This window comes from Sorex fumeus, unplaced genomic scaffold, assembly GCF_029834395.1.
Source record: "Sorex fumeus unplaced genomic scaffold, SorFum_2.1 ptg000093l, whole genome shotgun sequence".
NCBI lineage: Eukaryota > Metazoa > Chordata > Mammalia > Eulipotyphla > Soricidae > Sorex > Sorex fumeus.
Window position 1 is genome coordinate 6,406,317 of NW_026606150.1, and position 60,948 is coordinate 6,467,264.

At 61.2% G+C, this 60,948-nt stretch overlaps 4 protein-coding genes across 7 annotated transcripts; 2 read left to right on the top strand and 2 right to left on the bottom strand.

Annotated features, from left to right (window-relative positions):
* Positions 1-8,420: 8,420 nt before the first annotated feature.
* Positions 8,421-19,266, bottom strand: LOC130039709 (aldehyde dehydrogenase family 3 member B2-like). Its single transcript, XM_056131583.1, has 10 exons — positions 19,232-19,266; positions 11,094-11,256; positions 10,898-11,008; positions 10,696-10,816; positions 10,468-10,553; positions 10,301-10,382; positions 9,766-10,152; positions 9,440-9,606; positions 8,965-9,064; positions 8,421-8,605 (listed from the first exon to the last, which is right to left on the bottom strand). Exons 1-10 carry the CDS (start codon positions 19,264-19,266, stop codon positions 8,421-8,423), a joined length of 1,437 nt encoding a protein of 478 aa, XP_055987558.1.
* Positions 19,267-21,155: 1,889 nt separating this feature from the next.
* On the bottom strand, positions 21,156-31,859 carry UNC93B1 (unc-93 homolog B1, TLR signaling regulator). Its single transcript, XM_056131760.1, has 11 exons — positions 31,690-31,859; positions 31,443-31,584; positions 30,767-30,920; positions 28,234-28,395; positions 28,019-28,151; positions 27,708-27,801; positions 27,187-27,311; positions 25,445-25,627; positions 24,752-25,025; positions 23,782-23,900; positions 21,156-22,332 (listed from the first exon to the last, which is right to left on the bottom strand). Exons 1-11 carry the CDS (start codon positions 31,783-31,785, stop codon positions 21,997-21,999), a joined length of 1,818 nt encoding a protein of 605 aa, XP_055987735.1. The 5' UTR covers positions 31,786-31,859; the 3' UTR covers positions 21,156-21,996.
* Positions 31,860-42,502: 10,643 nt separating this feature from the next.
* Positions 42,503-56,557, top strand: ALDH3B1 (aldehyde dehydrogenase 3 family member B1). The gene is made up of 10 exons (XM_056131761.1): positions 42,503-42,602; positions 46,023-46,185; positions 49,294-49,404; positions 49,491-49,611; positions 49,737-49,822; positions 50,108-50,189; positions 52,834-53,220; positions 53,386-53,552; positions 55,322-55,421; positions 56,341-56,557. The coding sequence occupies exons 2-10, from the start codon at positions 46,024-46,026 to the stop codon at positions 56,529-56,531; spliced, it is 1,407 nt and encodes a 468-aa protein (XP_055987736.1). The 5' UTR covers positions 42,503-42,602; position 46,023; the 3' UTR covers positions 56,532-56,557.
* Positions 56,558-57,883: 1,326 nt separating this feature from the next.
* Positions 57,884-60,582, top strand: NDUFS8 (NADH:ubiquinone oxidoreductase core subunit S8). 4 transcript variants are annotated; one of them, XM_056131769.1, is made up of 7 exons: positions 57,884-57,957; positions 58,760-58,817; positions 58,892-58,942; positions 59,116-59,205; positions 59,293-59,465; positions 59,993-60,121; positions 60,198-60,582. In XM_056131769.1, exons 2-7 carry the CDS (start codon positions 58,760-58,762, stop codon positions 60,327-60,329), a joined length of 633 nt encoding a protein of 210 aa, XP_055987744.1. In that variant the 5' UTR covers positions 57,884-57,957; the 3' UTR covers positions 60,330-60,582. The 4 variants fall into 4 exon arrangements, with proteins under 4 accessions (XP_055987744.1, XP_055987745.1, XP_055987746.1 ...); XM_056131770.1 differs by lacking the exon at positions 57,884-57,957 and adding an exon at positions 58,111-58,537; XM_056131771.1 differs by lacking the exon at positions 57,884-57,957 and adding an exon at positions 58,111-58,307.
* Positions 60,583-60,948: the final 366 nt, after the last annotated feature.

Below are 60,948 nucleotides of genomic sequence, written 5' to 3' on the forward strand. Positions count from 1 at the left end.
TGGTCACAGGCACACAGAGCATCACACACACACAGGCTCGCACAGGGTCGCGTGTGCACACGCTCACACACATGCACACAGGCTCACTGCTCACACACGTGCACACACACACTGTGACACTCACACAGCCCCGCAGCTGCCCTTCCTGCCGCGGGCGCTGGCCCTGCCTCATCCATCTTCCCTGCCAGCCTGTCCCCGGCGCCCGCATCCTTCACACCTTCTCATCTCGGCGCTCAATAGCGAGAAGCTGCTGGCAGCCGTGGCCGCGGGGAGACGGATGGGTGGGGGCGGGAAACGCCTGCTCCCTAACTAGACCCCCCACACCGGGCCCCTGGGCCGCAGCCTCTCCCGCCCCGCTCCTGGAGGGAGAGCCGTGCTAAACGCACCCCCTCCGCACCCCCACATCACACACCTAGAGAAGCACGTTTGAGTTGACCCCCCCCCAGAAGAGCCCAGAGCTCCCTAACGGCCCAGAGACCCTGGAGCAGCGAGGGGAGGGTCCACCCAGACCTGCACCCCTGAACAACGCAGGTGTCCTGCTCGGCCTCCACATAGAGCCCCCAGACTCACAGATGCCTGGGCTGGCCCCGGCCCAGACACCCCACAGGACACAGCCACCCGCTTCTCGCTTCTCTCCCAGCTGGGTCAGCCCCTCGATATGGGGGCCCCTCCCAGAAGCCCCACACTGGCCCCTGCGGTCTCCCTCACCCCCCCAGGCTCCTCACACTGTGGGGTTCTCCTGAGGCACCAGCACCCACAGACATGGCCAGCACCCGTCACTAGACACACAGCAAGTCTGAGGCCTCACGGGCAGACCTACCCCGCACCGCCCCCAACCAGCACTCTCCAGCGTTTATGACAGGCAGGAGGCAGGGTGTGAGGGTGGTCAGGGCTGGTGATGGGCCTCAGGGCCATGAGCTGCCCCATCCTGATGACGGCGATGCCCCCGCAGGCTCCTCATAGTGCTCCCTCCCCCAGTTGAACCTCTGGAAAAGGGGGGCACCAGGCTCTGTCCTGGAAGGAGCAACCAGGGCCAACACTGCTAGGACTGGCCTCTGCCCGGCACTGCCCAGGAATGCCCACCAGCTCCAGGCCTAGACATGGAGGTGCCCATGGCTAGAAAGGCAAGTGTCAGCTCGGAAAGGGTCCGCAGTGGTGACAGGCACCGAGAGCGAGGCCTGAGTTTGAATTCTCACTAGCTGTGCAACCTCGAGCAAGTGGCTTAACTTCTCTGTTCCTCAGCTTCCTTAGCTGTAAACCAGGGACAAACAAATCTCTGCCTGTCGGGGCCAGAGTGATAGTACAGTGAGGAGGGCACTTGCCTTGTATGCTGTCAACCTGGGGACAATCCCCGGCACCCCATATGGTCCCCTGAGCACCACCTGGAGTGATTCCTGAGCGCAGAACCAGGATTAACCCCTGAGTATCACTGGGTGTGTCCCAAAACAAGCAAACCCCCAAACTCTGCTTGTGTCATCCGGTTTTTGAGAGAGGCCACACTGGGTGGTGCTCAGGATATACTCCTGACTCTGGGTTCGGGAATCATTCCTGGTGGGCTTGGGGGACCATGTGGGATGCCGGGGATGAAACCCAGGTCAGCTGCCTGCAAGGCAAGCACCCTCCCCGCTGTACTATCACTTGGTCCCTCATCCGAGGTTTAAATAAAATTAATTGTATCACTGTCATCCTGTTGTTCATCGGTTTCCTCGAGCAGGCACCAGTAACGTCTCCATTCGTCCTAGCCCTGAGATTTTAGCAAGTGCCACACTGGAGGCTCTTTTAGGGTTAGGGGACTGAGACCCATCATTGATACTGGGTTTTGGCATATCAAATACGCCACGGGGATATATATAATAATCACTTAATCACTTAATTTCCCGTTAGTCGTCGATTTGCTCGAGCGGGCGCCAGTAACGTCTCCATTTGTCCCTGTCGCGTGCTAGTGTAGCCCAATGGCATCTGTTCGCTCCGGGAACATGAAGGGCCTCAAACTGATCGTTCATGAAGAAGTCTGACCATCTGGTAGGTGGGCGGCCACGCGGTCTTTTGACATCCCGTGGAATCCAGTCGGTAACAGCTCTAGTCCAGCGGTCATCTTTAAATCTCATTACGTGATCAGCCCATCTGATTTTCGACACCTTGGCAAATGAGACAGCATCCCTGATCCTTGATCGTCGACGGATGTCAGAACTCCGGATTCGTTCTCTCATTTGAGTGAAACGTGATATTCCAATATATAATAATATATATATATTTTTTCCTTTTGCTTTTTTTGGTTATATGTGGGGCTGGAGTGATAGCACAGCGGGTAGAGCATTTGCCTTGCATGTGGCCGACACGGCCAACCCAATTTCGATTCCTCTGCCCCTCTTGGAGAGTCAGGCAAGCTACTGAGAGTATCTCGCCCGCACAGCAGAGCCTGGCAAGCTACCCGTGACGTATTCGATATGCCAAACACAGTAGCAAGTCTCACAATGTTACTGGGCCTGCTTGAGCAAATCGATGAACAACGGGAGGACAGTGACAGTGACAGTGCTTTTTGGGTCACACCCGCCAATGCTCAGGGTTTATTCCTGGCTCTGTCTCAGGAAATACTCTTGGCGGTGCTTAGGGGACTATAATGAGAAGCTGGGGGGTCGAACCCGGGTTGGCCTCATGCAAGGCAAATGCCCTACCTGCTGTACTATCGCTCCAGCCCCCCAATTGATAATATATAGTCTCTGTATTAAAAAAAAAAACAGTCTCTGGCACATACCAAACACAACAGACTCTCAGCATTAGAAAAATTGGGTTCAAACCCTGGCATCACAAAAAAAATTGAAAAAATAAGAGGACAGGAGAGATAGTTCAGTGGGGAGGGCACTGGCCTTGCATGTGTCCAAGCCCAGTTTGCTACTGGGCATCCCATATGGTCCCCAGAGCACCTCCAGGGCACCTCCAGGAGCAATCGCACCATGGGTGTGGCCTGAATTTAGAAGGAAATAAGGAGGGAAGCCACTCTTGCAGCATTGCAAAAGCTGGCAGGGGGGTGGCGGCCCACCTGAGTTTGGGACACCCTCCTCACATGGAAGGGTTTTTTTTTTTTGCCTTTTTCCGGTCACACCCGGCAATATACAGGGGTTCCTTCTGGCTCATGCATTTAGGAATTATTCCTGGTGGTGCTCGGGGGACCCTATGGGATGCTGGGAATCGAACCCGGGTTGGCTGCATGCAAGGCAAACGCCCTACCCTCTGTGGTATTGCTCCAGCCCCCATCCCGTGGAAGGTTTCTGGCTGGTCTCCTGGCTCCTGGCAGTTCTGAGGGTGAGACAGGGGAAGAGTGATGTCGACAGAGCAGGTGGGCCCCTCTGAAGCCCCTCCCCCTCTGAAGGTCAGTGGGGGGGGGGCTTGGGGCAGGGGTGTCCACAGTGTCCTTACAGGGCCAGAGCGCTGTCCAGAACAGAAACCAGAAGGCCGGAGCCCGTGCAACGGCGCCCCCCTGTGGCGGCCAGCGGAGGGCGGCTGGCTGGAGGGATGCGCCCCTTGGTCCAGTGAATGCTGGAGTCCTCTTCCCGGAATCAGGGCTTGGGTCTCCTTCCTGCTCTCCTTCCCCTCGTGTCTGGGGTGGGGGAGGCGTGTCCAGGCTTTGAGGGGGCTAGGGCCATCGCCGCTGTGGCTGGGGGGCAGGTTCTGCAGCTGGGAGTGAGGGGAAACTGAGGCTGCTTGGGGGTGAGCAGGGAGGAAGCTTCGAGAACCGAGGGCAGGGGCTCCCCAGGGGCACCCTCTGACGCTTTCGGCCTGCAGGAGGGAGTCGCAGGCCCAGCAGCTGGTCACCGGCCGGGCCCTGGTGCTGCAGGGGCAGAGGTGGGAGTCCCTCAGGAGTCACTGGTCCTCAGGAGTGGGCCTGCCCGGCTGCCCACTCGCCAGCCTGCTCCTCACGCTCCCTCCAGCCTCGCTCGCAAGCCCCGTGTTACTCCCCCCTTCATATTCGCCTGCTTTTATGGGGCAGTGGGGAGGCCCTGAGAGGGGCAGCCTCGAACTCACCTTGGGGTTCGCTCCCCCTGGCCTTGGCTAGACTGAAACACAGCCTCCTCCTAGAAGCCCACCCTGACTGCTCTTGGCCAGGTTTGATGCTTGGTGGAGCCTCTCCTACCCGCATTCAATCCCCTCGTCTGGGGCTGTGGTCTTCTTCCTTTGCCTCCCCCAGTAGATGAAGGGGAACACCTGGGTCTTGTCATTCTCTCACCTGAGCTGACCAGAGTCTGGCTTGGACAGCTGGGGGCCGGGGGGGGCGGGGCAAAGACCAGAGAATACAGCCTGTGGGGCTGACCACAAGCAAATCTGGGCAACCCTGAGGAGGTCCTAACCCAGGCTGAGATCAGGAGGAGCTTCCTGGAGGAGGTGATACAGTGGAGGCGGGGTCGACTAGTGGGTAGGACCCCCCTCTCTCCCTTCCCTTCCTTCCTTCTTTCCTTCCTTCCTTCCTCCCTACCTCTCTCCCTTCCTTCCTTCCTTCCTCCCTCCCTCCTTTTCTTCCTTCCTTCCTTCTTTCTCTTCCTCCCTCCCTTCCTTCCTCTCTCTCCCTACCTTTCATTCATTCTTTTTTTTCTCTCTCTCCTCCCTTCCTCTTCCCTCTTTCTCTTGTCTGTCCTCTCCCTCTCTTCCTCTCTCAGGTCACAGCCGACAGTGCTCAGGGGTCTCTCCCGGTGGCTGGGCAACCACATGGAGTGTGGGGATGGAGCCCCCATACCTGTGTGTTCTGTCCTGCCCGGCCCACCCACCTTCCTGCAAACCCCGCAGCTGGCTTTGGGTGGGGGGAGGAGGCAGCACCGCTAAGGCTCCCACTTTTGAGCGCAAGGGGGTGTGGTATAAAACTGCATTTTACAGACGGGGGTCCCCAGAGCAAACTGAGCAGGGAGAACCCCCCCCCCGCTGGCTGCATGTCCGGGTAGCCGGCCCCTTCCTGCTGCCCCCCTCACCCTCTGAGCGTCTCAGGGTTCCCTCCTTCCCTCCTGGGCCCGCGACCAGTGATGGGCTCATGGACCTGTGACAGGAAGTGATCACACTGAGTTGACCAAGGCCGGGGGCGGAGACACAGCTGAGGCTGTGCCAGAGGCCTGGGGTGCTGTGCTCCCCCTTAGGACCACTGCACCCCTGCTAGCCATGTCCAGCTCTGCTGCCAGCCTTCGCTCGCCCTCTGCCCAGAGGGGTGGCAGAAGTCTTGGGGGGTCTCCTTCTAGAGAGAGACTGGCGGTTCGCCACCAGTCTGCTGTGTGGTCCTTACTCTGGGCACGGGTCAATGCCAGTGTTGCACTAAGGCACAGCTCAGAGGCCACCAGCTGGCCAGTGTCCCCTGCTTCATCCCCCCCCATCTCTCCCTCACGGCAACGACCCTGTGGCCCCCAGCTGGTCAGCATCTCCTGCTTCCTCCCTCAAACTTGGGTTGTGCCTTTTGGCTCTCCAGGAAGCCCCAGGTAACCCATAGAGACTTTTGGTTGTATCCCGAACACAGCAGGGCAGCCCTGTGGCTCCCCGCTCTGGCCAAAGGGACCCTCAGATCCATTTCAGAGATGCAGAGACTGAGGCTCGGGCAAAGGGTTCAAGGGCACATGGGGACTGAGGGGGGGCTGGAGTAAGGGGCTGCCCTACTGCTCTCTGGGGCTGAGTGGAGGGGGCAGAGGGGAAGGGGCAGGACAGGTTCACGTCAGAGGGGATCCCCCAAGTGTGCCAGGCCCTGCTCAGAGACTCGCAGCCCCGGGGGGCCTTGGATTTCCCTTCCAGTGCTCCTTCTCCAGTGCACCTGGGCTCCACCTGTCAGCGGGGACCCAGTGTGGCAGAATGGCACTGGGCCATCTGTTACGGACCCAGTCAGCTCCCGACAGGCCCTGGAACCCGGGGCCTGGGTCTGGGGACCCCACGTCTGAGTCAGAGCTGCTGACCGTGGCCTAGAGCCCACGCCCCACCCAGGTCTGGGCAGAGGGCACAGCCCTTAGGGCGCAATGACCAGCCCCCATAGCATGGCGGGGGCACCCCAGCACTCCCAGCCCTGAAGATCCACCACCGATTGAGGATGGCCGCGGGCCCTCGAACACTGCTGGGGACCCCCGCGCCCAGTGTCAGCCGCGCCTCGGCCAGGGGAGATCCCCTCACTGCTGCAGACTGTGGGGCGGGGACTGGACTCTGCTGACCCGGTTATTTTGGGGGTTTCTGGGGCCAGCACACTTCCTGCCCGGAGGTTCTGGGCCCCTGACCCCACAAATGCCGCACAGCAGGGAGGCCTGGGATGTTTCACTTCCTCTGCCAGGACTCCACTTCCTGTTTCTGGGCTGTCTGCAGAGTGGAAGGGGGTCTGGGAGCCAGGCTGGAACCCCCGGTGCCGACGGAACATGAGCGTGTGTGTGCCTGTGTCAGAATTGTGGGCACGCAAGTCCATGACCAGAGTGAGGACAGTCTGGGGGTCACTTTGCTGAGTGGAGGAAGTTGAAAGGCCCCAGGTCACCTTGGGTTGCTGCGTGATGTGGGGACAGTGAATGCCCTCTCTGGTCCCCGGCTCCTGCCCAGGAATTCGGGGAAGGCTCCTGCATGGCCCCAGTGGCTTTTGGAGAGGAGCAGGGAGCAGAGCCCGCCCAGCTGGTGACAGAGGGCAGGGGAATCCTGGGGACACAGCCACTGGAGTCGGGGAAACTGGACCCAGAACGGGGTCCGACAACCCAGAGTCATAAAGCAACATGGCCCGGAAGAGGCACATCAGCTAAGTTCACACCTCAGGGCACTGTTCAGGGCTCTGGTCAAGTCACCACCATCCCCACAGTCTGTAGACGCTCTGGGTCTCTGCCTGACCCCCTCATTCCACCCGTCATCCGTCCGTCTACCAACCTACCCACCACCCACTTACACACTCATCCATCCATCAGCTGTCTATCCATCATCCATCCACCCATTCCCCTCCCATCCATAATACATCCATCACCCATTCTTCCATCCATTATGTTCTTTTTGTTGGCTTTTTGGGGGGTCCACACCTGGTGGTGCTAGGGCTTACTCCTGGCTCTGTGCTATGGGATCTCTGCTGGTGCATTCAAGGGACCCTATGGGGTGCCGAGTATTGAAGCTGGCCTGGCCACATGCACGGCAAAAGCCCTCCCCACTGACGTCAGTTGTACTCTCTCTCTCAGCCTCTGTTATCTGTTCTGCTCACCACCCACCCATCCTTCCTCTCACTTCTGTTTTCATTCCTTCACTCACCCACAGCCCCCATGAAGCACCTCCGTCGAGAGTCCCCTGTATCCTTTGGGTCCGATCATCAGCCAGCCCCCAGCAATTCCCAGAGACCGAAACAGTGCTTCCCCTTCTTTGTTCATGGGGGTCCCACCAGAGGGGCGATGTGGTCTGGGGCACCCTTGGCAGTGCTGAGGGCCAGGCAGTGCCACAATCACGCTTAGGCACGTGCACGTCAGACACGGCCTCTTCCTCCCTCCGCCCTGTGACCCCGGCTCAGTGAGCAGTGCGGGTCTTGGGCAAGAGTAGCGGTGGGCTCGGCTCGGCTCTGCTCCGCTCCCCTGAGCTCCCTCCCTTGGCCCCTCACTCAGCTCAGTCCTCTTGTGTCTCCAGATCCCTCTGAAATGTCAGATAAAGTAGCCAGTCTTAGCTTCTGCCTGTGGGGTTGGGGGGCTTGTGGCTCAGCAAAAGACGTTGCAGGCGCAAGGCACTGAGTTTGATCTTTGCTAGCACCAAAAGTGAGACAGTGCGAAGCATCTGGGAGTCCAGTGCAAGGTTGAGGACAGGGCAAATACATGTCAAGCCCCTTCTGTACCCAGAGCAGACATCACTAATCAACCCTGCACCAGCCCCTCCCTCCCAGACATCACTAATCAACCCTGCACCAACCCCTCCCTCCCAGACATCACTAATCTGCCCTGCACCACCCCCCTGCCTCCCAGACATCACTAATCAACCCTCAACGTGTCTCCTCCCCAGGCATCACTAATCAACCCTGCACCATTTCTCCCCTCCACCCACCCACCCAAGACATAAGTAACCAACCCTGCACCGTCCTCTCCCTCCCAGACGCAAGTCCCAGATCCAGGTGCAGGACCCGCAAACCCAACCCCGGGCACAGGCAGGAAGGAGCCGGAGCAGACTCTGTATTTGGGGGGCCAGTTTACAGATCTGACTCCCGGGAGCCCTTTCCAGTGCAGGGGCCGTACGGCAGGGGGTGGGAGGGAGTATGGGGGTGGGGGGAGTCACATCACCAGCCGGGGGCCATACAGGAGCTCGAGGATGCCTGGCAGTGGGCGTCGCTGAGCGGGGCTGGCCTGCCCACCCATTCGGGAGCCACGCCCCCCCTCCCCCCCCACAGATCGACGCGGTCCTGGACAGGCTCTCTTGAGTTTCTGGAGCGTGGATCAGGAGGGTCCGTGGCGCTGGGGCGGGTGGGACACTCACAGGAGGGTGCAGCTGTGCGAGCCCAGGCCCCAGGTGATCAGGCGCCGGGACCAGCCCCTGTAGGGCGGGTAGTGGAGATAGTTCAGCAGCTCGAGGTGGGCGGGGGAGAGCACGCAGGAGCGGTGGTGGGAGAAGGTGTCGAAGGTGAACTTCCCGTGGTACTTGCCCATGCCGCTGTTGCCTGGGTGCAGACAGAGGGGGCCCTGAGCCGCTCGCCAGGGAACCCCCTAGGTGTGACCACCCTCACAGATGTATTTTCTTTTTCTTTTTTTTTTTTTTCGTTTTGGGGCCATACCCAGCGATGCTCAGGGGTTACTCCTGGCTCTGTGCTCAGGGATCATTTCTGGCCGGGGCTCAGGTGACCCGATGGGGATGCAGGGGCGGAACCCGGGTGGGCCGCGTGCCAGGCAAGTGCCCTGCCCGTGGACGGACGGTGGTTCTGGTCCCACCCCGCGGGCACGGCGCCCCCCAGGAGATCCCTGGCGGGATCCAGGCTGAGCAGGAGGTGGGGTCTGGGGCACGGGCCGGGGCGTGGCTCACCGATGCCTCCCAGGGGCATGGAGGATAGAGTCAGGAAGGTGAAGCCATCGTTGCTGGCGAAGATGCCACTGCTGGTCTGACTCAGCAACTGGTTCACCACCTGCGGGGGGAGCGGAGGGGGCGGGGCGGTGATGGGGGACCCGACGGGGCAGGGAGGCGACAGCGCCCCCCTCTGGAGAGCCGGTGCAGCGGTCACAGGGGCGCCAGGACCCGGAGTGGAGAAGAGTGGTCACACCCGGGTGTCAGGGGGCTGGGGAAGTCCGGGGACTAAGGCACTTGCCCAGCGTGTGGCCGTGACTGACCCCGGGGGAGGGGGGGCGGGAACCCAGCCCTGCCAATGGCCCCTGGGCTCTGCACCTCTGGGTGTGACCCCCAAACCAAAGCACACACACACACAAAGCCCCGCACACAGTGGGGGAGCATCCCTGAGCGGGCATGGCCTGAAAGGGGTGGTCGCTGACCCCGGCCAGCCCACCTGGCGGTTGCTGGAGAAGGCGTACAGGGCCAGGGGCTTCTCCCGCCTCTGCATGAACTCGATGGCCTCGCTCAGGCTGCCCACCGTCAGGATGGGCAGGATGGGCCCGAAGATCTCCTCCTGCATCACCGGCTCAGTCTCCTGCACGTCCACCAGCACCGTGGGGGCTGCGGGCGGGGGCGGATCAGCAGGACAGACACCCCCACATACATCCAGGCTCCGGGGCAGGGCACACCAGAGTCCCCCAGCGCCCCCGAGAAGGGCCTGCGCGTGGGGTCCCCGGGCGGCGGGGCCGCTGGCCGCTGGCCGGGGAGGGCTGCGCTCACCGATGTAGCGGTCCTGCTCGTCCGTCTGGCCGCCGATGGCCACGCGGCCGCAGCCCAGCAGCCGCCGCAGCCGCTGGAAGTGCCTGTCGCTGACGATGCGGCACAGGTAGGGGGACCCCTGCGGGTCGGCACCGTAGAAGCGCTTGATGGAGCACTGTAGGGCGGGCAGCAGGCGCGCGCGCATCTCGGGGCTGCAGAGCACGTAGTCGGGCGCCACGCACGTCTGGCCCATGTTGAAGAAGCGGAAGAAGGCCACGCGGTTGGCCACGGTCTGGGGGTCGCAGTCGTCGTCCACGTAGCAGGGGTTCTTGCCCCCCAGCTCCAGCGTCACGGGGGTGAGGTGCTTGGCGGCCGCGCTCATGACCAGCCGGCCCACCTGCTGGCTCCCTGGCACACGGCGGAGCCCTCAGCACCCACGCACGCGCCTCTCGCCCCCACCCGCCCCGCCCCCTCCCTGGGCCCCGCCTTCCCTGGCCCCGCCTCCACCCCCCCCCACGACCCTCTGCACCGGCTTCCCTGCACCACGGGGCCTCACCCGTGAAGAAGATGTAGTCGAACTTGTGCTCCAACAGCCGGGCTGACTCCTCCGGCCCCCCCTGCACCACGGCGAAGCAGCTCTGCGGGGCACGGGAGAGGGGAGTCCCGGTGGGGGGCGGGAGGGGCAGGCAGGGGGCCGCGGGCGGGCTGGGGCGGGCCACTCACCGGGTCCAGGTAGCGGGGTAGCACCGTGGCCAGGACCTTCTGGACGCTCGTGCTGATCTCCGACGGCTTCAGGACCACGCAGTTGCCTGCAGGGACACGCAGGGGCCTGGGGCGTGGGGAGGCGCGGGACCCCCACCCCCTCCCCAGGCGAAGGTGGCAGGAAGGCGCGTGACTGAGGGCGCCGGGGAAGGAGAGCTCTGCGGGGCCGGGTCCCGGCGCCCCGCTCACCTGCGGCCAGCGCGCCCACCAGGGGCATCAGGGTGAGGTTGACCGGGTAGTTCCAGGGTGCCATGATGAGCACCAGGCCGTAGGGCTCCTTGCGGACGAAGGTGGAGCTGAGCAGCAGAAGCTGGGGTGCAGGGCTGCGGTGAGCGCCACCGAGGCCGGCCAGCGCCCCCTTCGGACCCCCACCCGCGGCCCCGGCACTCACCACGTTCCTGGACACCGGCTCATCCTTCATCCAGGCGTCCAGCTGCCGCAGCGCCAAGTCCACCTCGTTCTGACACAGGATCAGCTCGGAAATGTCGGTCTCGAAGTCCAGCTGCAGGCGGGGGGGTCACGTCAGGGAGGCCCTGAGAGCGGCCAGCCTGGCCCCAGCGCCCCTGGGGGTCCCTCGCCTGGCCCACCCTGCGCAGGTCGCCGGTCAAAGCCTCCTGCAGCAGCTCGTGGTTCTCCCGCAGGAACCGCTCCAGACCCCGCAGCTGCGCCTTCCGGAACTCGGCCGGCCGCGTCCGTCCCGAGCTGACCGTCTCCCGCAGCCGCCGCAGCGTGTCCGCCCAGGGCTCCATCCTGCGGGGACAGTGAGGTGGCCCCGGTCAGCCTCTCCCGCCCAGGGATCCATCCTGCGGGGGCAGCAGGGCCCGGTCAGGTCAGCCCCTCCCTCCCCCACCCACACCCAGGCTGACCCTCCCCTCCTGTCAAAGCAGGGTCAGAGGGGAATGTTCTGGAGCCCCTCGAAGACCCCAGGGGATGGAGTGGACACTGGAGATGGTGGGCCCTGAGCACACAGGGGGCTGTAGAGGTGTGACTCTGAGTTTGTTCCAGCATGTCTGTGTGTCTGTGTGTCCATGTGTCTCTGTGTGTATTGTGTGTGCGTGGCTGTGTGTCCATGTGCCTGTGTGTCCGTGTGCCTGTGTGTCTGTATGTCCATGTCTCCCAGTGTGTCTGTGTGTCCATGTGTCCCAGTGTATCTGTGTGTTTGTGTGTCTGTGTGTCTGTGTGTCCTGCTGTGTCCGTGTGTCTGTATGTCTATGTGTTCGTGTGTCCGTGTGTCCTGCTGTGTCCGTGTGTCTGTGTGTCCATGTGTTCGTGTGTCCTGCTGTGTCCATGCATCTGTGTGTCTGTGTGTCCCAATGTGTGTCTGTGTCTGTGTCCCCTGGGTCCCAGTGTCTGTCTGTGTGTCCAGTCCTGACCTCTGCCTGGGCAGCCCTGGACACCCCGGGCACGAGTGAGGGGCCTGCCCTGGCCACCCCGTTGGGCTCTGCACCCCAGTGCTGAGGACGGTCCTGTGGGGCTGGTCATGCCCGAGCAGAGCCTGAGACAGTGTCCTGTGGCCCTAGCCCTGCCTGGCCAAGTGGGGTGTCTGGGTGGGCCCTGGCCCGCCCTGCCACCTCCCTCAGCAGGGAGCAGGGGCTGTCCCCTCTGTCCTGGACGGGTCAGGTCCACCGGGGTGATGAGACCTTGCCGAGCTCCCCGCCCTGTCCTATAAGGTCTCTGGCCGAGGAGGGGCCATTGACTCAGTGCCCGCCAGGCGCCATCTGGACATACCTCCAGGGAGCAAAGACCCCACCCTGGGGCCAGGCAAGTCCAGCTAGAACAGAAGGGCCTGAGGGCTGTTGCTCCTCTGAGGGTGCTCACAGGAGCCCTCGCACCCCCCACCCCTGCCCTGCACCATGGGCAGCTGCTCTACCTGCAGGTCCTGCGTCACTCCCCTGTCTCGGGCACTGGCAGCAAATGCCGGGTCTGCCAGGAGCTCAAGGTGGCCAGACAAGCAGTGCCCACGCCCATTGGCAGCAGTAGGCGTGGGCTGTGAGGCTGAACCTAACAGAGGCAGGGCCGTCTGCTTCAGCTCCACCCCGCACTGTCTCGGTTCCAGGCTGTTCCTGCCAGGGTGGCTAAGCCAGGCCCGTGCATGGGCCTGGGGGTGGGGAGAGACGTCCCCACATGGAGGAGGTCGTGGGGCTGGGCCACAGGGCCTCCAGCATCAGATGCTGCCTCCTCCAGGAAGCCCTCGGCCCTCCCAGATCTCTGCACCAAGTTCCCAGGCGTCAAGCTCACCCCACCCCCATGCCTTGGGTTCCTTCCTTGCCACACTTGGTACCCTGGAGGCAGAGGATGGGGCGAGGCTGCAGGAGGGAGTTTTGAGGCAACCCCAGAGAACGTCAGTGCCTGGCGGTCTTAATTCCTGTATGGGTTTGGGGGAGGGAGTAGTTGGGTCACTCCTGGGAGCTGGAAGTCTTCCAAGTGCTCTCACCTCTCACCTGCTTTTTTTTTTTTTGGTGATTCTGTGTCAGCTATTCACTGTTCCAACACTCACCCACCCCCAGCTGCCTCCCTGGCAGGTGCCTCTCTCTCTCTCTCTCTCTCTCTCTCTCTCTCTCTCTCTCTCTCTCTCTCCCCCTCCCTCTCTCTCTCTGTGGTTTGCAGGTTCTGAGAAGTTATTCCGTTCGTCCCTTTACCTCCTTTCAGCACTCAATCCTTGTCCAGAGGGTCATTTCCAACTCTCGTTGTCATTGTGACTTTTAGGACACTGGTTACCTGTTGGTCTGCTTGCTTGGGCGGGGACGCAGGACCGTCATATCCTGGGGTTTTGGTAGTTGTCGGTCTGTCTGGAGCCAGACAGGCACCCAAGGCCTCCATATGCTGGGGTTTCGCACGCGGTCCCTTTGGTTGGTTCATGTGGGGCGCGGGGTCTGGGGGGTCTGCCCCTGGGCATCTGGTAATTCTGATTCTGATTCCTCAGCAAAAAGGGCCTCGCTTCCGGGCTGTCTCCCTGTGGCCACGTGCACGGCCTTGCCCAGCCTTGGTCAGCTCTCTGCTGCCCCTTTATTTCCCCTTTGGCTAGATCCACACAACAATTTTGTTTTGAATTTATTATGTTAATTTAAATTAGGAATTACTGGTTTTGGCATATCGAATACACAACGGATAGCTTGCGAGGCTCTGCCGTGCGGGCGGAATACTCTCGGTAGCTTGCCAGGCTTTCCGAGAGGGATAGAGGCTTTTGGGGCGGCCTCTAATCGCCGTTGTAAGTGTTACCATATTTGAACCCTATCAAATGGCAATACTAGCATGCCATAGGGACAAATGGAGACGTTACTGGCGCCCGCTCAAGCAAATCGACAATTAAGTGATCAAGTGATCAAGTGGTTTTAATTTATTTATTTTGAACAATGGAAGGACAGTGCTACAGTGCTATTTTTTTGTGGGAGGGGGTGTGGAGGATGGGCTACACCCAGTGTTGCTCAGGGGTTACTCCTGGCTCTGCACTCAGGAATTACTCCTGGCGATGCTCAGGGGACCTTGTGGGATGCCGGGGATCGAACTCGGGTCAGACACGTGCGAGGCAAATGCCCTACCCACTGTGCTATTAACTCTGACCCCTGTTCCACATGATCTTGATGACTGTCATTCACATTTTTTATTATTATTATTAGTGTTTGGTAATGCTCGGAGGTTACTCTCTTTTTTTTTTTTATGTAGGAGTACTGCTTAGCTGATTAAATTGGGCATGAACTCCACTCGGAGATTACTCTTGACTCTGTGCTCAGGAGTCACTCCTGGCGGTGCTTGGGGACTATACAGGATGCTGAGGATTGAACCCAGGTTGGCTGCATGCAAGGGTAAGGCCCTCTGCACTGTCCTTTCATTCCATCCCCTTATTATCATGTTTTTTACTTTTGAAACGAAAATTTTATTTTACTCCTTATATTTGTAATAATAATTTTATGTTCCATATCATTCATTAAATGAATTGTCTGCTGCTTGAACTTTTCATTTTACAATAATAATTATCACCCGCTACCTGTCTGAATGCAAGGTTCCATCCCAATGGAAAACCAGCAGGACCGTACTACTGTTCAAGAAGGGAGACATCCATGACATTGGCAACTATCGCCCGCTCTGCCTATTGTCTGTCATCTACAAGTTGTTCATTCGAGTCATCCTAAATAGGATTGGCAGAACACTAGATGAAGGACAACCATGCGAGCAAGCCGGGTTCCGCAAAGGATTCAGCACCATCGACCATATCCACACGATAACCAAGCTCATTGAGGTTTCTCGGGAGTTCAAGATGCCGCTCTGTCTAACGTTCATTGATTTAAAGAAGGCCTTTGATTCTGTTGAGACAGAAGCGGTCATTGAAGCCCTAGCCAATCAGGGCATTCAAGCCCAATACATCAGGATCCTCTGTGAGCTGTATTGCGGATTCACTACCAGGATCTCACCATTCTACAAAGAAGTGATCGTTGATGTCAAGAGAGGGGTGCGGCAGGGTGATACCATTTCACCGAAACTCTTCAGTGCCACCCTCGAGAACATCATGCGACGACTGGAATGGGAAGGAATGGGAGTGAAGATAGATGGTCGGCAACTACACCACCTCCGCTTTGCTGATGACATTGTTTTAATAACACCAAACATCAGCCAAGCGGCACAAATGCTGGCCGACTTTGACCGTGAGTGTGGAAAGGTAGGACTACAGCTGAATCTTACGAAGACAATGTTTATGGGAAACAGCCTCGTTCCTGACGCCCCATTCACTCTCAATGGAACGACCATCTCCGAATGCAACAGCTATGTGTACCCAGGTCGAGAGGTCAACATGACAAATGACCTGGCACCCGAGCTGCGCAGGAGGAAGAGAGCGGCTTGGAAGGCCTTCAAGAACGTCGAAGAAATAGCTAAGAGGACGAAGAACCTCCGGCTCCGGGCACATCTCTTTGATTCCACTGTTCTTCCTGCATTAACAGATGCCTCAGAGACCTGGGCCCTACGCAAACAAGATGAGAACGCCATTCAGGTCTCCCAAAGAAGAATAGAAAGAGCTATGCTTGGAATATCACGTTTCACTCAAATGAGAGAACGAATCCGGAGTTCTGACATCCGTCGACGATCAAGGATCAGGGACGCTGTCTCATTTGCCAAGGTGTCGAAAATCAGATGGGCTGGTCACGTAATGAGATTTAAAGACGACCGTTGGACTAGAGCTGATTGGATTCCACGGGATGTCAAAAGACCGCGTGGCCGCCCACCTACCAGATGGTCAGACTTCTTCGTCAAGATCATGAACGATCGGTTTGAGGCCCTTCATGTTCCCAGAGCGAACAGACGCCATTGGGCCACACTAGCATGCAACAGGGACAAATGGAGACGTTACTGGCGCCTGCTCGAGCAACTCGACGACTAACGGGAAGTTAAGTGATTAAGAATTATCATTATTATTATTATTATCATCATCATCATCATCATCATCATCTGTAGCACTGTAGCACTGTCCTCTCATTGTTCATCGATTTGCTCCAGCAGGCTGAGTAACGTCTCCATTGTGAGACTTGTTGTTACTGTGTTTGGCATACGAATACATCATGGGTAGCTTGCCAGGCTTTGCCGTGAGGGTGAGATACTCTCGGTAGCTTGCTGGGCTCTCTCAGAGGGGTGGAGGAATCGAACCTGGGTCGGCTGCGTGCAAGGCAAACACCCCACCCACTGTGCTATCGCTCCAGCCCATTATTATTCTCATCATTTTAAATTTTGTTGGTTTGGCAGCCATACCTCTCTGTGCTCAGGGATTACCTTTTTTTTCTTTTCTATTTTGGGTCACACCCAGCAATACTTGGGGGTTCCTCCTGGCTCTGCACTCAGGAATTACTCCTGCCGGTGCTCGAGGGACCCTATGGGATGCTGGGGATCGAACCCTGGTCAGCTGCGTGCAAGGCAAACGCCCTACCTGTTGTACTATCGCTCCAGCCCCTCAGGGATCACTCTTGGTGGGGTCTGGAGGACCCTCTGTGCTGTTGGGGGTCAGGTCAGTCACATGTCTCATTCCCTGCCCTGTCTCAGGTCTCTCAACTGACCAATTTGAAAAAAGAGAGAAGTAAAATCAATTTATTTTGGGAAATGGGAGTGGGAAGAGACCGAGCTTTGCATTCAAGTGAAAATGTGAGTGAGAGGTCGGAGCCACAGTCCAGCGGAGAGGACTCTGGCCTGGCACACGGCCGAGCTGGGTTCGATCCCCGGCTCCCCATATGGTCCCCTGACCCTGCCAGGAGTGATCCCTGAGCCCCGAGCCAGGAGTCAGTCCCGAGCATTGCCGGGTGTGGCCCAACACCTCCACTCCCACCCAAATGTGTGTTCAGAAGTACATTAAGCCATAAAGCAAAAGAATTTCCACATCTTTTTTGTTTGGGGGGAGGGGTCACACCCGGTAATGCACAGGGGTTATTCCTAGCTCTGCACTCAGGAGTTACTCCTGGCGGTGCTCAGGGGACCATATGGGATGCTGGGAATCGAACCCGGGTCGACCGTGTGCAAGGCAAATGCCCTACCCGCTGTGCTATCTCTCTAGCTCCGAATTTCCACATCTTGAGGTGCCAGTGTGGGAAATATCATACCAAAGAGAAGCACACTTTTGAACTACAGGACCTCCCCCATCTCCCTCCCCCCAATGTCATGTGGTCCCGTATGGAGCCTCTGGACGTTATTAGCAGATAGACTGGTTCAAAAATACTAGAAAGTCACCCACATAATATGCTGGAGCCCTCCTCTCCTGAGCCACCCTCTACACCCCAAATTCTAGCCTCATGGTTCTCATGCCCTGGCCAGTAGTCAGCGTGCCCTGCCCCACCCAGCTCCTCCTCTTTATTTTTTTAATTAAAAAAAATTCTTACTGAATCCCAGTGAGATACATAGTTACCAGGTTGTACATAAACCTGTGATACAGTGTTTCAACACCCCTCAGTGATACAATGTTTCAACACCCCTCGCCTCACCAGTGCACATTTCCCACCACCAATGTCCCCTGTCCCCAGTTTCTTCCTGTCCCCCACGTCGCCCACTTGCCTGCTTCTGTGGCAGGCACTTTTCTTATCTCTCTCTCTCTCTCTCTCTCTCTCTCTCTCTCTCTCTCCCTCCCCCTCCCTCTCTCCCTCTCTCTGTCTCCCTCTCTTTTCCTCTCCCTCTCTCTCCCTCTTTTCCCCTCTCTCCCCCTCTCTCTTTCTCTCTCCCTCTATCCTCTCTCTTCCTTTCACTCTCTCTCTCTCTCTCTCCCCCTCTCTCTCTCTCCCTCTCCTTTTGGGCATTATGGTTTGCAATACAGACGCTGAAAGGTCATCATGTATTTTCTTTTACCTACTTTCAACACTCTGTTCTTGTCCAGCGTGATTATCTCCAACTATTATGATCATACCGTTCCTTATCTATCCTAACTGCCTGTTGCCTCCCACACACATGTTGCAACATTGGACCAGTCCCCCTCGCCCCTGTTTCTACTGTCCTTGGGCATTGACCTCCTACTATATTTTTTAATATCCCACAGGTATTCCGTGTCTGACCCTCTCTGACTCATTTCACTCGGCATGATACGCTCCACGTCCATCCATTTATAAGGAAATTTCATGACTTCACTTCTCCTTGACGGCTGCATAGTATTCCACTGTGTAGATGGCTCACAGTTTCCTTATCCAGACGTCTGTCCTCGGGCACTCGCCGGCTGCCCCTTATGTCACCTGTTCCTCCGTATGCTCCCGCTCTCCCGGCACCCGGCGCCCTCCCCTCCCCCACCCTTCCTCTCTCCCCCTACTGCCCTGGAAACGAGGCTGTGGCCTCACCAGACCCCACCCACATTCCTGCCCGCCCGCTCCCCTTCTAGCAACTTCGACACTTCATTTCCTTCACAGCCCGATCCCCAGGTCTGGTTTTCAAGTGTCATTAAGTTGTATAGTTGTATGCCAGATTCTTTTCTGTTCTCTTTCTTTTGGGATGTGTGTGTGTGTGTGTGTGTGTGTGTGTGTGTGTGTGTGCATTTGTGTCTGTTTGATTTGGGGCCACACCTGGCGGTGCTCAGGGCTTCCTCCTGGCTCTGCACTCAGGAATCACTGCTGGCAGTGCTTGGGGGACCACATGTGGCTGGGGATCGAACCCGGGTCTACCGTGTGCAAGGCCTGCGCCCTCCCCTCCCTGGCCACCCCTCCTTTGTTTTCTGTTCTTTTTTCGTTTTGGGAGGATGCTCAGTTCTCACCCGGTGCTGCTTCTGGAGTTGCAGCAGCTCTGTTGGGGGGGTGTGAGGGGTCACTCCCGGCCAAGGGAAGGCCTTAGCTCGTAGACCTCGCAGACCCCCTTTCCTTTCCTCATGAGGACTGAGTCACGTGCCCTCAAATGCACCCCGGCCAGGAGTACCCTGAGGTTCTCTGAGTCCATTCCCCTCTTGGCCCCAGCAAGCTCCTTTCTCGGAACCCGAGACCACCAATCAGGCCCTTCGGGTTCCTGCCTCTCCCAGACATCTGGGATACCCTCTGGGCCACAGCAAACACCCTGGCCAGCTGTTGCTGTTGGGTCAGGGCCGGGTTGCCTCAGAGGGTGCCAGGCACCGGGCTCCCACGCGGTCTGCCCAGCGGCTTCCCGGCCACATGTGGGTCGGGAGTCACAGCTCCAGGGCGCCGGCTCTGTGCACTTCTGGAACCTTCTTCCCTGCTCCCTGAGCCAAGTGTGGGCCGTGGGGTGGTGGCGCTCCCTATAGCAGGGTTCACTGGCCTCAGGCACCCACCGTGGGTAGCAGCAGCCCAGCGCGTGGTGGGTCATGGTTGGCCTGGGGGCTACCCGGAGCTGGCCTAGCGAGAGGCCCCTGGAAGCAGGGGCCCCCCTCCTCCAGGCAGCGAGGGTCCCAGTGCCACTGATCTTAGTCATGTGCTCTAGGCAGGCGCCCAGGCTTCCCCAGTTCCTGGGGCTCTTCACATCTTGGACGTTTTCCCAGGGCCCCAAAGTCTGGAGAATGACACGTTTCTGCATTTAGAAATGATTTCAGCTCTCAGCAACGTAATGAATATTCGTGCTCTCAACACATCAGACGCTTAGCAAATGGAAGAGCCTTGGTGAGAAGGGAGGAAGTGGGGGGCTGGGAGACGCTCAACGCCCATGAGGCTCCAGCTCCATCCCCAGCGGTCCCCTGAGCACCACAGGGCGTGACCTCGGAGCACTAAGCAAGGAGTCACTGCTGAGCACTGCAGGATGTGGCCCAGAGAGAGATACTGATGCTTGGAAGACTCACTCCTTAGACATCCACTTTGATTTTTTTTTTGCTTTTTGGGTCACACCCGGCGAGGCACAGGGGTTACTCCTGGCTCATGCACTCAGGAATCACTCCTGGTGGTGCTCAGGGGACCATATGGGATGCTGGGAATCGAACCCGGGTCAGCCGCGTGCAAGGAAAACACCCTCCCCGCTGTGCTGTCACACCAGTCCTCCACTTTATTTTTTTTGCTTTTTGGGTCACACCCAGCGATGCATAGGGGTTACTCCTGGCTCTGTGCTCAGGAATCACTCCTGGCTGGCGGTGCTTGGGGGACCATATGGGATGCTGGGAATCGAACTCGGGTCGGCCGTGGGCAAGGCAAACGCCCTCCCCGCTGTGCTATTGTTCCAGCCCCTCCACTTTTTTAACTTTTTCTTTGGTTCCAGGCACAAAGCAGCGCCCCCCCCCCCCCCATGCCGGGTGAGGGTGCCACCTGGCACCCCCTTCCCAGCTGTGCTCCTTGACCTGGCCTGTGTGCTTCTGCAGTTCAAGAACAGGGACCCCAGTCTCACTTAGACGGTCCACGGTCACCCTTTCTGCTCCCAGGAGGAGGCGGGGGGCACTGTGCCAGGTCGCGATGGCGTCACCTCCCGCAGGCCGGGTCCCACGGAAAGTCGGTTGTTGCTCCGTTCCACCAATGCCTCGCTCCGGGTGAAAAGTGAAGCCGCCGACCGCCACCCACTCCTGCCTCTCACAGGCCAGGTGCCAGCCTCACCCTGCTCCCGGGGAGGTGGCAGCGAGAGGCTTGGCGGCCCGCTCCCTGTCCCCGGACTTCGGGCCAGAGAGCTCAGGGACCCACCTGGGCTCAGTCCCTGGCACCCAGCGGGTACCCCGAGCATCGCCAGGGTCACGCCTGTACACGAAGCCGGGAGAAGCCCCAGCCCCTGGCCCCAAGGAGGATCCAAGGTCAGGGGCACCAAATGAGGCACTGGGGGCAGGGGGAAGGGGCTTCGTCGGGTGGGTGTGGACAGGCCAGGGGGCGCTTAGGGGACAGATGCCTCTGGGGGTTCCCTGAGTGCTGACTCCCCGCCTGCCCCCAGCCCAGCCTCCACAGCACTTCCCACTGGGCTCTCCTACTCTGGGGGGCGGCGGGCCCCTGAGCTTCCAGACCCCGCACCAGCTCTGCATCTCAGGGCCCGAGGCGGGGGCTGGACACTTGACCTGGGCTCGGACACCACATACGGGGCACAGATGACCTATGGGTCCTACCCCCAAAGGAGTCCCTTTGGGAGAGGCCGGCAGGGAGGAAACGCCCCAGGGAGGAAAAGACCAGGGCGGGGGGCCAGAGCCTGGGCCTCAGAACTGTCCTTTATTTTTACTTTGGGGGTCACACCCAGCGATGCTCAGGGGTTACTCCTTGCCCTGCACTCAGGAGTCACTCCTGGAGATGCTCAGGGGACCATGTGGGATGCTGGGGATCGAACCCGGGTCGGCCGCGTGCAGACAAGACTCCCGCCCGCTGGACAGCCGTCCTTTATTTAAAGCTTATTTATGTTTTTGGGCTGGGCCACACCCAGTGTCGCTCAGGGATCAGTCCTGGTGCTTGGGGGCCGTGTTCGCAGCCGGGAGTAGAACTGGGGCCCACCACACGTGAGCCAACAGCCTAACCCGGTCCTGTCCTTCTGGCCCGGGGCCGATCTTTCCATCTCCAGGGAACTGGCAGCCCCCTCGGTCACTGCGGGCACCTGGGGACTTTCTGGGCTTTTCTCCAGGTGGATGGGATGGGGCTGGCAGCTGCAGCGGCGGGGGGGGGGGGGGTCAGGCAGGGGGTCTCGTGCCAGGTCTGGGATCAGCCAGGCCCACGCGCACGTCCCACGCAGCCTGATGCTCCCACGGGTCCAAGGCTCCTTACTGCTCATTCCGTGGAGTCGCTCCTCAGTCCCACGGCAGGTGCAAAGCTCGCAGCGAGTTAGCGCACAGAGAGAGAGAGAGAGGAGATGGAGGAGAGAGGGGGGAGAGAGAGGGGGGGAGGGGAGAGAGGGAGAAAGAGAGGGAGAAAGAGAGACAGGGAGAGAGAGAAGGAGATAGAGAAAAAGGAGAAAGAGAGAGGGAGAGAGAGGGAGGGAGAGAGACAGACAGACAGACTGACAGAGATCCTCTTTCTAGCCTGGGGTGGGGGCTTCGTACTGTCTCTCAAACCCGAGGTCTCACCCAGGGGTCTCAGGCCCCCAACCACCTTGGAGGTGGCTCAGTCCAAGCTTCAGGGGACCCCCCGCTCTGGAAGAGGTGCAGGTGGGCACTCACTGCTCCTCTGGCCCGTCCCCTCCCTGCGCCTGTTCATAGGGGCAAGGCCGGCGACAGGCGACTGGTTCGGGGCCTGGCCGGGTCCCAGCAGGAGGGGCCTCCTCCTCCAGGCAGTCCTCAGGGACTCCTCCTGCTCCACCACCGCCAGGCTCGGCCTCCCCGTCACTCGCGTCCGAGTTGTCCTCTTCCAGGTAGCGGTAGCCGCGCACTTTGTGCTGGGGCCGCGGGATGCGGGGCTGACGGGGCAGCAATCCGTGACGCAGCTTCTGCTCCATCCACAGGTAGGACACCACGGCTGCCACCAGTGTTAGCAGCAGCACCACCAGCTTTGCCTGGGGACACCGGGGGGTTAGGGGATCCCATGCTCCTCCCTCAGGGTCCCCGTCCCTCGGTTCCCCTAAGTGCAGACGGCAGCGCCTCTGTCTCTAGAGGTGACAGGGATCCAGTGGCATCGACTGCTCTGAGCCATCAAGAGGAGGGTCTGCTCTGCACCTCCCACCCCCGGGGCTGCGGCCCGGCACACAGGGCGTTGTCATGGCTACGCTTTCTGTCCTTACTCCTTGGTTCATGCTGAGGGGGGCAGGGGCTGCTAGAAGGGCCAGGCAGTGGCTGGGGTCAAAGGGCCCGGCCACGGAGAGAGACGACCCTCAGGCATCCAGATTGGGGCTGGGATGCAGCCCCAGAAAGAGCAGAGTGAACGCCTTCACAGATGGGTAAACCGAGACAGAGAGGTGCCGGGTCTGGCGAGTGGCCCTGCCCACAGAGTTTGGAGGCCAGGTGGACCCTTGAAACCACCCCGGAAAGAGCAGAGTGAACGCCTTCACAGATGGGTAAACCGAGGCAGAGAGGTGCCGGGTCTGGTGAGTGGCCCTGTCCACAGAGTTTGGAGGCCAGGTGGACCCTTGAAACCACCCCGGAAAGAGCAGAGTGAACGCCTTCATAGATGGGTAAACCGAGGCAGAGAGGTGCCGGGTCTGGTGAGTGGCCCTGTCCACAGAGTTTGGAGGCCAGGTGGACCCTTGAAACCACCCCGGAAAGAGCAGAGTGAACGCCTTCATAGATGGGTAAACCGAGGCAGAGAGGTGCCGGGTCTGGTGAGTGGCCCTGTCCACAGAGTTTGGAGGCCAGGTGGACCCTTGAAACCACCCCGGAAAGAGCAGAGTGAACGCCTTCACAGATGGGTAAACCGAGGCAGAGAGGTGCCGGGTCTGGTGAGTGGCCCTGTCCACAGAGTTTGGAGGCCAGGTGGACCCTTGAAACCACCCCGGAAAGAGCAGAGTGAACGCCTTCATAGATGGGTAAACCGAGGCAGAGAGGTGCCGGGTCTGGTGAGTGGCCCTGTCCACAGAGTTTGGAGGCCAGGTGGACCCTTGAAACCACCCCGGAAAGAGCAGAGTGAACACCTTCATAGATGGGTAAACCGAGGCAGAGAGGTGCCGGGTCTGGTGAGTGGCCCTGTCCACAGAGTTTGGAGGCCAGGTGGACCCTTGAAACCACCCCGGAAAGAGCAGAGTGAACGCCTTCATAGATGGGTAAACCGAGGCAGAGAGGTGCCGGGTCTGGCGAGTGACCCTGTCCACAGAGTTTGGAGGCCAGGTGGACCCTTGAAACCACCCCGGAAAGAGCAGAGTGAACACCTTCACAGATAGGTAAACTGAGGCAGAGAGGTGCCGGGTCTGGCGAGTGACCCTGCCCACAGAGTTTGGAGGCCAGGTGGACCCTTGAAACCAACTTGCTCCCTGAGGTGGCGAGAGGGGGCTGAGTGCCCGGAAGCAGCCCACCTTCATGGGTAAGCCGGAGCCCAGGTACACCACGAAGATGGCCACGGCCTGCCACCAGTGGTAGATGGTGAAGATGAAGTCCTGCCTCTCTTTGTCCTCGTACAGGATTCCCAGAAGTGCTGCGGAGAAAGAGGGGTGCTGTCCCCTGGGGCCCAGCCCCCTCCTCGGCCCTGCCCTGAGCCCCCTGAGCCCCCAGAAAACCCGGGTTTGGGGGTCCTGGTCCGTCCCCTAGTGGAGATGCTAGGTGTGATGCCGTCAGGAGAGAGTGAGAAGCTGCTCAGCCCCTTCCTGCGACCCCCAAAGGCCACTGCTGCTGGGAGACGCCCTCCCGCCCATCCTCCTAGGCCCCCTGTGATACAAGACCCTGCAGCTCTGCCTGTTGGGCTTGGGGAGGGCACACAGTCTGGGGAAACAAGTGTTCTGCAAATCAAACCAACATGGGGTGCGGGGGTTGGAGAGAGAATACGGCGGGGAGGGTGTTTGCCTTGCACATGGCTGATCCGGGTTCGACTCCCAGCATCCCATATGATCCCCTGAGTACCACCAGGAGTAATTCCTGAGTGCATGAGCCAGGAGTAAGCCCCAAGCATCTCAAAAAAAAAAAAAAACCCAAAGAAACCCCGAAACCATGGGGAGACAGATGCACTCATTCTCCAAAGAAGGTCCCTAGATTCTCGGGTCCCCAAAGAAGAGACAGGAAGTCGGGCTGTGCAGACAGGGAGCTGGGCCTGGCACAGTCCTGTCAAATTTTGGTCACTGTCGAGAGCTGGGTCCCCTGGAGCTATCCGGCCAAGGGGACTTTACTCCCCAAGCTCTAAATACCGACTTCCTGAGATGGTGGCTCAGGCCCCCCATGGCTACAGAACCTCATGACTGACCTCCCCGCCCAGAGGGCCCAGGCCACTCTCCCAGGGTGCCGGTGCCCCTCACCCGCATCCTCACGCAGCCCCAGGGCCCAGGCTGTACTCACTGCTGAGGCCGGTCTTATTGAGGGCACTGCCCACGCCCCACAGAACGGCCACCACGTACAGGGTCCACATGTGCTGCAGGGTCCGAGGCGCTGGGGCCCACAGGAAGAGGCCGAGAATGAGGAGCAGGTGCACCATGGCCCCGGCCACCAGGGGCACCGAGCGGGGCAGCCAGAGCCCCAGCAGGCCCAGGAGGGACGAGGCGGACGCGCCCAGCCCGTAAGCCACGAGGAGGTTGGCCAGGCGCTCCAGCCCCACGGAACACACGCCGTAGCCCTGCGGAGAGGGGCGCGCGCTGGAGGGCAGATGGCCACGGCTCGGGCCCTGCCCCCTGCAGGCAGCCTCATCTTAAGTCACACTCTGCCCTCTGCAGGCCACCGGGCCCAGCGCCCTTCCAGCATCCTGGAAGGTTCCAGGGGACCGAGGATGAGAAAACGTCTGGGCAGTCCCCAAAGCACCAGGCTGCCCGCCCCGCCTCCCAGCCCTCATGAAACCAAGTGCTGTGTGGCCCTGACACTCCTGCAGCCTGACCAAGCATTTAGTAAGGTCACCTGCTCCGGGTGGAGGGGGCCCAGGGAAAGCTAAGAGAAGGGCGGGATGGAGTTTGGGGACGCACATGCGCACACATTCAGGTACTTCAAAACGACTCGTGTATCTGACATTCACTCTTCACAGCACGCTGATGCTCTCCTTACCAGGGCGATGCCCGTGCAGGCAAAGAGCACCTCAAAGCCGCTGTAGATAAAGAAGGGCACGAGGTGCCGCAGGCGGTAGTCGCGGACGTGCTTGAAGGGCAGCTGGAAGATGTTGCCCCAGCCCACGCTGCGCAGGTCAATCTCTTCCGTGGGCCGGTAGGCGGCGCCGCACAGACCCAGCACCTGCAGACGCGGTGGGAAAGGCCGGGTCCGCAACTAGCCCCGCCCAGGGACACGCCCACAGCGAGGCCCCACCCACCAAACACGCCCACAAATCTTGGCACCGCCCTGGCCTCTGTGACTCTGTCCCCCAAAGCATCACCCTACCTCCTCTGGCTCTCCCTGCACCCTCATCTTCAGCTCCGCCTTCCATAACACCAAGAGACATCACCCCTAGGTCTCTGCCCCTCGGATCCCTCCCGCCCCTGACACTCTGCAGATATTGGCCCCGCCCCTGAAGCACAACCTCATCCTCTCCAGCACGGGCTCTGCCCTTGAGCCGCAACCCCGCCCCCTCCCAGCCCAGGCTCCGCCCCAAACCACAACCCCATCCCCTTCCAGCCCAGGCTCCGCCCCCGAACCACAACCCCGCCCTCTCCCAGCCCAGGCTTCGCCCCAATCGCAACCCCGCCCTCTTCCAGCCCAGGCTCCGCCCCCCGAACCACAACCCCACCCTCTTCCAGCCCAGGCTCCGCCCCCAAACCACAACCCCACCCTCTTCCAGCCCAGGCTCCGCCTCCGAACCACAACCCCACCCTCTTCCAGCCCAGGCTCCGCCTCTGAACCACAACCCCACCCTCTTCCAGCCCAGGCTCCGCCCCCAAACCACAACCCCACCCTCTTCCAGCCCAGGCTCCGCCTCCGAACCACAACCCCGACCTCTTCCAGCCCAGGCTCCGCCTCTGAACCACAACCCCACCCTCTTCCAGCCCAGGCTCCGCCCCCGAACCACAGTCCCGCCCTCTTCCAGTCCAGGCTCCGCCTCCGAACCACAACCCTGCCCTCTTCCAGCCCAGGCTCCGCCCCCGAACCACAACCCTGCCCTCTTCCAGCCCAGATTCTGCCCCTGAACCACAGTCCCGCCCTCTTCCAGCCCAGGCTCTGCCTCCGAACCACAACCCCGACCTCTTCCAGCCCAGGCTCCGCCCCTGAACCACAACCCCACCCTCTTCCAGCCCAGGCTCCGCCCCCGAACCACAACCCCGCCCTCTTCCAGCCCAGGCTCCGCCTCCGAACCACAACCCCGACCTCTTCCAGCCCAGGCTCCGCCTCTGAACCACAACCCCACCCTCTTCCAGCCCAGGCTCCGCCCCCGAAACACAACCCCGCCCTCTTCCAGCCCAGGCTCCGCCCCCGAACCACAACCCCGCCCTCTTCCAGCCCAGGCTCCGCCCCTGAACTGCAACCCCGCCCCCATCCAGCCCGGGCTCCACCCCAAACTGCAACCCCGCCCTCAGTCCAGGCCACGCCCCCCACCCCAGACCTTGGCCCGCCCCCAAGACCCAGACCCCAGCCCCTAGCCGCACCCCTCCCCCTCCAGGTCAAGGTCACTCCCCAAATCTCATTTACACTGCTCAGTATTATCAACCCCCCAGGTTTGAACCCTGCCTCCCTGGGCTGGGGCTGGGCCTCTGCACCCTCCCCGCACAGCCCTCATCCCCAGGCCAGGCCGGGGCCCCTGGAGTCCATAGTAGCCTACAGACGCCCCATCCCCTGCCCACCGCCCCTGCCCCGGGCCGCACCAGCAGCATGGCGAAGAAGGCCACGGCCATGAGCGCGCTCTCCACCACGATGAGGTTGCGGCTGCGCGGCAGCGTGCGGAGGACCGTCTTGTTGAAGCCGCTGAGGATGCCGTGGCTGTTGGTACCTGCGGAGGGCAGGGCCGGCCTTGTGAGGCCCCCCCACCACACACACACAGTGATAGACCGGGCGGCAGCACCCAGATGGGGCAGGCGAGGGCAAGGGTTTCACAGCGAGCAGGCTGGAGCTGAGTGACGCCCATGGCAAGGAGCGTCCTCCCACTTCCCGAATTACAGCCTCAAATTCTGCGGGGTGGGGCACCTCCACTCACTTGGCCTGACTGGGGCCTAAAGAGAGCTTTCCCGCCTCAGCACGGATGGCACCTCCTCCGGGCAGCCTTCCCTGATACCCACCCCTCCTCTCCCCCACCACGCTGGATCAGTCGCTTCTGGGCCTTGCACAGCACGCTCTGATGCTCAAAGAACCTCCACTCTGTGGAGGAGGCGAAGCCCCAAGCACTCACCGCAGCTGAGCACGGAGTACAGCGTGTGGTTCAGGTCATACAGGTAGTGGTTCAGGAAGTAGATCATGGGCAGCTGGGCACAGGCGAAACTCAGCTGTGGGCAGGACGGCAGCTTGGACCAAGCAGGGGGCACGGGTGTGGTCTGGGGGCAGGGGGCGGGCAGGCCTGGGGGCAGGAGCCCTCCCCAGTGTGTGGGCAGCCAAGGGAGGCAGGCTGGGAAGAGTGGTCTGTTACTTGGGGGCCCCGGGGCTGAGGGGCTGAAGGGTCCGGGGGGCCCCCTGGTATCTGGGCCCGCCCCCCCCCACACGCACGTGGAAGCAGCTGTAGAAGATGGTCTGGAAGACCAGGAGGTAGGGCGCGTGGGAGCCCCGTGGCGGGCGCTTCTTCGGGCCGTGCTCCTCCCGCTCCTTGAAGTGGACGTACTCGTCGTACTTCTGGGCCATCCTGCGCACAGAGGGGGCAGGCTCGCCCCGCTTCCTGCCCGACGCCCGGACCCCCCACCCCTCGCCCGAGGCCCAGGGCTCACCTGGTGATGTAGTTCCCCAGGGACGCCCAGAGCGGCACGATGGCCACGCCCAGGGCCACGGCCGAGGGCACCAGGGTGTAGTAGCGCTCCCAGTAGTTGGTGGAGACAAAGAGGGCGTAGATGCCCACCCCCAGGAACATCATCCACTTGGTGCCGAAAAACCTGTGGCAGGGTGGTGCGGGGGGGGGGGGGCTAGGTCAGGGGTCAGGGGTCAAGGACCAGAGGGTTTTTTTTTTTTTACTTTTTGAGTCACACCCGGTGATGCACAGGGGTACCTCCTGGCTCTGCACTAAGGAATTACTCCTGGTGGTACTCAGGGGACCATATGGGATGCTGGGAATCGAACCCGGGTCGGCCGCATGCAAGGCAAATGCCCTACCCGCTGTGCTATTGCTCCAGTCCCCGGATCAGAGTTTTTTATACTTCTTTATTTTGGTTTGGGGACACGTGGCCATGTCCAGGACTTACTCCCGGCTCTGTGCTCAGGGATCATGACTAGCGGGCTCACGGGACGTAGGGGGGGTGTCCAGGGTTGAACCCAGGTTGGCTGTGAGCAAGGCCAGTGCACTCCTCTCTGTTCTGTCGCTCCAGGGCCCCTTGAGTGCTGCCTGGAAGTCCCTACCTCCCATTCTGCAAATAAAACAGCCTGTGAGGCCTGGGCGGGAGGCAGACGCTGGCCTGGTGGCCTGGCGGAGCAGCCATGCCCACGTGGCAGCTGGCGGCTGTGAGCTGGGCCGCGATCCCACGTCTAGGAGTCAGGCCCTAGGATGGGGGCTCAGAGCGCCTCTTGCGGCCACAGCAAGGGGGACACGGGTGCGGGTGGGCAGCTGGGTCCCCGCACCCTTGGGCCCGGGCTGGCAGCGTCACCAAGCCAGTAGCTCTCACAGTCACATGCCGAGCCCAGGCCCACACCCAGGAAGCCAGCCCAGCTGAGCCGGGCAGGCAGAAAAGGAAGCGACTTGACCAGGTCCACACCTGGGTTCCTGCCCTCCGCCATGGGCCACTGTGGCTGGCCAGTCGGTTTCCTCCCTGTGGGCCCCCAGGACAAGCCTGGCTGGGTTAACAAGTGACCAGCAGACCCACTAGGGGCCCCATAAGGCATGAGGCTGGTCAGCCTAGAACTCCAGGGGGCTTTGGGTTTTTTTTTTTCTTTATTTACTAGTATTTCTCTTCGTCAGGAACCTCTAGATTCCACAAAGCTCAAAGCTTTGGGTGTACAATAACTTTTTCTACCAAGACAGGGATAAACAAGCCAGTTCTTTAGTTACACTTAAAACACAGCTGGGGGGGGGGGGGGCTGGAGCAATAGCACAGCGGGGAGGGCATTTGCCTTGCACGTGGTCGACCCGGGTTCGATTCCCAGCATCCCATATGATCCCCCGAGCACCGCCAGGAGTAATACCTGAGTGCATGAACCAGGAGTAACCCCTGTGCATTGCCGGGTGTGACCCAAAAAGCAAAAAAAAAAAAAAAAAAAAAAAACAGCCGGGGGCTGGAGCGATAGCACAGCGGGGAGGGCGTTTGCCTTGCAAGTGGCTGACCAGGTCCGATCCCCGGCATCCTATCAGGTCCCCTGAGGCCACCAGGAGTGATCCCTGAGTGCAGAGCCCAGGAGTCAGACCTGAAAAAAATCGCTGGATGTGGCCCAAACAGCCCCTACAGCTCCGAAACAGGAAACGGCTTTAAGCACAGTCCGACTGTAGCGTCTGCTTGGAAAACACGGGCACCCCTCTCCGCAGCGGGCAGTGGGAGCCAGGGCCAGTCAGGGCCAGGGCCCGGGCTCAGTGGCGAAGCCTTTGCCTTGCAGGTGTGAGGCCCCGGGGTTGACGCCCAGCACCGCAAAGGGAAAAGCAAGGACAGTGGACAGCGGCCACTCGCGCCCTCCAGTAGGACCACAGACAGCGGCCACTGCACGGCCTGGGAGAAGCCGTGATCTTGTCCTGGTTTCGCTGATGATTCTTTTTCTTTTGGGGTGGGGTCACACACCCAGCGATGCTCAGGGGTTACTCCTGGCTCTGCGCTCAGGGATCACTCCGGGGGGTGCTCAGGAGACCCAATGGGATGCCGGGGATCGAACCCGGGGTGGCTGTGTGCAACCCCGCTGTGCTGTGGCTCAGACCCCTCCTTGCTGCTTCTGGAGCTCCAGGGCTCGCTGAGGTTCTGTCTTTATTGAAACGAGGAGCAACTAAAGCCCGTCTGAGCAGAGACCTCCACCCGACGGGGTGGGAGCGGGCTGGGGGGGGTGCCCTCTGCTGCCTGGGGGCTCGGGTTAAGACCCTCTGTGATGCTGTGCCCTGTCTGTGAGACATGCCCAACCCCCCCCCAACTCCAGCTGTCGGGGCTGCCGGGCCTGGCGGTGGGGGGTCCCTGATGAGATGCTCTCCCACCTCGGCTCACAGCCAGGAAGCTCCTGGTGGCCCAGGCCACAGACCCCCACGTGCGGCTTGGCCACACTTGTGACTCCTGTGTCTCAGGGGAGCAGCTGTTCCCGCCAAGCTCGCCCCGCCCCAGAGCAGGGCAGCTGCGCGCCCACCTGATGAGCACCGGCGTGTAGAGCAGCGCGGCGATGGGGGTGACGTTGATGCCCATCAGCATCTTGCTGTCGATGTCGGGGAGCCCCATGTTGCCGTACTTCACCTCGCGGTACGTCTCGTCGTAGTGCAGGACCAGCTGCATCTGCAGGAGGCCTGGGCACAGGGCGGCCCCGGGGACCCCAATTCCAACACCAGGAGGAGAGTGGGGGGCATCCTGCCACCCCGCCCACGTCTGAATGCAGACCCCCGAGACCCGCTGGCCTCCCCCATTCTTGAATTTTTTTTCCCTTCGTGATCTGGGGGCCGCGGTGCGGGGGCTACTCCCAGCTCGGTGCTCAGGGATTGCTCTGGGCAGCCCGCAGGGGACCATGTGAGGTGCCCGAGAACCCCCAGCCAGCTCTCCGCACTTTGGGACTCCAGCCCCCCGCCCCACGCAGCCCCTGTCTAGGGGTCCCTCTCCGAGGTTCCGATCGGTCGGGACCCGGGGACCCCCGTCCCCAGCACGTGGTTGGGTGGGCGGGGGGCGGTCGCCGCGGCAGCTGGGGGGACGGCAGGCGGGAAGCGAAAGAGGAAGGAACCCCGCGAGCGTTTAGGTTTCTTTTTCCCAGCCTGGGCGTCGGGGGGGGGTTTCGGGGCGCGCCCGGGCCGCCCCCCCGGCCGCGGGCGCCCCCGTACCCAGGTAGACGCCGTAGGTGAGCGCGCCCGCCGCGCTGGCCGCCAGCACGTTGCGCAGCACCCCCAGGCGCTTGCGGCGGTAGTAGCGGCGCTCCTCCTCCTCCTCGTTGTAGTTGGGGTACGCGCCCACCAGCTCGTCCAGCTGCAGGGGCACGCGCGGCCGTCACCCCGAGGCCCGCGCGCGCCCCCGCCGGCGCCCGCCCCCGCGCTGCCCGCCCGGGCCCCGCGCGCCCCCCGCGCCGCTCACCGGGGCCGCCGGCCCGTCGGGGACCCGCAGCCGGTCCTCATCGTCCTGCGGCCCCGCGGCGCCCGCCACCGGGTACACCTGCGGCTCCGCCTCCATGCCCGAGCCCGCGGGGACCCCGGCCGGCCGCTGTCCCGCCGTGGGGACGACGCTTCCTCCGAGCGGGACCCGCCCCGCCGCCCGGGGACCCGCCCGCCGCCCCGCCTCGGCGCCGCCCCCGGGAGCGCCCGGAGTGTGCGGGGTGCCCGTGCGCCCCCGTGCGTCCCTTGTGTGCAGGGGTGCCCGTGCGCCCTGGGTCTGTGCAGGGGTGCCCGTGCGCCCTGGGTCTGTGCAGGGGTGTCCGTGCGCCCTGGGTCTGTAAAGAGGTGCTGTGCGTCCCGGCGCCTGCAGGGGTGCCGTGCTCCTCGGGTCTGTGCAGGGGTGCCGTGGGTCCCAGCGTGTGCAGGGGTGACCGTGTGCCAGGGTCTGTGCAGGGGTGCCCGTGCGCCCCCTTGTGGCCCATAGTGTGTGTGCGGGGCGGGGGAAGGATGCCTGGAGTCCTGGGTCCGTGCAGGGGCTACCCTACACCCCATGAGTCCCATCTATGAGTGCGTGTGTGCACGTGTGTCGGGGTGCCCGTGTGTGTCCCTGTCAGAGATGTGAGTTCCAGTCCCGTTTAATCACTTCCTGTTTTGTAATTTGGGGGTTCACTCCACTTGCCTCAGTTTCCTCTGCTGTAAACAGGGGTGCTCATCCCACTTCCAAGGCCAAGGGGCCTGTCCCTTGCCTCAGTATCACTGCTCTCTGCCGGGCTGCTGTGTTTGCAGATCAACAGAGGGGCGCCCCCTCGGGCCCCCCGCGGCTCGGCCACTCTGTCCACTTCCTGTTCCACATTAGCGTCCATCCGAGGGCCCTGGAAGTCCTCAATCACGATGGCTGCTGGGTGACAGTGAGGAGACTCCTGCAGGGCCCCCAGAACATCTTGCAAATGCCCCGGGGCACAGGGCCTTGGGGGAGATCTGCAGCCCCGTCCCTGAAGATCCCGAAACCACCTGCTCAGAAATACCTGGAAGGTTTTTTGGGGGGAACTCCTCTGACAGCGTTGTTCCCATCAGTGACGCAGGGAGCACCAGACACCCCTTTTCCCTAAATGAAAGGAGACACCAGGGGCTGGAGCGATAGCACAGTGGGGAGGGCGTTTGCCTTGCACGTGTCCGACCTGAGTTCGATTCCCAGCCTCCCATATGGTCCCCCGAGCACCACCAGGAGTGATTCCTGAGTGCAGAGCTAGGAGTAACCCCTGAGCATCGCCGGGTGTGACCCAAAAAGCAGAAAAAAAAAGGGACACCGACTCACATCATTCATAAAATTCAGCTCAAAGTTTACCCAAAGTGTGACCGAACTGATACCATCAAAACTCGAATAACGGGACTGGAGTGATAGCACGGCGGCTAGGGCATTGGCTGTGCACACAGCCAACATGGGTTTGATTCCCAGCATCCCATATGGTCCCCCGAGCACCGCCAGATTAATTTCTGAGTACAAAGCCAGGAGTAATCCCTGTGCATTGCTGGGTGTGACCTAAAAAGCCAAAAAAAAAAACACAACAAACCCACAAATGCATCACGTGCTGCTGAGGATGTGGGGACAGGGCCATTGCATGGCGTTGGGGGGACCCAAGCGCGATGGGAAACTCAATGACTGTTCCTCAAAATTCAAATTCAGAGTCAAACCAATGGCTCCAAGGGCTGGGGAGAGGCTTTGCATGCACGAGGCCCAGCTTTGACTCCCAGCACTGCTGGTCCCCCCGATACAGCGAGGACCTGGTGGTGCCCTGTCCCCCACACCAACCCCCTGACCCAGGCCCCTGCTTCCGGGTGCAGAACGGGTCAGCACTGAGGCCTGCCCCTGTGCCCTCTGTGGATTGCAGCAACACCCAGGAAGTGGGACCCGCCAGTGTGCAGGGCTGAACTGGCAAGTGAGCAGCACACGGAGGCCGCACGGCCTGGCTTGACCACACTTTAGGCCCCAGGCAGCTCCGGAGCCGCCCTTGGCAAGCACCAGCCCTTGTTCCAACAGTTCCGAGACTGCCTGACGGTTCAGGAAGGCACATGTGGTGGTTTTCCGGCACAAGGCTGTGCTGTGTGCAACAACCCGTGTTAGGTTGAGTGCAAACCCAACTTTCACAGGCACTGGGAAAACCAGAAAATCCACAAGACCCGCTCCATTGCGACATGTGCGTCACCACTGTGGTCTTGCCTGGTTCTGCAATGTCCAGGCCACGGGCTAGGAGAAGGAACAAGAACCTAGAGGGGGTGGCGGATCTCAGGGGCTGGGGGTTGACGAGACCAGCCCTGAGCTCAAACACACACACACACACACACACACACACACACACACACACACACACGGGCAACAGATCACAGACACTGAACTAGCTCGGAGACTCATGCGTGGTATTGCCCAGCAGTAGAAGGGAGGACACGGCAGCCCCTGCCACGGAAACAGCCCAGTTTCATAGCCTCAGGAGGAACCTTGGGAGAGAAGACAAGTTCTATCGGTTAAGACAAGCAGATAGAACTCAAGGGTACCTGGGTCTCAGGGCTGAAACCTCTAGGGAGCCCTCGGGAGAGCATGCGCTGAGAATCATCCCAGGCTCACAGATACTGGAGTTCCTGGTGCACGCAGCAGCACATGTGAACACACACCTCCAAATCCCACCATACCGAGGCGTTCGGCAAATAAGGGGAAAGTAGTACAGATGCCAGCATGGCTCACTGAGCCGAGACAGCGACAGAAGGCTCAGCTGGTGGCAGCTCGGCCAGTTCTCGTTCAAAGGCTTTAATAACACCACTGTATGATAGATAACAATTCTCACGCGTTTCACTGAACCTCTTTTTTCTTTTTTTTTTTTTGCTTCTGGGGTCACATCCGGCAAGGCACAGGGGTTACTCCTGGCTCACGCACTCAGGAATTACTCCTGGCAGTGTTCGGGGGACCCTATGGGATGCTGGGAATCGAACCCGGGTCGACCGCATGCAAGGCAAACGCCCTCCCCGTTGTGCTATCGCTCCAGCCCCTGAACTTTTGTTTTTGACAGTCCCACTGACCATTTTGTCATAATAAGTGATTATAAACTAATCTTGTGCCTTCCGAGGGGGAAGAAACTGGGGGCAATGGTGGAGGGAAGATCCCACTGATGGGGGGCTTGGTGTTGGAACATCGAATGCCCGAAATAACTGTACCGTGAGTGACTTTTTATGCCTGATGTTTAAAGAAAGTTCAAGAAGAGGGAGGGACAAGACAGTTATGGGGCGTGGTGGTGGGGTTAGCCCCGGAAGGAAGCACAGGGCCACACGTCAGCTTTGCTCCAGGCTGCAGAGGGAAAGGGTGCCGTATGCCCACTGCATCTCTCTTTCTGTCGATTTATTTTTTGGGGGGGAGGTGGTCACACCCAGAGGTGCTCAGGGCTTACTCCTGGCTCTGCACGCAGGGATCACTCCTGGCAGGCTCCAGGGGACATACGGGGTGTCACGATGGAACACGGCCACGCAAGGCCAGCGCCCTGCCCACTGTGCTCTCTCTGGCCCCGTCTGGCTCCCTCTTTTCTGGGCCATCCCCAGCGGTGCTCGGGGATTGCTCCTGGCTCTGTGCTCAGTGAGCACTCTTGCTGCTTCTCCGGGCACCGTATGGAGTTCCGGGGATCGAGCTAGGGCAGCCGTGTGCCAGGCAAGCGCCTGCCTGCTGTAATCTCTCCAGGTCCTCACCTGCACTGTAGGACATGCCTAGCGGCCTGCCCAGGTGCCCCTGCCCCTCATTCCCGACACCCTGGGAATCAGAACCCACCCCGGTGAGGGCGACCCCCGCGATTACACTCTGGATTATCTCTGGCTCTTGGTATGCCCCTCACCTCCCACATACAACCCAGGGTCGGCTCCACGCACCCCCAAGTATTGGATGCTTCTAGAGGTCCAACAGGGGTGTGGGCCCAGGTGGAGACAGTGACCAAAAAAGACCCCCAGGCCGGTTCCTTTCTTCGGGCTGTTGCTGTGGAGACAGCAGTGCCAGCATTGTGGGACTGAGCATGGGGTCTCACATGCAGCAAGATGTGATCTCCCGCCCAACTCCAGCCTGGGCCAGCGTGCCAGGGCCCACCCAGGCACACGGCACGAACAGCAGCCCTCGGTGTTCCTCCAAACCGGGAGGGCCCTGAGCAGCACAGAGACTGAGCCCCCTGCGACAGCAACAGTGTGACCCCAGCACCACCAGGCCCTGGGGGGCTGCTGAGCCCTGCCCGGGGGTCCTGGAGATCCCCGGCACCAAGTGGCCTCTGTGGCTCACATCCCAGGCCTCGCGCTGAGTCGCTGGGAGGAAACCCTGGTTCTCCCGAGCGTTGTCTGGACACCGCCAAAATAATAAAACAGGGGCCAGAGAACTCATCCAGTGAGACGAGGTGACAAAGATTCAATTCTCAGCATCTCTGGGTCCTGCCTGGTGTGATTCTGGAGAGCAGGGCCAGGAGGAAGCCTGAGCACTGCCAGGCGTGGCCCCAAGACCAAAAGAAAAATAAAATTAAATAAGAATTCAAAGATTAAAAATAAAAAGGGATATACATGTTAACCTTTCGGGTATCTTTATTTCAAACCATAATGTCGCCAAGTCGAAGATATATATATATATATATATATATATATATATATATCACACCCGCCAACTGGACCCCTGGCGCTGTGTAATCCCATCAATGTCCAAGACCCAGAGACTATAAAACCCAGCTCCCGGAAGCGCACGACTGCATTTGCGGCTGCGTGACATCTTATCTCATTCTTACTTTGGACAAACCGGCAGGCTTCCGAATGTAGCCTGCCCACACGGCAGAGTCTGGCAAACTCCCCGTGGCGCACCCAATATGCCAAATACCAGTAACAATGATGGGTCTCATTCTCCTAACCCTGAAAGAGCCTTGAATATGGCACTTTTTAAAATCTCAGGGCTAGGACGAAGGAGACGTTACTGGGGCTTGCTCGATGTAATCGACGAACAACAGGATGGTCCTGATCCTGAATGTCCAGAAGGGGAGGGGGAAGAGAGAGAGAAAGAGAGAGGGAGAGAGACGGAGAAAAAAAGAGAGAAAGAGATAGAGGGGGAGGAGAGAGGGGAGAGAGAGAAAGAGAGAAAAAGAGAGAGGAGGGACTGGAGAGACAGCACAGCGGGTAGGGCGCTTGCCTTGCACGCGGCTGACCCGGGTTCGATTCCCAGCATCCCATACGGTCCCCTGAGCACTGCCAGGAGTAACTCCTGAGCACAGAGCCAGGAGTAACCCCTGTGCATCGCCAGGTGTGACCCAAAAAAGAAAAAAAAAGAGAGAGAGAGAAGGAGGGAGGGAAAGAGAGGGATAGAGAGAGAAAGGGAGAGAGAGAGGGAGGGGGAGAGAGAAAAAGGGGGAGGAGGAAGGGAGAGAGAGAAAGACAGAGAAAGAGAGGAGAAAAAGAGAGAAAGGAAAGAAAGAGAGAGGGGGAGGAGAGAGGGAGATAAAGAGAGAGAGTGAGGGGGAGAGAGAGAGAGAGAGAGAGAGAGAGAGAGAGAGCCTGCCAGAGAGGCGGGACGCGTGGAGTACTGAGTGTTGGAACACTGTATAACTGAAACCTGATCGTGAACAATCTTGATCTGTAACTGTGTATCCCACAGTGATTCAATTTTAAAAAATAAATAAATAAGTTAAAAATAAATACAAACAAAAAAAGGCAGGAGCAGGATGGAACTCAGGGCAGGACGGGCTGGCTGTGGAGCCCTGGTTCCTCCCGGGCAGGGCCATGAATCAAGCACCAACTGCAAACGGGCGGGACGACCCGGGAAGGCCCGGTGGGCTGCGAGGGTCCGCCCAGCACTTCTGCCCAGGGCCACTGTGGGAACTGGGGTTCAGGCCTCCGGTCGGGCTCCTCCACCCTGTCGGTATTCAGGCCAGTTCGCTGGCACGAGACAGTTCAGGAGGGGCTTTACATGTACGGGCTCAGGCTCCTGGAGTCAGTTTGGGGCAGGTCCCGGCACTTTCAGCCAATGGGAGGGAGACGGGGGAGGGGAGGAGAGAAAGGGGGCAGCCAGGGGCAAGAGGGTTAGGGGTCTGCATCCACAGCTCACCATATGCAGAAGTGAATTCAAAGTGGTTTAAAAACCTTGAGATCGGGGCTGGAGAGATAGCACAGTGGGTAGGGTGTTTGCCTTGCACGCGGCCAACCCGGGTTCGATTCCCAGCATCCCATATGGTCCCCTGAGCACCGCCAGGAGTAATACCTGAGTGCATGAACCAGGAGGAACCCCTGTGCATTGTCAGGTGTGACCCAAAAAGCAAAAAACAAAACAAAACCCCTTGAGATCATGGGGCCCAACAGATAGTACAGCAGAGAGGGACAGATAGTCCAGTGGAGAGGGCATTTGTCTTGCATGCGGCCAACCCGGGTTCAATTCCCAGCATCCCATATCGTCCCCTGAGCACCGCCAGGAGTAATTCCTGAGTGCATGAACCAGGAGTAACCCCTGTGCATTGTCACGTGTGACCCAAAAAGCGAAAAACAAAACAAAACCCCTTGAGATCATGGGGCCCAACAGATAGTACAGCAGAGAGGGACAGATAGTCCAGTGGAGAGGGCATTTGTCTTGCATGCGGCCAACCCGGGTTCAATTCCCAGCATCCCATATCATCCCCTGAGCACCGCCAGGAGTAATTCCTGAGTGCAGAGCCAGGAGTAACCTCTGAGCATCGCTGGGTGTGAGCCAAAAGCAAACACACACACACACACACACACACACACACACACACACACACACAAACCTTGAGATTAGGCTGGTATCCAGCAAAATCATTGAGAAAAATACACAGAATTCTCCAGGATGTGTACCTTAGCAAAGATAGAAAAAATAAAAGTAAACAAGGCTTTACATTACGCAAGATTTTACACAAAAGAAACTTGGATTGGGTCTGGAGCAATAATCTGCCAACAGACTTTTCGTCTGCCTTGCACGCGGCTGACCTGGGTTCGATTTCCAGCATCCCATATGGTCCCCTGAGCACTGCCAGGAGTAATTCCTGAGTGCAAAGAGAGTGACTCCTGAGCATTGCCAGGTGTGACCCCCCCCCCAAAAGCACACTCTACTCAATGGGTGACTATGTATTTAAAATTTTTTGTTTTGTCTTTTTTTTTTTTGTAGGAGTACTGCTATTTATTCAGCCACTGATTGAATTGGTCATGAAGTCCACTTAATCACTTAATCACTTAACTTCCCGTTAGTCGTCGATTTGCTCGAGCAGGCGCCAGTAACGTCTCCATTTGTCCCTGTCGCGTGCTAGTGTAGCCCAATGGCATCTGTTCGTTCCGGGAACATGAAGGGCCTCAAACCGATCGTTCATGATCTTCAGGAAGAAGTCTGACCATCTGGTAGGTGGGCGGCCACGCGGTCTCTTGACATCCCGTGGAATCCAATCAGTAACAGCTCTAGTCCAACGGTCGTCTTTAAATCTCATTACGTGACCAGCCCATCTGATTTTCGACACCTTGGCAAATGAGACAGCGTCCCTGATCCTTGATCGTCGACGGATGTCAGAACTCCGGATTCGTTCTCTCATTTGAGTGAAACGTGATATTCCAAGCATAGCTCTTTCTATTCTTCTTTGGGAGACCTGAATGGCGTTCTCATCTTGTTTGCGTAGGGCCCAGGTCTCTGAGGCATAGGTTAATGCAGGAAGAACAGTGGAATCAAAGAGATGTGCCCGGAGCCGGAGGTTCTTCGTCCTCTTAGCTATTTCTTCGACGTTCTTGAAGGCGTTCCAAGCCGCTCTCTTCCTCCTGCGCAGCTCGGGTGCCAGGTCATTTGTCATGTTGACTTCTCGACCTAGGTACACATAGCTGTTGCATTCGGAGATGGTCGTTCTGTTGAGAGCGAATGGGGCGTCAGGAACAAGGCTGTTTCTCATAAACATTGTCTTCGTAAGATTCAGCTGTAGTCCTACCTTTCCACACTCATGGTCAAAGTCGGCCAGCATTTGTGCCGCTTGGCTGATGTTTGGTGTTATTAAAACAATATCATCAGCAAAGCGGAGGTGGTGTAGTTGCCGACCATCTATCTTCACTCCCATTCCTTCCCATTCCAGTCGTCGCATGATGTTCTCGAGGGTGGCACTGAAGAGTTTCGGTGAAATGGTATCACCCTGCCGCACCCCTCTCTTGACATCAACGATCCCTTCTTTGTAGAATGGTGAGATCCTGGTAGTGAATCCTCAATACAGCTCACGGAGGATCCTGATGTATTGGGCTTGAATGCCCTGATTGGCTAGGGCTTCAATGACCGCTTGCGTCTCAACAGAATCAAAGGCCTTCTTTAAATCAATGAACGTTAAACAGAGCGGCATCTTGAACTCCCGAGAAACCTCAATGAGCTTGGTTATCGTGTGGATATGGTCGATGGTGCTGAATCCTTTGCGGAACCCTGCTTGCTCGCATGGTTGTCCTTCATCTAGTGTTCTGCCAATCCTATTTAGGATGACTCGAGTGAACAACTTGTAGATGACAGACAATAGGCAGATCGGGCGATAGTTGCCAATGTCATGGATGTCTCCCTTCTTGAACAGTAGTACGGTCCTGCTGGTTTTCCATTGGGACGGAACCTTGCATTCAGACAGGTAGCGAGTGAAGAGCCGAGCCAGTGTATTGATGAGGACTGACGGCAGGTTCTTCAGGTGTTCAGGTCTGACCTTGTCTGGGCCGGGTGCTGTTTGTTTCTTTACCGACGAAATGGCATGTCGGATTTCGGAGGGGAAGTCCACAAACTTTTTTTTTTTTTGCTTTTTGGGTCACACCTGGCAATGCACAGGGGTTAATCCTGGCTCTGCACTCAGGAATTACTCCTGGCAGTGCTCAGGGGTATATGGGATGCTGAGAAATCGAACCCAGGTTGGCCGCATGCAAGGCAAACGCCCTACCCGCTGTGCTATCTCTCCAACCCCTGTTTTGTCTTTCTGAGGTCACACCACCTCATGAATCACTTCTGGTGGTGTTTGGCGCATCATATCTGATGCCTGGAATCGAGTCCCGGTCAGCCACTTGCAAGGCAAATGCCTCCCCGCTGTTCAGGAGAGGATATTTGCACCCAGTTCATCATGTAAAAGTCTAATATCCAAAATGCAGAAAGCATTGACAAGACCAACAACAACCCTCAGTGTAATAAACCCACCAAAAACAAGGGAAAGGGGCTGGAGCGATAGCACAGCGGGGAGGGCGTTTGCCTTCTGCGTGGCTGGCCCGGCCGAGCCAGGTTCGATTCCTCCGCCCCTCTCGGAGAGCCCGGCAAGCTACAGAGAGTATCTCGCCCGCACGGCAGAGCCTGGCAAGCTCCCCGTGACGTATTCGATAAGCCAAACACAGTAATAAGTCTCACAATGGAGACGTTACTGAACAAATCGATGAGCAACGGGAGGACCCAAAATGAAAAAAAAAATGGGGGAAAGAGACAGACCGTCAGAGTGACCGTTTGCACGGGGAAGAGGCACGTATTGTCGCTGGTCAGGGAAAGGCCGGTGAAGACTACAATGAGCCAGTGTGTCGCCCAGTGAGCGTCGCAGGCGTCAAAGAGCGAGGACATTCACCAACAGAACAAGCCCTCGCTCACACGGCCATGTCTCTGTCCAGCCTCTGTGGACAGCGGCACGGAGATTTCTCCCGAAAGTCTGAATGGGTGAAGTTATAGGGCAGCGGGGAGGGCGCTGGCCTTGCACGCTGCCCACCCGGCTGGATTCTGGGGACCCCGTAGGGCCCCCTCAGCCCTCCCAGGAGTGAGCCCTGAGCACAGGGCCAGGAGTAAATCCTGAGCCTCGCTTGCTGTTGCCCACCTCCCAAAAATAATGGTGGAGCTGTCACAGGACCCAGCAATACCCCTCCGGGCAAGACCCCAAAATGCAAAGTGTCATGAGTCCCAAGGGCGTGAGCAGGCCGGGGCCACCGCGGCCAGGACAGCAGCCGAGGCGCGGGCACCAGCCGACGTCAGAGCAGCAGCGGGCTCTGTTATGGCTTTACATGACAGTTTTGGCTTTGGGTTTTGGTGCCACACCCGGTGACGCCGATGCAGGAATTGAGCCCCGGTGCTGGCCCGAGAGAGCCCAGAGCACTGTCCCCAGGAACCGGTGCCCGCAGGTGACCTCCGCTCAGTTAGCTCACAGCCTCTAGGCGGCCAAAGGTGAAAGTCCAGGGGTCAGGCTCAGTGGAGTGGGGCGAAGGCCTCTGCAGTCACACCTGCGGGGTGGGCTGGCCTGTCCCTGCACAGACACCGCCTGGATGGTGACTGTGACCTGCAGCCCCGCCCCCCTCCGGCCTTGAGAGTCAGCCAGAAGCTTCCAGCAGGGAGAGGGGGAGAAACGGGGCTCCTGGTCCCCCAAGAGGCAGCTCCTCCCACTCAGGAGAGGGGCTATTTGGGGGGGACTCCCCTCCAGGTCGTTCCAGATCCCTAAAGTTCAGGGAGGTGCCCCCAGTGTCCTGCGATGCCTCTGCCCCGGGCCGGCACTTCCCAGGCTGGGTGGGGCTGTGCTGTGTGCTCTGAGGCCAGTGCCTAGCGCTCTCTGGGCCTCTCTGCCCTGCCCCGCCCTCATCCGCACTGTCAGGGCCTGGCACGGCTCCAGACAGCAGGTGTCACATGCCAAGGCACGTGACTGGTAGCGCTGGGGGTGCCAGCCCGCGCTTAGCTGGGGACCTGGTCAACCCTGGGCCTGCCACCCAGCCGGCAGGGGGCCCCGGGGAGCAGGTGTGGGTCCGGAACCCCCAGGTAGGAGGGGAGTGAGAGGTCAGGGGCACTCCGGGGCGCCCGGGCATCCGGCACGGAGCAGGCAGCGGTGCGGCGGGCGGGCACAGCGCCCACAGCTGTAATCCAATCACCCTCACAGCGACAGTCACCAGGTGTGTGAGGTGGGGGCGGGGGCGGGGGGGGTCAGGACCCCGGGGGACACCCGTCATCACCTGAGGGACCGGATGGCACTCTGCCCCCGAGCTGGGGCAGGGGCGGGCAGAGAGCAGGTCCTGTGGTTCCCAGCCCCCGCAGACAGGGCTCTTGTCCAGCCGGACACGAGGCCGTGGGCGGGACAGCGCCTGGGAGCCTCTTCCTTTCCTTTGTTGAACGGGGGCTCGGCCCGGCCAGGCTTTTCTGGCTGTTCCAGACGGCCTGGTCGCACCCCGGGACTCCCAGGGTCACCGCCCTGGTCTTTCTCCTGCTCCTGCTGAGCTGGGCCCCACGTGGACACACGCTGCTGTGCGGCCTGGCCCCGGGTTGACCCTCTCTGGGCCCGGCAGCCCTGCGGCCTCAGACAGGCTCTGGGGCCCTTGGGGAGGAGAAGGCGAAATTGGGCGCAGAGCCAAGGTCGGGCCCCAGGCCAGGAGCCCCGCCCAGGGGCAGGCCCCGTGGACATTACATAACTGTGGACAGTGGCTGGGACGCTGAGGCGGGCGGCTTGGCGGGCTTCAGGTACGCTGTCCCTGGACGCTGGGCAGAGCAGGGAGCAAGGGGGGCGCCCACGGTGTCCACTGCCTGGGGGAGGGGACGCACTTCCCTTCCTGCCCTGTGTGGGTCTGCCCGTCCCGCCTGCTGTGCTTAAGGGGTCCTGCGAGGTGCCGCAGGGGTGCGGAGGGGGCTCGGGGGGTCCTGTGCTCGGGAAAGGGCTCCCGCAGGAGACCAGGGCATCGGGAGCTGGGCACGGCTTCTCCAACGGGCTCTGCCCCGGGGCAGGAAGGGGAAGCAGGTGGGATAGTCCCTGCCTCTGCCTCATGCGTGCCCGCACAGCTCAGAGCCCCTTCTCGTGTGTGTGAGCGTGTGTATTTGTGTGTGTGTGTGAGTGTGTGCGCATGCGTATGTCTGTCTGAGCTCATGTGTGTTTGCCTGTGTGTGTGTGTATGTGCCCCTGCGTGTGTGCCCATGTGTGCGCGCGCCTGTGTGTGCGCACCCGTGTGCACGTGTGTGAGTCCATGTGTGTGTGCACCCATGTGCGTGTGTGCCTGCATGTGCATACATGTGTCCACCCTGTGCACATGTGTGTGCACACGTGGGGTGTGTCCGCATGTGTGTGTGCTCCCGTGTGCATGTGTGTGCACCTGTGTGCGTGTGTGTGATCGTGTGTGTGCACGCACACGTGTGTGAGATGCGTGATATTCCAGCTCCCGCAGTGGACGGCTCCGTGGCCGTGGGGGAGCCCCTCACTCCCCTGGCCCGGGTCCCCGGTCCCTTCCGAGCAGGTCACGAGCCCGGGCAGGATGCGCCGATGCAGTGTGGGAGGTGGGTGTGGGGACCCCTTCCCCGCATCAGCCCCCATCTGAGCTGCCTCCTGGGACCTCAGGCCCCTTGTGAGGTCACAGGCCCAGCCTGTCTTCATTCCTGGGCATGTCCCGTTCTGCAGCCCCGCAAGGGCAGCCCACGCTCTCCGCCCACAGTGACCAGCCTCCGGGCCGCGCTGGCTCTGCTGGGTGAGTCGCCACTGGCGTTGCCGGGAGAAGCTGCAGGAATGTTCCTCCAAGTGCCTTCCCGCCCCGGCCCTCCACGCCCCCACTTGCCTGAGGAGCCCTGTTGGGGTTACGTGCCTCGCATGCTTGTGGGTGAGGCTGTATGAAAGGGCTGAGAACCCGGGAGGCAGCGATGGTGGGTGAGGCTGGCCGCGGGCACTGCCCACAGGGTCTGGGGGTGCAAAGGGGGGGGGGAAGGGGGAGAGTCAATGTTTGTAGAGGCCTGGGGGAAGGACCCAGGTACAGACACACTGCTTGGGGCTGACACTCTGCCCTGCACAGGCCCTGCAGGTCCTCCCCCGGGGCACCCCCAAGTGCTAAACCAAACAGACCAGCACACTATGCGAAGGCCACCAGGCACGGGTGAAACCACTGCACTCACAGCCCCAGTCACCCACAGGAAAGCTGAGATGAGCCAAGGGGCAGGGGTGGGGCCAGAGGGCAGGGGAGGACACTGGGGCAGGGCTGGGGCAAGGGAGCAGGGTGGGACCAGGGGTCGGGGGACCAGGGGGCAGGGGTGGGGCAGGGGGGAACCAGGGAGCAGGGTGGGACCAGGGGCTGGGGGGTGGGGCAGGTGTGGGCCAGGGAGCAGAGTGGGAGGGGGGGAACCAGGAGGCAGGGGGTGGCACTGGGCAGGGGGGCGGCCAGGGGGTGGAGGGACCAAGGGGCAGGGGTGGGGCCAGGGGGTAGGGACGGGGGGACCAGGGGGCAGGGGGGCACTGGACAGGGGTGCGGCCAGGGGGCGCGGGGGGGGACCAGGGGCAGGGGGCGGAGGGGGTGGCACTGGGCAGGGGTGGGGCCGAGGCTTTCAGGATGCCCATCTCTGTCCTGTGCTGCCTCAGTTCCCCCACGGAATCATAAGCCTGTGGACCTAGCCAAGCTCCTGACACAGTTTCCCCCCGGGCCTGAAATCCTGTGGGTTGTCAGGACCCAAACCTCGGGGTCATGGAACCTTCCAGAAAAGGCAAAACCTGTGTTCACTGCACAATTTCCAGCCTTCAGGGCGTTCGGCCTCAGGAGAGAGCTGGTGCACATCCTGTGTGTGCTGGGGGGGAGGAGTGTCAACCCCCTTCACCGCTGCAGAGGGGGGTGCAAAGAGCCCACTGCCGAGTGAAGCAGGTGGAGGGTCCTCTTATGGGAGGGAGGAGCAGCGTTGGGATGGGGGGTGGGTAGGCAGGGAGGTGGACGGGACACAACCAGGCAGAATCACAGGGCACACTGATCTGGCGGGGGTGGGGGGGCGAGGCAGAGAGCCAGGAGACACCTGAGTAGCCTAGGGGGGCTGCCTGGACGGAGGAGGCATCTGTCCACCTGAGACCAGAGGGGAGGAAAGCCAGAGGGGAAGGACAGGGTCCCCACAGGTCCTTGGCACCGAGCCCAGGAGTGACTGCGTCAGTGTGCTCCTCCCGTGAGCTGTGGGTAAACAGATGGGGCCCAGGGGACCATCACACCCTCCTGCCAAGGAGGAAATCCGGACCCGACACTTCCCCATGTGGGGTGAGCAGTAGGTGGGCCAGGGGACAGGAGGCCACTGCCCACGGCTCCCAGTGCTCCGAGAATGGGACCAGAGTCGGGGGATGAGGGCACTGGGGCCTGGCGGCTGGCGGACTGTGCCCTGGCTTCCCAGAGTCCTTCTGGGGGGGCCCTGGGAGGCAGGAAGTCATGGGACCCCCTTCACGGATGCCCTGGAGCAGGTGACCGCAGCCCGAACAGGCCTGGGCCCAGCACTGCCCCTGCCCGGGATGGCCCAGGGTGCCCGAGTGTGCGTGCTTGGGGGCACAGGTGGGGGCGGGAGGAGCTGACCGGGGCCACCTCGCTCTCCCCGTGCAGGATGGAGCCCTGGGCGGACACGCTGCGGCGGCTGCGGGAGACGGTCAGCTCGGGGCGGGCGCGGCCGGCCGAGTTCCGGAAGGCGCAGCTGCGGGGCCTGGAGCGGTTCCTGCGGGAGAACCAGGAGCTGCTGCGGGAGGCGCTGACCCACGACCTGCGCAAGGTGGGCCGGGCGGGGACCACCAGCACCTGCTTACACCAGCACCCAGCACCCAGCACCTAGCACCCTGCTTACACCCCCACCCACAGCCCCCACCACCCACTCACATACACACACACGTACACACACTACCCACCAACCACACACACACACTATTGACCACCATCTACAAACGCACAACACACACACCCAGCACCACCCAGCACCCCCCACACACACCAACGACACTCATCCACACTCACCCACACTCACCCACACCCCCAGTAGTCCCGCACACAGGGGTCTGGCTCTCCCACGGGGCTGCAGGGACGCCTCTGGAGCGGGCATGGGGCAGGCACATGGGGCCGAGCAGGGGGAACCAGGACTGGGTGAAAGGCTGTGCCAAGGCCCTGGGGCAGCCAGTGAGGGTGGAGAGCAGGGCTGGGGGAGAATGGGGTGGTCGTGAAAGGACAGATATGTACAAAAGAGGGGGTGCAGGGGGTGGCCAAGGGGCCTCCTGCCCTGTCATGCCCTGGAACCCACAAAGGCCTATCTAGCCCTCACCCCTCAGGCAGCAGACACCCCCACCCGCCCTGGCTGCCCTGGGTACTTCCCCTCTGTCCCCAGTGCCCTCTGGCCCCTTGCATTCTAGAACCTTCCAGGGCGATGTCTGTGATGATTTTCCAGCACCCAGGTAGGGTCCGACTGGTCCTGGGCCAGAAGATACCCACCAGTCCCGACTCCCCGAGGTCACCCACCAGCCCAAGGTCACCCACTAGTCTCTGATTCCCCGAGGTCACCCGCCAGCCCCCTGACTCCCCGAGGTCACCTGTAGCCCCTGACCCCCAGAGGTCACCCGCCAGCCCCTTGCCCCTTTCAGGCCTGGAAAATATCTGCTCAAGGCTGGAGTGTGACCCGGGCCAGCCTGAGTCCCCTGAGGACATAGCACTGACCCTTGACCGTCCCCGTGTGCTCAACCCTGGGTTGGCCAGTGCTGCCCTCCCTGTCCCTCCACTCCCCATCCCCGTGGCCCCGTCACTCGGATTCCGCCTCCTTCCCGCCAGGCTCCCCGGCCTGAACAGAGTGACGGGCCAGAATGCCCCCGCGGGCTCCCTGGGCAGGTCGCCCTGGCCCGTCCCACATCCTCTGCCGCCCTGTGGAAACCCCTTGGCCCGGCGGCTCCCCCAGCCAGTCCGTTCCTGCCCCTGCCCCCCACAGGGCCCTATACTCCGGGCAGGGGTGGCCCCTGGCTTGGCCTGTGGCCCCAGTGCCCACCCTTAGTGCTACCACTAGAAGACTGTCCCTGCTTGGGCTCAGCCCACCCGGGACTGCCCGGTCCCCGCTGTTCCCTCTAGTTGGGGAGCATGCGCTGTGGGGCCACAGTTCCCAGGAAGGACAGGCCGACACCCTGGCCAGGAGTGTTCACCCGGGCACGGGGTCGAGCAGACAATGGGCCTAGTGGTGGGGACCTCACAGTGCTCGTCTGCCCCGTGTAAGTGTGAGTGAGTGAGTGTGAGTGTGCGAAAGGGGTGAACTGGGGGAGGAGTGGGTGAGTGTGTGTGAGAGTGGGTATGGCTTGAGTGGGTGTGTGTGAGCACTGGACGAGCACAGAAGTGAGCATGGGAGCACGTGTGCGAGGGAATGAATGTGAGAGAGAGTGTGTGGACGACTGTGTGGATGCGTGTGTGCGAATGAGTTACTGTGACTGAATCAGTGTGTGAGTGAATGAGAGTGTGAGTATCTGAATGAATGAGTGTGTGTGAGAGTGAAGGAGAATCTGAGTGTTTGGCGAACGAGTGACAGTGAGTGAATGAGTGTGTTAGTGGATGAGTGTGGTGAGTGCATCAGTGGGTGTGTGAATGAGTGTAAATGTTAGTGAATGAGTTTGTTGGTGACATTGAGTGTGTGAGAGTGTATGAGAATGAGTGTGAAAGAATTAGTGTGTGTGAGTGAATGTGTGTAAGGTTGTGAGTGAGTGAGTGTGTGTGTTTGAGAATGTAAGTGAATGCGTTTGTGTGTGTGTGCGTGAGTGTGTGTGAGGCTGTGACTGTGAGTGTTTGTGTGTTTGAGAATGTAAGTGAAAGAGTTTGTGTGTGTGTGAGTGTGTGTGAGTGTGTGTGAGGCTGTGTGTGAATGAGTGTGTGTGTGTTTGAGAATGTAAATGAATAAGTTTGTGTGTGTGTGCTTGAGTGAGTGTGAGGCTGTGAGTGACTGTGTGTGTGTTTGAGAATGTAAATGAATGAGTTTGTGTGTGTGCGTGAGTGTGTGAGGCTGTGACTGAGTGTGTGTGTGTTTGAGAATGTAAGTGAAAGAGTTTGTGTGTGTGAGTGTGTGTGAGGCTGTGTGTGAATGAGGGTGTGAGTGTGTGTGTTTGAGAATGTAAGTGAATGAGTTTGTGTGTTGTGTGTGCGTGAGTGTGAGGCTGTGACTGTGTGAGTGTGTGTGCGTTTGAGAATGTAAGTGAATGCGTTTGTGTGTGTGTGCGTGAGTGTGTGTGAGGCTGTGAATGACTGTGTGAGTGTGTGTGTGTTTGAGAATGCAAATGAATGAGTTTGTGTGTGTGAGTGTGTGTGAGGCTGTGTGTGAATGAGTGTGTGAGTGTGTGTGTTTGAGAATGTAAATGAATGAGTTTGTGTGTGTGTGCTTGAGTGTGTGTGAGGCTGTGAGTGAGTGTGTGTGTGTGTTTGAGAATGTAAATGAATGAGTTTGTGTGTGTGTGCGTGAGTGTGTGTGAGGCTGTGACTGTGAGTGTGTGTGTGTTTGAGAATGTAAGTGAAAGAGTTTTTGTGTGTTAGTGTGTGTGAGGCTGTGTGTGAATGAGTGTGTGAGTGTGTGTGTTTGAGAATGTAAGTGAATGAGTTTGTGTGTTGTGTGTGTGCGTGAGTGTGAGGCTGTGAGTGACTGTGTGAGTGTGTGTGCGTTTGAGAATGTAAGTGAATGAGTTTGTGTGGTGTGTGTGTGAGGTTGTGAGTGAATGTGTGAAAATGCGGGTGAGTGAGCTGGTGTGTGAGAATGTGCATGAACGGTGTGTGAGCGAATGAGTCTGGCCGGTGAGTGTACGTGAGTCTGTCAGGCCCCAGGGCTGGCCACCTGCTCACCCGCTCCCTGGTGCCTCCCCTGGCCACACTCCAGTCGGACTTCGAGTCTGAGTTGTCTGAGGTGCGAATCAGCCAGAATGAGATCAAGCTGGCGCTCAGGAACCTGCGGGCCTGGATGAAGGACGAGAAGGTGCCCAAGAACCTGGTGCGTGGGGCCGGGCCGGGTGGACCCGGGGGCGGGCACAGTGGGGGGGGTGGGGAGGGGCAGCCACTCACTCCCGGGACCTGCAGGCCACGCAGCTGGACTCGGCCTTCATCCGCAAGGAGCCCTACGGCCTGGTGCTCATCATTGCACCCTGGAACTACCCGGTCAACCTCACCATGGTGCCCCTGGTGGGTGCGCTGGCCGCAGGTGAGAGCCGCCCCTGCCTGTCCCCTCCTGCGGGGCCACCCACGAGGCCAGGGAGGGGGGCGCCGTGGCCCTGGCGGCGGCCAAGCCCGGCGGGGCGCGCACCCCCAGCTCCCCTCCGCCTGCAGGCAATTGCGTGGTCCTGAAGCCGTCGGAGATCAGCAAGAGCGTTGAGAAGGTCCTGGTCGAGGTGCTGCCCCGCTACCTGGACCCGGTGAGTGGGCCCCGGTGTGGCCGTGGCCCCGTCAGCCTGTCCCTCAGAGTCGAACTGAAGAGGTGACCACAGCGCCCCCCAGGAGCCAGACCCGGGTCCCCTCCTGGCCTCAAGCCCAGCACCCTGGACTCCAGGACAGCCCAAGACGAAGCTGACCCACCCCTGCCTCGCCCCTCCCAGATTCTGGGCCCCACCCTCGCCCCCTCCTGCCCCACCTGACGCTGAGGGGCGTCCCGGGCAGGTGGCCCAGGGCGGGGGTCACCGTGAACCCTCCGTGCCCCGCAGAGCTGCTTCGCCGTGGCGCAGGGGGGCCCCGAGGAGACAGCCCGGCTGTTGGAGCACAAGTTCGACTACATCTTCTTCACGGGTGAGAACGGGGCGCGGCAGGTGGGGGTCCACACGAGACCTGGGCACATGGGGGATATGGCAGAGCACGGGCAGCGGGCCTGGTCAGGAGACAGCTGGGGGCCCATCCTGGCAGGCCCCACCGCCCATCACCATCACAGCATCTGCTCTGGGGAGCACCGGAGGCTGAGACACCCCATCTCACAGCCTATGGACCCTCCACGGCCTCCACAGCCCACGCCTCCATCTGACCTGATCCTGCCATGACTTAACATGCTCCAGGCTCCCCTGTGACCTTACACAGGACCCAGACTAGCCCATGACCTTTTTCCCTGCACATGGACACAGTCGGCCATGCTCAGGACAAAGTCACAAAGGGCCTTCTTTGTTCCTGTAGGTTTCAGGTGGGGGTGCTCCAGAGCCCCCCGACGAAGGTGTAGAGGCCGGGAAGATCCCCAGAGGCTGGTTTCTGGGCAGTGCCCGGGGGCCTGTGCAAATCGCAGAAACCTGTCAGCTCCAGGAGAGCAGGGACAAAGCACGGTGCAGGGGGGCCTGAGAAGGGGGATCGCCTCACTCACCCACCCATCCACCCACTCACCCATCCATCCATCCTTCCACCCACCCACCCACCCATCCACCCACTCACCCGCCCACCCACCCACCCACTCACCCACCCATCCACCCACCCACCCATCCATCCACTCAGTCACCTGCCCACCCACCCACCCATCCACCCACTCACCCGCCCACCCACCCATCCTTCCACCCACCCATCCTTCCACCCACCCACTCACCCACCCACTCACCCACTCATCCGCCCACCCACCCACCCACTCACCCACCCATCCACCCACTCACCCATCCATCCATCCTTCCACCCACCCACCCACCCATCCACCCATCCACCCACTCACCTGCCCACCCACCCATCCACCCACTCACCCGCCCACCCACCCATCCTTCCACCCACCCACTCACCCACCCACTCACCCACTCATCCACCCACCCATCCACCCACCCACCCATCCATCCACTCAGTCACCTGCCCACCCACCCACCCATCCACCCACTCACCCGCCCACCCACCCATCCTTCCACCCACCCACTCACCCACTCATCCGCCCACCCACCCACCCACTCACCCACCCATCCACCCACTCACCCATCCATCCATCCTTCCACCCACCCACCCACCCATCCACCCACTCACCTGCCCACCCACCCATCCACCCACTCACCCGCCCACCCACCCATCCTTCCACCCACCCATCCTTCCACCCACCCATCCTTCCACCCACCCACTCACCCACCCACTCACCCACTCATCCGCCCACCCACCCACCCACTCACCCACCCACCCACCCACTCACCCACCCATCCACCCACTCACCCATCCATCCATCCTTCCACCCACCCACCCACCCATCCACCCACTCACCTGCCCACCCACCCACCCACCCACCCATCCACCCACTCACCCACCCATTCACCCACTCACCCATCCATCCATCCTTCCACTCACCCACCCATCCACCCACTCACCCGCCCACCCACCCATCCTTCCACCCACCCACTCAACCACCCACTCACCCATCCATCCACCCACTCATCCGCCCACCCACCCACCCATCCATCTTTCCACCCACCCACCCATCCTTCCACCCACCCACCCACCCACTCACCCACTCACCCATCCATCCATCCTTCCACCCACCCACCCACCCATCCACCCACTCACCCACCCATCCACCCACTCACCCATCCATCCATCCTTCCACCCACCCACCCACCTATCCACCCACTCACCTGCCCACCCACCCACCCATCCACCCACTCACCCACCCATCCACCCACTCACCCATCCATCCATCCTTCCACCCACCCACCCACCCACTCACCCGCCCACCCACCCACCCACCCATCCACCCACTCACCCGCCCACCCACCCACCCACACATTCACCCACTCACCCACCCACCCACCCATCCATCCACCCACCCACCCATCCACCCACTCACCCACCCACCCTTCCACTCCCCCCACCCCCCACCCCCCACCCATTCACCCACTCACCCACCCACCCACCCACTCACCCATTCACTCACTCACTCACTCACTCACCCACTCATCCATTCCCCCACCCACTCACCCAACCATTCACCCACTCACCCACTCACCCACCCACTCCCTCACCACTCACTGGTCAGGCAGCAGAATGCGGAGAGGAGTGTCCCGCGCTCGTGGGGCACGGGGGAGGGCGTGAGTGAGGGCGGGTATGAGAGGCGGGAGATGAACCCCGAGCCCAGGTGAGCACAAGGCAGCCACACAGAACCCCGGGTGGGGTGCAGCTGAGGCGACACTCGGGCTCAGTGTCCCTGAGGGAGGGGACAGGGGGTTCTGGGACAGAGAGCAGGGGGCCGGGGCGGGGGCAGCTGGGTGGCACCGGGTTCCTCACCCTGGCTGGCTGCAGAGACCCAGGGCCTGGGCTGTCCTGGGGCCGGGTGAGAGTCCTGGCACAGTGACCAGGGAGGCCAGGACGGGTGACCCTGCTCGACTCAGCCGCCCCCGGAGAGGTGACTAGCTAGGGATGCAGCCCCTGAAGCTACAGGCGGCCCGGGGCACCCGGAAGTCAGGGACCCAGGGCCAGCGCTGTCCTCCCCCACCAGGGAGCCCGCACGTGGGCAGGCTGGTCATGAGCGCGGCCGCCAAGCACCTCACCCCCGTGACGCTGGAGCTGGGGGGCAAGAACCCCTGCTACGTGGACGACGACTGCGACCCCCAGACCGTGGCCAACCGCGTGGCCTTCTTCCGCTTCTTCAACACGGGCCAGACGTGTGTGGCGCCCGACTACGTGCTCTGCAGCCCCGAGATGCGCACACGTCTGCTGCCCGCCCTGCAGTGCTCCATCACGCGCTTCTTTGGTGCCGACCCACAGGCGTCCCCCTGCCTGGGCCGGATCATCAGCGACAGGCACTTCCAGCGGCTGCAGCGGCTGCTGGGCTGCGGCCGTGTGGCCATCGGCGGCCAGACTGACGAGCAAGACCGCTACATCGGTGAGTGCAGCCCTCCCAGCCAGCGGCCAGCGGCCCCGCCACCTGGGGACCCCCGCAAGGGCCCTTCTCTGGGGCTCTGGGGCACTCCACTGTGCCCTGCCCCAGAGGCTGGATGTGGGGGTGCCCCACTGCCCCCCCCCCCCACTAATCTGCCCCTGCCCGCAGCCCCCACGGTGCTGGTGGATGTGCAGGAGACGGAGCCGGTGATGCAGGAGGAGATCTTCGGGCCCATCCTGCCCATCATGACGGTGGGCAGCCTGAGCGAGGCCATCGAGTTCATGCAGAGGCGGGAGAAGCCCCTGGCCCTGTATGCCTTCTCCAGCAACCGCCAGGTGGGCCGGCGGGGAGGGGCAGCGGAGACCAGGGACAGAAGCTGGGCTGGGCTCCGCATTCCTGGACAGTGACCCTCCCGCTTCCGCCCCTGTCCTTTGTCGGGGGCAAGGGGCTCATTCCCTGGGTTCCTCTGGGATAACACAGGATATGACCGGCACCGCGGGTCCAAGGGTCAGTCCCCAGTACCTCCTGCCCTGCTCAAGTCCCGGGGTCTGCCTGAGAGCACGTGGGTAGCACCTGGCCCATCAGGACATCCCTCTCCCCACTGCCGCCAGGGTCCCACAGCACTTTGCTTTGCTTTGCTTTTGAGTTCACACCCAGCAGTGCGCAGGTCTTACTCCTGGTTCTGCGCTCAGGGATCCCTCCTGGTGGGCTTGGGGAACCACAGAGGGGCCAAGGATTGAACTCAGGTCAGCCGCATGCAAGGCAAGCAAGGCAAGCACCCTAACCACTGTGCTATCTTTCTGGGCATTGACAGCAATTTTTTTTTCTTTTTGGGTCACACCTGGTGATGCATAGGGGTTACTCCTGGTTCTGCACTCAGGAATTACTCCTGGCGGTGCTCGGGGACCAAATGGGAGGCTGGGAATCGAACCCAGGTCGACCATGAGCAATAATCCGCTCTATTATTGCTCCAGCCCTTGATGGCAATTTTTTTGGGGGGGTTTGGCACCACACCCGGAGATGCTCAGGGCTTACTCCTGACTCAGCACTCAGGACTCACTCCTGGTGGTGCTTAGGGGACTGTACGGTTTGCCAGGGATTGAGCCCGGGTTGACTGCGTGCAAGGCAAACTCCCTCCCTGCTGTACTATCGCTCCGGCCCCAGAACTTTTATTTATTTCTCGGCTGGGAAATGTTTTATGAAGGCACCGAGACTGGCAAAACTACCCATAGTTGAGTTTCAGGCACTCGACCCCCCCACACCGATCCCACCAGCGTGTCCACTTCCACCCACGGACAGCGCCGGTAGAAGAAACTAGACTCACGCTGCAGGGCCGGGGCTGGTGTCCACAGCCTTGCATGATCAAGGCTGCCCCGAGCCCAACACGATTCCCATCGGAAAATAAGTGGGGGTCCTAGGGGGCAGAGGGGCTCTGAAAATGTGCACCCTGCTCGCCTCGAGGGGACTGTCCCATCTCAGTAGTTTCTCTCACCCACGGCCCGGCCACCACGCCCATTACACTGCGGCACCCACATGCCCACGGCCCTGGTGGCCAGGGGCACCCCTTGGCCAAGCCTGTGTCTGCCCCAGGCCCTGTGGAGGAGTGACCAATCCCTCTGCTCTCTGGGGGCAAGTCCCCAAGCGTAGCCCACCTCCCCGCCTGGGGGGAGCCTTTGGTTCTGGAACCTTCTGTGTCCCGTTGCTGCAGAGCTCGTCCGTGGCCCCAGGGCCTTCAGCACACGCCAGCAGGCTGCACGCAGGGGGCCCCTCCCCGCCCAGTGCGCCTGGCCCCGAGGGACCCGCCCTCAGCGGTGCTGAGCTAGGTACAGGGGGGCTGGCATCCCGCAGAGCAGGGACATCGGCCCATGCCCCCCTCGTGGAGGGCCAGCACAAGTCCACCCCGGGCCAGGGGCGGGCAGAACCTCACGCCCCTCACCTGCCTGGGCCCCCCTGCCTTTCTCTGCCCCTCCCGGGAGGGGAGACGCTGCCGCACCTCTGCCTCCCCAGGGCACCTCCCTGACGACCTGCCACTTCACCTCCTGCTCCCCATGTCCCTGGGGGGGGGCAGCGGGGCTGCCTGTCCCTCACCTCCTTCTGCCCCCAGGTGGTGCGGCGAGTCCTGGCGGCCACCAGCAGCGGCGGCTTCTGCGGCAATGACGGCTTCATGCACATGACCCTGTCCAGCCTGCCCTTCGGGGGCGTGGGTAGGTCCTGCCCCCTGTGGGCACCCTGCTCGATCGGGGTGGGGGGGTTCCGATTCTCACAGCGGCCACATCCTGCTGTCAAGGCACCTGCTGTGTCGGGCATGTGGGTGTGGACACCCCCCAACCCCCACCAGGGAAAGACCTGCCCTGGGGTTCCTTGGGGGCAGCGTCCACTCTGCGACCCCACAGCTGTGGGGAGCAGGCCCTTGGGCACATGGGCTGTGAGTGACCACCCCAGACTCCCTCCTCCTCTCCTTACTGCCCCCCCCCTTCCCAGAAGTCTTGGGGAGGGACTAGGGAACAGTGGGTAAGAAAGGCTGGAACCAGGCCCTGGAGCCTCCTGGCCTGGCCTCAGACCTACCCTGCCCCCCGCCATTGGCACTGGGCTCTGCCCAGCTCCTGACCTGGCTCAGGACACACACACACACACACACACACACACACACACACACGCATGGGCACATGCATGGATACACACGGGCACACACACATGTACGCATACACACATGTTCTCTGAATTAATTGTCCTCACCCACTGGTGAGGATGAATCGCTCTCACCCACTGCCCCCCCTTGTCAACTCCATATCTCTGGCCTCGCCCACTCCAGGAAGCCCTCCTGGGTTGCCACTCCAACTAGGTCCCCGGGACTTCCCTGAGGGTTGCGAGGCCCCCGACTCCCCCCATACCGTTTCCTGGGTGAACACTTGCCTGGACCCCGACACTCTGGTGGGTGCCCATGTTGCCTGCAGGAGATTCAGCTCCCCAGAGAGCCTCGCTGGGGAATCCCCACCCTTCACTGCCACCACCCCCTTTCTCTCTGTCCCTGCTCGGGTCTTTCTGCGCCCCTCTCCCACCATCCCAACAGTTTTGGGGTGACGGCCGTTAGCCGCAGCATCTCAGGGCCCGGCTCCCCTCCAGGGGCCAGCGGCCTGGGCAACTATCACGGCAAGTTTTCCTTCGACACCTTCTCGCACCACCGCGCCTGCCTGCTGCGCCCGCCGGGGCTGGAGCCGATCTACGGGCTCCGCTACCCACCCTACTCTCGCGGGCGCCTGAGGCTGCTGCTCATGGCCATGGAGACCCCCAGCTGCAGCTGCACCCTGCTCTGAGCCCGGGGGTGCCGCCGGCTCCCCTACCGCACACGAGACCCTGGGAGGGTCGTCTGGGGGTTAATAAAGACAGCTGCTGCCCAACTCTGGCTTCTCTCTTTTTAATTTTGCTTTTTGGGTCACACCTGGCAATGCTCAGGGCATACTCCTGGCTCATGCACTCAGGAATCACTCCTGGCGGTGCTCAGGGGATCATATGGGAGGCTGGGAATCGAACCCGGGTCAGCTGCGTGCAATGCAAACGCCCTACCCGCTGTGTTATCGCTCCGGCCCCCGCAGCTTCTCTCTCCAAGGGGACTGGGGTCAGACACTGCCCCTGCCCTGTCCAGGTCGGGCAGCGACTCTGCCCCGGAGCGGAGCACAGGCTTGTCCCCACTCCCCATGGCTGGTGCTGGGCGACCTGCGGACCCCCAGGGATCTGATTGGAGAATGTCGTCCACCACCCAGAACTGGCCCGTGGGCACCTCCCTTTCCCCCGCGGTCACGGAAGGGAGAATGTCATTGTCTCTTTGGGTGCCCGGCCTCCCTCCTGCACCCGGACGGGCGCTTCCCAGGGCCCAGGGTCCTTAACAGACAAGCCACACACAACTCGGGGAGGGACTCCGCCCTTCGGGCCATCATCTCCTCCAGGACGCCGTCCCTGCTCACCCGATGGGCCCCCAAACACACTCCACTCTTAACACACAGCCGCAGGGTTCTTCTGCCGTACAATTGATCGGGAGAAAACACAGGCCCGGGGGCCGTCGAGGAAGGCGAGCTCCGGGGTCAAAGCGAGCCCGCAGGAAAGGGTTCAGCCTTCGCAGCCCCGGGCCTGGGCAAATGCACTCAACAAGCCCGTGCTTGCTTCCCCATCTGCAGAGGAAGAAGAATCCTCCCTCGCCTCGGTGCTGCCGCTTGGATAACGGCTGGGCACGGGGCCGGAGAGACGGACACCTGCAGACCCGGGCTCGATCCCCGCTCCCCAGAGGGTCCCCCGAGCACCGCCAGGGGTGGTCTCTGCGTGCAGAGCCAAGAGTAAGCGTCTGAGACCCAAAAACAAACCCCAAACTTCCAGTACAGCGCGGGCACAGGTCGGGAATCTGCCAGCAGGCAGACGCCCCGGGAGCTGGTCCCCGCTGACCCAGGTCGCCGGCTGGACCCAGAAGCGCGTCCTACGCCCCCGGAAGTCCCGCCCCCCCGTGGCTCGCGACTCCTCGCTCATTGGCTTCTCCGATCTAACATGGCGGCGCCCAACGCAGCGCAAGGGCGACTCTGTGGTAGCCAATCAGAATCGACGCGGCGGCCTCACGGACCAATCAGAATACCGCATGGAGAGTCAGGGCGGAAAAGGCCCAGCCAGCCGGCCCAATGGCAGAGAGCCCAGGTGTAGGCCCCGCCCCCCGGCGCACAGGTCGCTCGGCACGGGAAGGAGCGGCTGCGCCTCAAGGTGGGTGCCCCGACCTGCACTGCTGAGGCCGAACCGGGGCCGCAGGAGACCGCTGCGGGCGAGTGTCCCCCCCAGGCCTGCGCCGGGCCCGCTCCGAGCACGCCCCGGCCCGCGGCCTCCGTGCCCTTGAGCGTGCAGCGGGCGCGCAGGGCGCCGCAGTCTCAGGGCGCATGCGCAGCCCGGGTCAGAGGTCACGGGGAAGGTGCCCGGCGTGGACGCGGTGGGCAGGCGGCGATGGGCCGGCCAGAGGTCGCAGGTCACAGGCTGGGAGGGTATAGTTGAGCCCCCGCCAAGGGCCGGGCTCTGGACCTGCTGCCCGATCCCCACTGTCAAGGACCCCCATCTCAGGGGTGAGAAAACGGTCAGGTGACCTCACCTGCCCGGGCTCCCAGAAGGACGCGGTGCTGGGAGCGGACCCTGAACCAGGGGCTCGTTAAGCCTTCCAAGGATTTGCCGCCCCCCACACCCTCCAGCTGTGACTTGGGCAAGCCCCTTCCCCCGACTGAGCTGTGACTTCTGCCAGTGCAGAAGCAGTTTCGGGTCGTGGGGACAGTGACGGGGGAGTGAGCCCTGGCACAGGGTCAGGGGTCTGATTTGGGACGCAGAAGGGGGTTAGTGCCTTGGCTGCTTTCGTTGGAGACACAGAACTTTCTGGATCTCCACCGGCACGGCCGGGTTAGTGGGGTGGGGGTTGGGGGGGCAGGAGAGCTGCCCCTGGGACGAGGGTGGGTGACGCAGGGACGCCTTTAGAGTGAATTTCTGGGGGTCGCATCACCCTCCACCTCCCTGTTCCTGCCTGCAGATGCGCTGCCTGAACTCACCCGCGCTGCTCCGGGCCCTGGCCCAGGCGGCCCGCGCAGGTAGGAAGGGGTGTGAGGGGCCGGGGCTTTCCTGCGACATCGGGTCATGCTGCTCATTGGACCTCTCCCTGCAGGGCCTCCCGGCAGCCGGAGCCTCCATGGCAGCACTGTGGTTGCCACCTACAGTGAGTTCTGGGGGGCGTGGGGGGGCGGCGGGCTCCCCTCACTGCCCTCTCTTCCCTGTCTGAGATGAGGGCGAAGACCAGGGTTCCTTGTGATTCTGGGGTCAGCGTTCCAGGGGACCCGGCCGACAGAGTGACTGGCCCAGTCCCCGCCACGCCCTTCTCTCTCCCTGCAGAGTATGTGAACGTGCAAGAACCTGTCATGGACATGAAGGCCGTGACTGACCGCGCTGCCCAGACTCTGCTGTGGACTGAGCTCGCCCGAGGTGGGCACGGGCCTGGGGTGGGCTGCCCCGGGGACACGGGGGCGGAAGGCGGGGAGCCCTTAGCCAGCCTCTCCCTGCCACCCCCAGGCCTGGGCATGACCCTGAGCTACCTGTTCCGGGAGCCGGCCACCATCAACTACCCCTTCGAGAAGGGCCCGCTGAGCCCGCGCTTCCGCGGGGAGCACGCGCTGCGCCGTTACCCGTCGGGCGAGGAGCGCTGCATCGCCTGCAAGCTGTGCGAGGCCATCTGCCCGGCCCAGGTGAGTGGACACCCCGAGGACCCCCCCAGCTCGGGGCTGGGCCCACGGCGACCTCCTGTGGGCTGCTCTGCCCCACGCTCCGGCTGCAGCCTGATTGGCGCCTGCACCCACTGGAGCCCACGAGTAACCCAGGTGGGGGCTTCCTGGGAAGCTGGCCCTGCGGAAACGGGTTCTGTGCCCGCTCAGGGTTAGGCCGAGGGGATCAGTGCCCAGCACAGATGACAGAGCTGAAGCCGGGAGATGAGTTATCAGTCTAGTGGCACTGGGAGGGGCCGTCTTTGCGCCCCTCCACCCCGCCCCCCAGAACTGCCCTGAACTCTCCAGCTCTGTGCTGTCTCCGTTCAGTGTCTTGGGGATCCCTTCAGCCTCTTTGAGCCTGGGGAATGGGGGTGACTCCACGTGCCTGTTGTGCTGATGTCCTAGCCCCCGCCCCAGGGACACAGCACAGGGAGAATGGGGGCGGCCGCCTCGAGGGGGTGGGAGGGAGGCTGGGCCGGCCGCGGCTGTAACCCGGTGCCCGTCCACAGGCCATCACCATCGAGGCGGAGCCGCGGGCCGACGGCAGCCGCCGCACCACGCGCTACGACATCGACATGACCAAGTGCATCTACTGCGGCTTCTGCCAGGAGGCCTGCCCCGTGGACGCTATTGTGGAGGTGCGGCCAGGCCCGGGCGATTGTGGGGGGTGGCGGCGGGCTCCCGGGACCCCCCTGACGGCCTCCCCACCTGCAGGGCCCCAACTTCGAGTTCTCCACGGAGACGCACGAGGAGCTGCTGTACAACAAGGAAAAGCTGCTTAACAACGGGGACAAGTGGGAGGCCGAGATCGCCGCCAACATCCAGGCCGACTACCTGTACCGGTGATGTGGCCCCCGGAGTCCGGCGGACCGCCTGTACCGGTGACGCAGCCACCGGCATCTGGCCGACTGCTGTACCAGTAACGGCCCCCCGGTAAACCTCTCACCCCCGGGCGGCGGAGGTCGTCACCATCGATCGGAAGACCGTCTGTAGCAGTGACGTGGCTGCCCAGTGAACCTCTCTCCCCTGGAAGGCGGAGATGGCTGCCGACATCCTGCTGACCGCCTGTGCCGGTGACGTCCTGCCCAATAAACTTCTCACCCCCGCTCGGCTCCTGTCTTGACTGAAGCCGCCGTCCACACAGCCGCCTCTGGGGCCGACCCCTTGGCAGAGCCAGTACCAGTGTCCACTGCCAGGTCACACCTGGGGACGTGGGGTCTCTGCCCACACACTGTCCTGGCCACATTCCCAGGAGCAGCAGCAGGAGGCGACCTCAGGGCCGTTGTTGGCCTGACCTGGCCCTCGGTCACCCACAGTGAGACCCTTTGCGCCCGGGGATCCCCGAGCCCCTGGCCGAAACAGACCAGCTGAGGAAGCTGCCGAGGCTGACTGTCACGAGGGGTGACACATAGCCTGCTGCCCCTGAGCCAGCCTCACCCCAGCCACTTCCCTTTCTCCAAGTTCC

Coding starts and splice junctions, on each gene's coding strand:
- LOC130039709 (XM_056131583.1), bottom strand. CDS start 19,266: ATGACCCACCACGCGCTGGGCTGCTGCTACCCACG. Junction 10,817..10,897: donor AGCCGGTGTCCAGGAACGTG/GTGAGTGCCGGG, acceptor CCTGCACCCCAG/CTTCTGCTGCTCAGCTCCAC. Junction 8,606..8,964: donor CATGCCCCTGGGAGGCATCG/GTGAGCCACGCC, acceptor GTCTGCACCCAG/GCAACAGCGGCATGGGCAAG.
- UNC93B1 (XM_056131760.1), bottom strand. CDS start 31,785: ATGGAGGCGGAGCCGCAGGTGTACCCGGTGGCGGGCGCCGCGGGGCCG. Junction 28,396..30,766: donor TACACGCCGGTGCTCATCAG/GTGGGCGCGCAG, acceptor ACCCTGCCACAG/GTTTTTCGGCACCAAGTGGA. Junction 27,312..27,707: donor GTACTCCGTGCTCAGCTGCG/GTGAGTGCTTGG, acceptor TGCCCTCCGCAG/GTACCAACAGCCACGGCATC.
- ALDH3B1 (XM_056131761.1), top strand. CDS start 46,024: ATGGAGCCCTGGGCGGACACGCTGCGGCGGCTGCGGGAGACGGTCAGC. Junction 49,405..49,490: donor AGAAGGTGCCCAAGAACCTG/GTGCGTGGGGCC, acceptor CGGGACCTGCAG/GCCACGCAGCTGGACTCGGC. Junction 55,422..56,340: donor CCTGCCCTTCGGGGGCGTGG/GTAGGTCCTGCC, acceptor GCTCCCCTCCAG/GGGCCAGCGGCCTGGGCAAC.
- NDUFS8 (XM_056131769.1), top strand. CDS start 58,760: ATGCGCTGCCTGAACTCACCCGCGCTGCTCCGGGCCCTGGCCCAGGCG. Junction 58,818..58,891: donor GGCCCAGGCGGCCCGCGCAG/GTAGGAAGGGGT, acceptor CTCTCCCTGCAG/GGCCTCCCGGCAGCCGGAGC. Junction 59,466..59,992: donor AGGCCATCTGCCCGGCCCAG/GTGAGTGGACAC, acceptor GCCCGTCCACAG/GCCATCACCATCGAGGCGGA.